General features: G+C 41.7%; 1 protein-coding gene across 3 annotated transcripts; it reads right to left on the reverse strand.

Annotated features, from left to right (window-relative positions):
* Positions 1-1616: 1616 nt before the first annotated feature.
* On the reverse strand, positions 1617-56309 carry LOC148026958 (tRNA nucleotidyltransferase cca2-like). Of its 3 annotated transcripts, none has more exons than XM_087691502.1 (16): positions 55938-56309; positions 55718-55848; positions 55240-55357; positions 13793-13845; positions 12968-13017; positions 12757-12855; positions 12567-12676; positions 12350-12477; positions 4315-4381; positions 4111-4194; positions 3604-3666; positions 3405-3525; positions 3053-3223; positions 2835-2932; positions 2123-2203; positions 1617-2021 (listed from the first exon to the last, which is right to left on the reverse strand). In XM_087691502.1, exons 1-16 carry the CDS (start codon positions 56286-56288, stop codon positions 1971-1973), a joined length of 1776 nt encoding a protein of 591 aa, XP_087547628.1. In that variant the 5' UTR covers positions 56289-56309; the 3' UTR covers positions 1617-1970. The 3 variants fall into 3 exon arrangements, with proteins under 3 accessions (XP_087547628.1, XP_087547627.1, XP_087547629.1); XM_087691501.1 differs by having other exon boundaries at positions 3604-3684; XM_087691503.1 differs by having other exon boundaries at positions 1617-2203; positions 3604-3684.
* Between the last annotated feature and the right edge of the window lie 15780 nt (positions 56310-72089).

A 72089-nucleotide genomic window follows, 5' to 3' on the forward strand; every position in this document is an offset into this window, starting at 1 on the left:
TCTAATTACAGACAAAATGATGCTCAGCTTTGCTGTAAAAAGTCACTACTATAGATCCTAACAATAATTTAAGCGTCTACCAAATCGATAAAAGCAATTATCCTAGAGCTCATGAATGATGATCTTAATCCCAAAAAGTCCAGTTACAAGCTACCTGGAGATACATCATCTAAGCTCAAGATTCTCAGATGATAATATGACAGGAAGCTGAAATGACAAGATGACAAAACGATAGAGGTAGAGATATTGCACAATTGGTGAGCCTTTGTTATTCTTGTGTGGGTTCAGCACATGCAATTTGTCCACAGCACATGCAATCCGTACGTCATCTCCAATATGGCATACACCCCCAAGGGCGATTGAAGGTTGGGATCGAAGGTCCTGAATACAGATATGATGCATTATCTACCGGTGCATGAGAGGACTACCAAGACCGTGTAAAACTATCATGGTGACATGTTGATGAGTTAAAGATACTTACACGTTTATCCAACAATACTCTACAGCACATATTGCACACCTGTTATAGCTCGAAGATACTGTTGTGTGAGCACCTCTGTAAGTCACTAATGTGACCATCCGTGGACTAAAGTTTGAGTTGCGGAAAACCATTGAAAGGACAAAGACCAATATAATAGCAATCTAGAGCGTAGGACCTATAAATACAAAGGCCAAGATTCAACGGCAGTGCAGTGTTGAAAGTTGCCAAGCATCTAGCTAGGACACAAAGTTCCAGCATCTCCATCTTTAGTGGGGTATTTAGGTAAAATATATAAAGGTTTATGCAAACACCACGCTAATTGCCAAAGACTTACGAAACTATTATTAAGGACTTCTAGCAAGTCCTAACTTCTAAGCCAGTCACAGCACATCATATGGTACCATAATAAAAAGTACTAAGAAGCAATTGTATTAGGCAATTGATGGAGGTTCCCGTGTGGAAATACCAATTTAAGATGCATTACAGGACTAGGCTAAGCAGTACATGTGTGTGTGTGTGTGTGTGTGTGTGTGTGTTGTTGGGGGGGGGGGGGGGGGGGGGGCGCCATGTGTAGGGCCTTAATGAATGTGTGTGGGCGTGTGTGTCCATGTACTGTGTACCATGTGTGTATTGTAGTACCAATACCAGCTACTACTTCAAAGCATCTTGTAGGTTAGTATCAAACACAAGGTTTAACTAATATAATGTTATAAGTTACTCTACTGGAAGTGAAGCAAACTATAGGTGTGTCAAAGGTCTTATATAAGATGTGAGTTGTCTAGGAGAGAGAGAGAGAGGTAGTAGGGTAAGAGTTTGCATGTGTCGGTGTTTTAAATTATGAAAGCAACAAACTAAAGAGTGCATGTGTGAACAAGAAGGTGATCTCTGTATGTAGATACAGAGATAGGTCCAGGCAAGAAGCAAATGCGCATATGTATGTGTATGTGCTCATGCATGCTTGTGTGTGAATGTAAGGCAACAACTGTAACGCTACGTGGTTCAAGCAAGGGCAAATATTAAGTTTTTAATGTGCGTGCATCATATGCATGCACATGCGTGTGAGAACATAAAGGTTGTAGCACACAAGACTCTGCAATCTATTTGGACAATATCTGACAAAATTGTGCTCACAATGCAAAGGCCAAGTAGACACTCAAATGCTTCTATATACGGATTGGCCATGGTACATTCCACATAGCACATGACCTTAAACTCTGCAAACTCCCAAAACTAGTCAGTTTTTCATGTGTTGGTTTAGTGCTGTCTTTCCCCCATAGCTCAAGTTCGTTTCTCTGCATTCTGTCCTCTGGAAAGTAATGTGGTGAGTAATGTTTCATGAATCTTTTTGGAAACTGTTTGATACAGCGAGTACTCATCCCGAAACAAGACTTTTCTTTGAAACTATCAAAATGTGCAGGCACATGGCCTGCAGTGTCCCTACAATGCTTTCTGGTATCAGAAAAGTGACATTAACTTCCAAGTTTTCTGATCAATTTACAGTCAGCTCTTTCCCCTTCTGCAAGCTCTCTGTCTGTTGGTTCTGTTTGTGGTAGCAATCCATCAGCTCCTCTCCTCTGTCAAAAAAGTTCAATAGAATAAATCGATCACTTGCCCAATTCAGTTGTACCTCTGGCGCTTTACCTTCTCATTCCTGAACCAATCAAGACAATCATCTGGCGTGGCATCTAAATGACACAGCTGCCACTTCAGAAGCCGAGTTTGCTGCTTTGCAAAAAAATCAGGTATCAAATACATTCACAGAACAAACTGTTCAAAATTACAGCCATTTGAACCAGAAAAACAAATCAGTACCAAGTGAAAGCAAAAGAAGAAAATTTTCACAGTACTGAAATTCCCCTTTTGACATTTTAAAAGTAAACTGTAGTCAAACCCAAACCACTCTACAGTGGACAAGCTTAAACTTAGGAAAAGCATCACTAAGAATATAAGCTATACAGAAGCTGAGATTACAACTGGGACAAAACACCTCTAGGAATTTGGTAGTATCATCACAGTAACCCTGAGTTATGCCCTCTAAGCTAGGGATATGGTATAGCTCCTCCTTAGTGTTGCCAGTCTATCAATCTATCTCTGGGGAACATACAATGTGGCAATGCCCATCAAGCCTTTGTAGACAGAAGAAGATCGATCCTGTGTATTGGGGATTTGCATGTAGAAAGTTTATTCAGAAACTTAATAGGTGTTTTGAGAGAATTGTCTATCCCTAAAAATTATGTTTAACAATATCTTAGGTGTTTGTATAGTTAGACAACAGAACTTCTAATTTGAAAACAAAAGCTGCCTGCAACTAGACGTTTAGATTTCTAACTATTAATCACAAGAAAAGACTTACCCATTCCTTAACTTCAGGACCACCACACTTTAGCCCAAGCTCATCCATAATAGCTTTGCCATCAAGCAATGGCTTCATTTCCCAAATATTCTCTAACCCTGCCATAGTTTTATTTCCATATCAAAACTCAAATTTCCATCATTGCTATTTAAATCACTAACAACATCCTCTCGTAAAGAGCTTTAACACAAAACCAAATGTATCAGACAGAACTAAACCTAGATTGGTTATCACAGCCTCCAAGCTTAGACATTCCTCAGCCCTCCATTGAACTTCTATCCTCCTATCATCAACTGACAAATCAGAGGACCAAAGAGATGGTAGGTCCAAAACTGTTGACAGCAGTAAACCCACCCTCCAAAGCTCTTTTAACTTCAACAATATCATTCCTGCTCAAACCACCAGATGTTTGAACACCCAAAATGTTGGTGAGGCATCAACATATAATGCATTTATACAGACACGCTATCACATAGAGAAATGTGGTCCTAATCCATTTCTACTAGAATATCATCAAGCTATGAGTAATTCGAGGCCACCAGAAATGCAAAATCGATCAGAACTGCAAACCTGCACTCACAGCTTGCATTGAACGCCTCTCATTTGCATGATCCATATCGGTGTTCTCCCTCTTTAACAGAAGACTAGCTGCGCCATGTAACTCCTCTGCTCCTGCATGAAGAGCCACGACCTGAACTATGCCCGTATTAAAATGCAAGCAAATTACGCATCTGGAAATAAAAAGGAAAATATTTTATCTTGCGCCTACCATCTCAGCATCTCGGTTCCTTAATTTCAATAAGTTCTTGATTATTGAAGTTGTGAGCAGAACCTGCAGATCAACACAAGACTTGGACAAAAAGGAGAAAGGAGTTTCAAAGAGTTAAAACTATGACCTCTCTTACTAAATGTTACAAATAGATGATTTTTTAACCAAAAAAAGATTGTTATGAAAGAAGAAACTCCCACCTGCACTCCCTCAAGACTGGACTAAGAGAAGGAACAAAAATAAAAATCATATAGAATGCCATTCGACCATCTTGCTTATATTGTCATACCATTAATACATAGAACAACATAGTGGTTCCCTTAATAGATGAGTGTTAATTCTCATCATGCATGGTCATCGTATAGTACAACATGTCAAGTCTATTCCTTGGAAATCCCTAAGGAGAGTTTTGTAATCAGGGCAACTATTTTCACATTTTATTTTCTTCAAATAATTGATAAATGCAGCAATGCAACATGACCCATTTCAGAAAGTTAAGAAGAATACAGCATGCTTCTTTTTGGCTGCATGAGAATAAGACCGCAAAGGTAACAGCAAAGCACCAAAATGGCATATTCTCCTCTGCTCTGCCTGAGGTATGAAAAAAAAAAAGCACAATACATATGGCTTCAATGAAGAATGAGACGAATTTAGTCATTAAATTGTGAAACTATTAAAATATTGCCTCAACAAAAGTCTCAAGATGCATACCGTCAATTTTGTGGAGCCAAACTCTACGAGTATCGCACAAACTGCTTCCAAAGTGCTAAGACACGATCTTTACTAACACAGACAAACAAATAATCACATACTTTCCTCCCTCCATCCTCCCTCCCTCCAAATAATGCCAATTATCCCCTCCTTCCCTCCCCTCTCAAAAACCCCCTACCTAGGGCAGTCCCCCTTTCCCCTTAGGGCCCCAAGACACTTATCCCCACCTTTCATCTTCCTTATGGCACTGTACACATTCAAAGTCCAAAGTCCACATTACCACACCTATGAGGCTACCAATGATCTCCCACACTCATAATAGCAGTGCAAGGGCTCCAGCACCTATCAAGAAGGCAGAGCCTCCAAGGCCCACAATTGCACATAAATCCACCTCAAGGATGAAGATTGTATCATGCCTCTCTATCTTCTACAATAGGTGATGTTCCTAACTAATTGACTACCAATAGAAAGCACCCCAAGCAACACACCCAAGGTTGGGCTCTACTCAATGGAGGATACTCCAAGCTCCTCTCCAAACCAACCATGCAGCCTCACAAGACTTTAGATAGTGCTTCATAGTTTCTTGGCAGCTTTGTGGGCAACACTAGCAAGCATGGTCCTATTGCAGGAGACAACCAATTGCCTATTGCAAGACCCCCATTGACCGCTAGCCATATGAAGTATGAACATTGTTGAACAAAACAAAAACACCAAAACAAAGATGTTTCAGGAACTCCAACACATTCCATTATCGCCTTTTTTGTTTTAAATTTTTCTGGGAAAATTAAAAAAAATTGTGTGAGAACTTTATCCACCCATGTTTTGTTTTTGACAGAAGGACAAAGCAATAAATGAATGTAGGAGTGTACAAAATGCGGAAGGGTAGAGCAATAAATGAATGTAGGAGTGTAATAAATGCTTAAGGGTAGAGCAATGAATGATGTCAGAGGGTGACATCCACCAGAGACAAATCCCAAGTGCTGTAACCACCAATCGGAGGTGAGTGTTAGATAATGAAGGGCAGCAAGCTGTTAATCAAAATACAGCAACCTGGAGGCTTAAATCTGGTAAATGAAGCAGTGTACTGACAATCCAAAGCTGAAAACTGCACGCAAGAGCTGTAAACAGCAAGGTGACAGCTGGAGGAAGGGTGTATTGATAAAGGGGGCCTGCTGGACAGCAAAACACAGCTGCAGCAAGTGTTGGAAAAGAGCATCAACCAGTTGACCAGCAGTAGGAGGCGTAAACGCAGGCTGAGAAGGTGCCAAAGAGAGGAAAACAGCTGGCGATGGCAGCAGGACTGCAAATGCAGCTTAAGGGAAGGTCCAAGCAGCAAGGCAACAACTCAAATTAAGGCACCAAGTGCTGGAGATAGCCATGCTACAATCAGCAAGGACTCGACAGCAGATAGTGTGGCTAATTGCTGAAATCTCTGCAGAAGGGTTACAAACCTGCACACACGGATGGGGCTAAATGGTGCACAGCCTGTCTCTTAATAGATGCAAAAGGATCCTCTCATATTAGGGTTTTGCATGTGGGACACAGATGTCAAAAACTCTCTAGAGCCACCCCCTGCTTAATGGCACTTTTGGTCATTTACATGTTTTGGGGCTGTCTTAAAGAGCTAATCAATATGTAATGAAATTTTAGCTCCACAAAAAGATGTACTAATGCTTAACTCTTATTGGAAACCAATAGCTATAAATAATAAATGTGTATTAGTTCATAATTTACTATCCTTTGGTTTTTCTAAGGGTTTCATAGAGGAACTTCTACTTATCCTTCCAATTTCAATTATCTTATTCGGCAAGTCCATTTGTTATCTACGGAGTTTGTACTTGTGTATTTCGTTAGCCCTCATGTTCTCACAAAGCAGTATCAAACAGACGTACTCCATTTATCAGTGGTTGGTTGATATGGCAATCTCATTTAACATTTATGAGTGGGTAGTTGCTATGGCAATCTCATGCAAATATACTTAATAATAAGACATTATGATTTTGAGAGAAAGGATGAGTAAAGATACAAGGAGAGAGAGAAAGAAGAGTCTCTTTATCACAAAGGAGGTATACCATAATGAGTATATAGTTCATGGTAATACAAGAGTAAGTATCAATTCTTTATCCCCTTGTTTACACACTTCTTAACTTGTGTTCCCTCTCATGCAATTTTGTACCAGTTCTCTTTTTTTAATGGCTCGATTGACAAGCATGTTACATGTCCCCCTTCCCCTTTTATGAATTGTCAAGCCTTCAAGGTCTCCCGTATGGCTCGTGTAGCCTTCAGATTGCATGGAGACAAAGAGCTGTCATGGTTGGTACAACAAGCAAAGCCCCACATGGCCATTGCCTCAAGCCAAGCACCATACTCGATGGAGTTGTCAAACAAGCTAGCTTACGTAGCCACCACTTCAAGCCAACCATTATGAAGGTGATCATCAAACTTGACGCAACAAGGTGACCATCACCTAACTATTGTTGACTTGGTAATTGTGCTCTTCTTGTAATCCCCATTGGCACCAACCCTAGCTTTTGACACTCCAACACTTGATCAAATGTGACCACCTCAACAGCTTGCCACCATCATTAGCCATCTCCTCCATCACAACCTACTTTCCAACTTCCCGACATCTCATACTAGTAGTGACCACCCATACCACCCTATTCAAGAGGAACGTACCTATCAAGCACGATTCAATGAGTTTTCAATCATTTTGTGCATGCTAATGCTTCACGTATTTGAAGAGCAAGTTGTTCTAATAGCAACAAAATGCTACCAAGATCCAACCTACATGAGACACAAAGGAACCATGCTCGCATAAAAATGAAGCATAGATAAATGCACATCGGACTAAGCTCCCCACACAAAGCCAAACAAGCTAAACTCCCAAGCAGCATGTTGAACTGCTATCACATGACGAGTGCTACAACCCCATTCCGCTATCCCACACAATCTTGGTGTGTAGACATGATGGCCTATGGATCCAAAGAGTCCAAGCATGGTGATCACACCAAATGAGCATGAACAAGCCCATGATTCCAATTTATTATAATACTCTTTAATTGTCCTAGCCTAAGGGCACACATGTACCAACTTCCAAGTGACTAAGTGTCAAGCAAACATCATACATGTCTAAGGATGTAACACCATGAGCCCTTTTTTATAGGACTTACTAATAGCCAATCTAGGTTACAATATACATTACTAATAGCCAATCTAGGTTACAATATACATTCACACCTATCACTAAAGCGATCCAAGGTAGTATTCAATGTTGTAAGAGCCCATCCTAGTTGTCCAAGGATACAAAAGAACATTAGGAGCTCTTTCCGCTTTCTCCAATTGTGGTCATTGTCCAATATTTTGGTCCACCTAACTTATTTCGGGCAATTAGTCTATCAATATTGCAATACACCATTGAGCACCCATGTTTCTAGTCTTCACTCCTCATTCCCTCACTACCACTACATTGCATACTTCATGATGCCAAGGTGTAATTCAATAGGCATCGAATAAGGGGAGTCGTGTGCCACATGAGAAATTCTTTGGAAAAGAAAATTTCCAAGTGGAGCCAAGGAGTGGCATGAAGCTCCATTGCAAAGATAATTTATAAATGAAGAGCCCATCGATCCCATATATATTCAGCCAATATAAATGCGTAAAAATGACCCCCTCTCACATTTGCACACAGCACCATAATCCTTCCTAAGGACCAAATATGACCCTAATGTACAAATAGAAATGAAGATGGAGCGATTGGAACAGTTCAAGACACTTGCTTCTTGACTTGGATAGGCTAGTTATCTAGAATGATTTGTCCAATACTACGACTATGCTTCAAATATTACCTTATATCAGATAATCAGCTTGTATTCCCAGCCTATGAGCTTTTTGTTCTACTCCCAAATTTCTCCAAAAGAAAAGTCTTTGCATCCTTCGATGTCATCCAAAAATCTTCCATAATGAACTTGCTTATCAAATCTAGAACTTTCTATACCAACATCTTGTGCATTTCCTCATGCCCACTTCCAAATATTCAAACTTTTCCACATAGTGTGCCATGTAAGGTCCACGTGCCTCCAGCAAGCCCTCTTGCATGCTCCCTTATTCCACTTGTAGTCTGAAATGGAGTCTAGACTCTACTCCCGAGATATTTGCATTGTTTTACTTGCTCTGCCCTTTCAAACTGCCTTTGTACTTGTTTTTGGCAACCTAAACCCCCTAATTTTAAGGCCCCTTTTTCTCAAGAAACCATTATTATAGCCTTGGACTTGCCCACTATTTCATTGCCTTATCTCCGATTGCCTTTCCTATTCATTTCTTGTATCTCCCTCTCATCTTCTCATCTACCAAGATAAACCAATATAAACCAAGTACTGTTTAAGCTTCCCCTTAGATTGGATTGAGAAATAGAAGATTTAAGAGGAAAATACAAGCAATAGACATGAGGCAAGGTGTGAATATTAGAAACATTGAAAGCCCAAGATAAATGCTTTTTATTAATGAAAATGAGAATCAAATTTTCTTTTATTTCTTTTAGCACAAGGGAGACCCGCTAGCAGTTGTGTGAAGACCGGGAAGGGAACTTTGTAGGTATACCATGGTGTTGCCTATATATGCCCCTATATAGGGAGTAGTAGTCACTCAAGCTCAGCTTAGGTTATGCTTCTACATGTGATTCCCTAGACTCAGTGCTCAACCCTCACATGTGCAACATCACTAGCATGTAGTCGTGAGATGTGCCTCAATGTTGTATCTTTCTATAACATGAATACAAAGGATTTCTTGTTAATATATCATGTGTGGCTTCCCATTGTGCCATTTCTATGTCTCATAACAAGTTACGATAAAGTCCCCTAAAGGTCCATAAAACTTGGTATTAAAGCAACTCTCGTGCAAAGCATACTACTTTCGCAATGCCCCCCCAAGTGTGATACCTACTAAAAATTGAAAGAGAACCTGTTGTGCCAACAAAGTTGAGAAAGAGTCGTGGCATGATAGGGACATGTTGCATACCATTCAAAAATGTCTTGGAGTGAGCTGAAACTATGAAAGGACACTTTCTTTGAAGAGAAGGATGAGCCGTGTCACTAGCTCAGCATCACATACAAGAAAAAAAAGTTGAGGCTCAAACTAATTAAGCAAACCAAGAAGACCATCAAAGCATTAAAGACCCACAAAGGAACAAATATGCTACACGACTTGGAAGAGAAGACTAAAGAACTAAAAGAAGATCTGGAGGAGGTCGACTACCAACTGCTCATGGTGAGAGAGAGAGCCATGCTGTGGCAAGTGAAGATGGCCCAAGACCTCGACATAGAGCTGCAAGGACAAATCATGCTAAGGTAGAATTAGAAGACTGCCTCTAGATCTAAAAAAGCCAAAGAATGGGCAGAACCACACTTAAAGCAAATGCAAACCGACTGAGTCCAAGAGTTAAAGAATGGAGTGAAGCTAGTCAAAGAAGGAAAAAAGAGCCAAGAGAAGAAGAAGCAAGTGATAAAAGAAGAAGAATTCTAATCAAATGACAACGAAGAAAACGAGGGAGAGGATGAGCTCAAACCCGATCTTGGAACACCTCGTCCGCAACATGAAGAAGAATACCAACAACTAGAAGCCGACTACTACTACCTCCCCAACCACCACCCCACAGACCACTACCAAGAAGGCTAACCCGAAGACCAATACTTCTAAAACAACTATCCTCCTAAAGAAGATTGATACCACTACTCTTAACGATTTTCCCATTGACTACCACCCGGAAGGAGACTACCTGTACACCAACTACCTCTACCCCAACGAATGCCAACATGAAAGAGCTCCAAAAGAGGAAGAAAAGATGGAGTATAATGTGAAGGGAGAAGGATGGAGAATGGATGAGAGTTGAAATATAGAAGATATTATGATAGAGTTAAGATACAAGAAAGAAGATAAAGATAGGTGGGGCATATCAAAAGGATAGGCCCTTGTACCCTCAAGTTGCAGCCCAACTAGAAAAAAAAACAATCTTAAAAGAAATAGAGTTTGAGAAGGGGAAGGTTGAGCTGAATCCTAATCTTGAAACACCTCCACCCGTTGAGATTGAGAGTGAGGCTAGTTGGCACTCTCCTTGGAGGCATGGGATGCCTTTGATGAAGATAATTAGGAAGTAGATGAGGAGATAAGACTTAGAAGATGAGAATGGAAGGGTGATGAAAGCACCTTGGACAAGACATCCGCTGCATGAAGCCAACACTTCAATCTTAGAAAGGGAGTTAGAAAAAGAAAAAGAGAAACATAAAGGTTTAGAAGAGAAAGAAGAAAGAAAGGGAGAGGATGCACTCAGCCTAGATCTTCGGAGCACTGCTACCCCAACAACCCGAAGAAGAAACGAAGAGCGAGAATGAGCTCAATCTAAATCTTGGAACACCTCAACCCCAAAAACCATGACCCCAACAACCAACCAATCCCACAAAGATCAATGATGATAGGCTAGAAAGAGAATTGAAAAAAAGAATCATGAGAATATAGGATGAGACAGAAGAAGATAATAAAAAAGAAGAAAAAAATGCTTATTAGATGGAGCCATAGAGAGGATCAAGGAAAAGATGAGACAAGAAAAGAATAAAGAAGATAAAAGAGCAAGTTGAGTTAGCTAGGAAGAAGCTAGAAGAGAGAAAAGATAAAGCAAGATGAGAAGAAACAAGTTAAAAATGACAAGAAAAAAAAAGTTAGGAATAAGAATGAGAGAGTAGAAAGAGACAAAGAAGTCGACGTAGGTGAGAAAGTGCGGAGAGCTAGAAAGCCAAATGAAGAAAATAGGCTAGAAGAAAAAGAGCTAGAAAAGATAGATCTAGGCATCAAGGCCAAAAGAAAAAAAGACAGAAGATGAGTTAGACTTAGACAAGAGCAAAAAGAAAAAAGAACCAAAGATAGATCTAGGTAAGAAAGGCCGAAAGGAAGAAGGAAAGATGGAGAAAGGAGAAAAAGAGAATGAAAAGAAGAAGAAGGCAAAACCAAACACCAAGAAACGAAGGCAAGCCACTAGAGCCAAGTTGAGAGATAAGAATGAGGATGCCTCCAAAAATCCCAAGCTAAACTCATGGCTAAGGATGAAGTAAACCCTACATTCTATCTAAGGCCACATCCTATCCCAACCAAATCAGATCAAAGTAGGAATCAAGTGCACTGAAGTATTGAAGTCATTGGTTACACCTTTGAGCCCGAAGAGGCAAAACCTTATAAGCTTAGACAAAATGAGTCAAAGGATAAAGTCTCAAAGAAGGAAGAGTATGAGAGAGTGCTTACAATACGATCTAACCAAGGTAACTTAGTGCCATAGAAGGAACCTTGCTAGTTGAGCCTTGGAAAACTCTCCAACTTACTCTTAAGGTGAATGTCTTTGAACTACAAAACCTGTTAGGACCATACTTCATGCTAGTAAAGATTGAGATCTCAGCATTCAGGCTGCAAGCAGTGGAAGGCGTTGTCATCCCAATCCTATGGATCTATGACACGCCTTGAGCACTCCAACCATGGACACCACCACAAGAACTTCAATGATATCTCTACTTCTGCAACCCAAAATCCGGTCTGAGTGTGAGAACAGCAATCCATTAAGCGGGGGTGAGTGTAAGGGCTTTATAGATATACAATAGCGCTGCCTACATATACACCTATATAGAAAGTAATAGTCACTCAAGTTTTGCTTCGGATGTGCTTCTACATGTGATTTCCTAGGCTCGGTAGTGAGCCCTCACATGTGTGTCATCACAAGGGTGTAGTCCTAAGATGTGTCTCAATTTATATCTTTCTATATCATGAATACAAAGGATTCCTTATTGGTATATCTTGTGTGCCTTTCCATTGTGCCATTTCTCTGCCCCATAATAGGTTATAACTTGAAGTCCCATGAAGGTTCGTAATGGGGAAGAGAAGGGGAGGGGGATGCTACAGGGATGGGTGTGTGGGATGTGGTGTGTGGGGTGGTAGTGTGGGTGTGTGTGGTGGTGGTGGTGGTGGAGGAGGAGGAGGAGGAGGAGGACGCCATAAGTACCTGTCTATCTCCTTCGGTACGGAAGACTCAAGCTCTGGTGGCAAAGCAAATACTGTCCAAAATATACCCAGATTCACCATTTCCTGTATTGCTTGCACTGGACGATCACCCATAAGCATTAACTCAACCTGTAAAGCATTGGTTGATCCATCATGGACAAGAAGAGATACCAAACTTGCAAAACATACTACATTGAATTCTGATCCTATTAACTAACCTCATGCCCAACACGTTCTCTACTGATTTTATTTGCAAGTGCATCCTTTACATCCTTATCAGCAGCTGCTATTCTCAAATCTTCCTGTAGCTTATATTGAAATCTTGCCGCTGCACCACAAAATAACAACATAAGCTCTTAAGGACAAATGCAATAGCTTAATCTCTGTTTGCTTGAAAATTTTACGCACCAAAGCGGATTGCTCTCAGAACGCGAAGCGGGTCATCCATAAATGTGCTCTTTGGAGGCAAAGGTGTTGCAATGACTCCAGTCTTTAAATGAGATATACCTAAAAGGAAACGACATGATTGACACCATGCCAAAAGTACAATTACGTGCATGCCATGGTAAAACAAAATCACATCCAGAAATTTCATTTTTTCATTCTAAGAAAAGAATACCTTTTCCAGTGAAATCCTCGATTGAGCTTGTATTGATATTGTAAAAAAGACTGCAAGAAGCAATTATTACACCTCGTTTCTTAATATATTAATGCAATTAGGTCCCTCAAAGAAAAAAGCAAAGAAACTCAAAATCTGTGTTGAAGCTTTAAAATGTTCCATATTTAAATTGGAAAGCCATATTACACAAACACTCTGGCCACATTTGCAGTCATATCTTGTAGCCTTATCTATATGTTCAACTCTAATTATCTTTCTAGCCATCAAGGCAAAATGTTATGTTGCCTCATTGTAAGGAGGGCAATGAGAAGGATGGAGGCCATCAATCACAAAACACGTGTGAGCCTTCTAACATGAGATTCATGAAACTCTGCTGACTCCTCAACAAGGTAGCCTCGATACTGCTAACAAGTGGATTTTAATAGTAGCATACAAAGAGGATAGATAAAACACCCACTGATTTATCAAACATTGACACGAAAGAACACTTCAGGTCCCAGGAATAGAATGAGAACATGAAACAACATGACATTACACCTACTACAGGTTTGATAACCAAAGGTATATTCAATCTTACACAATAAGATCCTAGGAATAGAATGATGGCATTACACCTACAATAGATTTGACAAGTACCAAACGACACATAAGAGCAAGTTACAGACTATAATCTATAATATCTTGCTCGCTGGTGTGTAACCCTTAATATAACCTTACATGTATGATGTTATATGATAGAACATAACTTCAGATAGAGAAAGCACATATTGAAGTAACAACAAATTGCAATGTGAAGGACATACAAGGCATGGCTTGTTTGAGAACCTGTTGATGGTTAGATCGCGTCTATAAGCATCCTGTTCAGCTGTCCCAAACTCCTAAAAACAATATATAACATGTGCATATGTTATAAACTCAAATTTCAGATGCTTTTCAAATACCTTGCTCCACAAAAACTAAATATTATGACAAAACGATGTACAACTCACAGCTGAAAAGGAAAAGTTCCAAAAATAGACCACTTTTTTTATATCACCCTTCACACTCAAGATATACATAATGTGCAACAGCATGCTCACTACACAAATGGGATGTACATAATTCCAATAGCATGGATTGGTTAGTGAAACCAGAATATATATTAGTCCACACCACAAGAATCCCTTGCATCCTATGAGACATAAGCTTTGGCAAGTTATAATCGATTATCCATTTATAAGTTGAAACTATAAACAACACAGCATTCATGGCAACTAAGTCCGTTGTTACTATTTACTGACTTTAAAAGTACTCTATATGAGAAACTTACTCAAAACTTTGAGAAATGTAATGGTTCTATCCAATGCATTTGTCCTCAACATAATAATAGGATTGAGAGGCTTCACCAACATCTTCATACTCTATGCCTATTGATGTCAAACTTCAGTTTCCTCTTTCCTATTTTGAAGGGAGCAATCAAAAGCAAACTCAGTATTCAAATGACCACCTTCCAATCTCAGACTAACAATTCCAATAGACATTTCCACAAATTAGTTAGAGCCTCAGTCAGTAGTTAGCAAATCAGTTAACATCCTCAATTCCAAATCAGCAGCCCTTTTTGCAGCAGTTTCACACACTTCCAGGCAAAACCATCTCCTTGTGTTGAGACTGAATTCAAATCCTGAATTGGAAAGTAGTCTGCTTGACAAACAAATTTGTTCAAATCTCCCTCCGCACAATGATAATGATCCACAGTGAATCCACAAGACATGGCCTAGAACTTATCAGTGTAGGTCAGCCAGTCCAGTATATTCCTATTTATAGAGCAATATCACAAATCAGATATAAAGTTAGCCCAATCATCAGTCCAGTCTGCAGTCTTCAATCTTGTACTCAGCTCAAATATAAATCAGCAAACAAGGCATCACTCCTTTTGCTGTCTTCAATGACAATTTGTTCCCATTTTCCTCAATGTTTCGAGGCACATCACAGTCCCTGCAATGCAGGCAGTAGCTTCATAGAGTCTATAGCATCCAGTGCCAACCAAACAAAGTTTTCCAAGTCTCAGTCTCATATCTCCTTAAGTCCATAAGTTCAAGCTACTTGTTACCCTTCAGCACATGTTTGAGGTATCCTTTGTAAAGCAAGATAAACATGAGCAAGGAAAAGCCAAATCATCTCATGCATTGCCAGACTGGAAGCCACAATGGGCTAGCCAGCAATTACTCATTTTTCATTGCAACCCAATTGAAGGACTCGAAATTGGACCTAATGAACCCTAATTTAAATAGATTCTAAAGCCTCATCTAGCCTCTCATTGGGGCATCAAACAGCCAAAGTTTGATGTAACACTGCTGCTTGGCAGGCTGGAACAGCAAGAGGACAGTAGGGTGCAGTTGTCGAGCAGCAGAGGCAGCACTTTGATGCAAACAGCAGCCTAACAGGCCGAAGCATCAACATGGCTGTAGAATCTATCTTTTAAGCAGCAGACGGGGGCAGCAAACGCTAGAATCAGCAGAGCTGCTGTTTGGGCTGTAGCATGAGATGACGTCATGGCTGTCCTAAAGTGAGTGTGGCAACAACAAAAGTACTTGAGGAGCTAACAAAGGCTTGTTAAGCAAGTAAAACTAAAGGCCTTAATTCCAGAATATTTATCACACTACACCAAAACGGCCCCAAAAGAATTCTTAAACGAAAAAGATATTTTATTTGCCCAAAGATCCTCTATAAAAGGACATATTGTAGGCATTCCTATTCATCCCTATGCCCCACAATGTGCCAACTCTCCATCATCATCATCTTAGCCTCTCCACCAGATTCTGCCCCTCTCCCTGCAAGTTGTTGCCCATCCATTGGAGCTGCAATCATGCCCAGAGAGCTGCCCTTTGCCCATTGCCACTAGCCTCTTGGTAACACCCCCAGCTGTCTACGCCTTAAGGTATGGGGCTTGATACACACTATCAATTTCTTTCTGGTTGAGCTTCCTAAGGTGCCACTTGGTTTGGAAGGGGGACTCCTATACACAGTCGCACCTTTCAACAGCAGGTTCATACATAGCAATCTAACACATAGAATGTGTGCCTAGAGAAGTAGGACCCCCCAAGAGCATAGTATAGTAGCTGAAAATTTCAAAAGGGAAAGGTAAGATAGAAAGCACAAGCGGAAGCAAGAAGAGTGCAAGAGCTATGGAGGAAGAAGAGAGACCGATGTGTGGGAACTCGAACCATCACAATGTGTGACCTACCTTCCCTTATTCTACCTGTCACTAAAAGAATAAAAATAAAGTGACAATGATGGGTGTGCAGGTCTGTAATGTAGGTGACTAGGCACGGGTGGCCTTTAGCCCCTAACAACCTCCCACTTAAAGACAAATGTGCCTCAATGAGGAGTAAAAGTAAATTTTAAAAAAATACATGTACATAGAGTATAACAAGATGAGAAAAGATGTCATCTATCACAAGTACGCAAAATTTTGAGATGCTTTAATCTTGCTGATAACATTTGATTAAGTTATTAATTAACAGTGCAAGGTTGTTTAGCACGTGATGCATATGGTAGTTATATTATGGTAACAGACCAAGGACCACAACGATGCAATGGATGTCAAAGACAAAAGTTGTGATAAGTTATGCCAACTGGACTTTGGGGGTCAATTGGTGTCAATTTTGACCCTAGGATGGTTATTTGGCCAATAAGTGTCAATGGTGACACTAGGAACTAGCATTAATTAATTAATTAATGCGAGTCTGAGGATCAACAAAGATTGAGGATCACTCCAAGTTGCAAATGGCCTAGCCAATTTAATCATAGATGGACAAATTTAATTCTAGACAGAGCCAAAAAGGCTAGAATTAATTTTCAGGATTATTTAATTCTGAAAATTAATTAAATAACTGGATAACGATGAAAAATGGGTTTAGAAGGCTACCACTTGGTAAAAATGCCCATGCAAACTAAGAAAACGATTTTGGGGGCTCGGTCTCTGCCATTAAATTAGTTTTATAGCTTGGAAGAGAGAGAGAGAGAGGAAGAGAAGTACAAGTTTGTTGTCTACTCACAAAACAACAATTTGTTGCAAAAGACAACCATCTAGGGGTCTCCGCAAGGGATAGCAAGGAGTCACCTTCCAGGGGCTAGGAACAACATTGCTGATCACGTGACAACATTTTAGAGGTGTTTGGCAAGCAATAGGTGACTACATTAAATGTAGGTTGAAGCAGGCAGCAAGTAAAATTTAGGGGTTTCTCGCAAAGAAAATCAAATCTCTTTCTCATCTTGACTTTCTCTCACTTTCTCCAACCCATTCTCAAGAGATCTCAGCATTTTCAACCATTTTGAGTGGATCTTGATCAAATTTGTTGGACAACAGATCTCTGTTGTAAACCCTTAATTTCTGTAAAAATTAGGGTTAAACAACCACCTTGGGACTCGTACTAATAAGAGAAGGCATCGTACACCATGCCATCCATTGTGAATTGGGGCAACATTTGACCAATTGGTTCTCCTATTTGTGCAATTCCTGGGTGAAAATCAAGGGGTAATTGGCCCAAATTGCTTGCTAATTGTATATACAGCAAGGGGCTTTTTGGATCGTCAAAGGAGATTGTGAAATCTCAACTTATACTCAATCCATTAGCAATTTAAGTTAAAGAAATACCTAAAGGGCCGCCAATTTTGGGGCCAACCGGGTGTCTATTGTCAAAGATTATTAAGAAAAATTGTACATTTCAATTTATGTTTATTTGCTGATTATAGTAATTAAGTTCTTAATTAGGGAATTACCACCCTCTCCAAGAAAGAAGGCTGGTTCCATGGTTCCATTGCCAGCATACCACTCAATCCCTTCATTTGGTGGGCCCGAGACACTTGATTGCAAGCCAAAGCTTTGTGCTAGTATTGATTTTTACTCTCAGCAGAGAAATTACAGCAATATGTCTTCATACACTGACATAGACTCAAGCACTGATGATGCCTCTTAGTATGAACATTCACATGGGAATGAAGAAAATGCAATGCTTGACCTTGGACAAGGCTCAAACCATGGACAGCAAGCTGAAAATATTGCTATTAGGCAAGATGCACGGCCTTCAGGGCATAAGAAGGCTGATGACTAGCAAAGTGAGGAGGAATTTGATGACCAATTCAGGAATCCAATGACAATCTCTTTGCTGAATTGGTAAAGGATCCTCAATTTACCCAATTTTTGAGTGCTCCGAAGGACAGCAAAGGCAAGCAAAAGAAGACATCTTCTACACCTTCGAGACAGCACGGTGTACCGAAGGTAATGCCATAGTCTTCATTTGAAGCTCTGAAAATCAACTTGAAAAGGGGCCAAATCAGTAAAGAAAGGGCTTGAAAATATTGGGACAACATAGGAAATTGATGGCTGCAAATAAATGTTTTTGGTGCCCGATGTTGTAAGTGATCAAATCAATGATGATGCTACTTAGTTGTGCAAAGCGTGGGGCAAATTAGAGATCAACATGCATTGATTTTCTTTGATAATGGTACACGTGCGTGCCAACTTCATCTATGTTGACATGGCAACCCACCTAAGTATCAGAGAGGGTGAGATGGGACCCATGGGGGAAGCTAGAATGGCATGTAAAGGCTATGCAAAGCTTGTCACACCACTCATTGGAAAGCTTCGGTTGCATATACAGGGATATGTGAACAGGGCAGAGTTCTTCATTACTCCACTTAAGGATTGTGATGTATTGCTTGGTATGCCATGGTGTCATGGTGTACATGCAGAGATTGATTTTTTTGCGAAAAAAATCACTATTCAGCATAAGGGAAAGATACTCACACTTGATGTAAAGTTGAAAAGTGAATCTCTCCCTATTGTATCTACAGCTGCCATTTCTAAAGTAATGAAAAATCATCTTTCAGCATACTTGGTTTTTACTCTGGATAAAGATGATGGCAAGAATGTTGGAAACATATCTAAGTTAGAGGAGAATCGCATGTCATTTCCAAAAATGTATGCTACTTGCTTCTCTCAGTCACTTCAAGGGCAGCCACTGCCTGAAAAGCCAGAAGATTATGGCATACATCTTATCCCTAGAAGTAGCCCACCTAATAAGCCACCCTACAAAGTCCGTGCAACCCAACGAGAGAAGATTATGAGTCAGGTGAATGAGCTGCTAGAAAAAGGGTTGATTCAGCCCACCACCTCTTCTTTTTGTTCTATAGTGCTTTCGGTGCAAAAAAGGAATGGTTCATAGTGTATGTGCATTGATTATTGTGCTCTAAACAAAATCACGATAAAGAATCAATTTCCAATTCCTTGGATCAATGATGCTATGGATAGATTGCAAGAGGCAGTCATATTCAACCGTATAGATTTAAAAAGCAGGTATCATCAGATACGCATTAGACTGGGAATGTGTCTTAAGCAACTTTCAGAACATCTTTTGGGCTATATGAGTTCCTTGTCATGCCTTTTGGGCTTACGAATACTCCTGCCACTTTCAATCGATGATGGATCGCATCTTCAAGGCACATAGAGGATTTATTGGCAGTCTCTTTGATGACATGATTGACTATACAAAGAACGAGGTAGAGCATAGAAGACACTTGGACGTTGTATTCAATGAGTTGTATAAGTATAGGCTAGTTATCGTTGACAAGAAAAGTGAATTCTTCTTGCATAAAATCCACTTCTTGGGGCATATTGTATCGTCAGCTGATGGTATTCGCATGGACCCTACAAAGGTTGAGGCAATACGATCAAGGCCACCTTTGAGGAATGTGCATGAGATTCACAGCTTCTTGGTTTATGCTCTTACTACAAGAAGTATATATGCAAGTTTGCTGAAAAATGGACTTAGAAAGTTGCCATTGGCAAAAATGCCCATGCAAATTAAGAAAACGTTTTTAGGGGCCGGGTCTCAGCATTCAATTAGTTTTACAGCTTGGGGGAGAGAGAGAGAGAGAGAGAGAGAAAGAGAGAGAGAGAGAGAGAGAGAGAGAGAGCTACTGGTTCATTTTCTCATCAAAGAACAGCAATTTACTACACAAGACAACCATCTAGGGGTCTCAGCGAGCAAGGGACAACAAGGAGTTGCCTTCCAGGGGCTGGAAACAGCATTGTTGATCAGGTGACAGCATTTTGGAGGTGTTTGGCAATAGGTGACTGCATTAAATGCAAGTTGGAGCAAGAAACAGGTAAAATTTAGGGGTTTCTCGCAAAGAAAATCAGATTTCATTCTCATCTTAGCTTTCTCTCACCTTCTCCAATCCATTCTCAAGAAATCTCAACATTTCCCAGCCATTTTGAGCAAACCTTAGTCCAATTTGATAGATAGCAGAGAGGTCTTTGCTGTCCTATAAACCCTAAAACTTTGTAAAAATTAGGGTCTAACAACCACCTTGGGACCCGTGCCAACAAGAGAAGGCATCGTAGACAGAAATCAATGCCTGAAGTTCATGGAATTGATAGGGATTTCAGATGTCAAGCCATCCATTATGAACTGGGAAAACATTTGGCCAGTTGGTGGTTCCATTTGTGTAATTCTTGGGTGAAAATCAAGTGGCAATTGGCCCAAATTGCTTACTAATTGTATGTACAACAAGGGGCTTTTTGGATCAAAAAAAGAGATTGTGGAATCTCAATTTGTACTCAATCCATTAGCAATTAAAGTTAAAGAAATACCAAAAGGGGCGCCAATTTTGGGGCCAACTGGGTATCTATTGTCCAAGATTATTAAGGAAAATTATACATTTCAATTTATGTTTATTTGCTAATGGTAGTAATTAAGTGCTTAATCTGGAAATTACCACCCTCTCGAAGAAGGAAGATTGATTCCATCATCTCATCCTATGCCCATCAACCTCCTAAGGAAGGTATATCGTTCCACTAGGAGGCTTTTAGTAAGAAAAGCTGCAGGATTCGATCTTGACAAGCTCAATGGACTTGTCCTCTACCACCTCCTTGATGAAGTGATAGCACACCTCAATGTGTTGTCTTCGCACGAAAGACCGGATTACGAGCCAACTACATGGCACTCATCGAATCTGAATGCAAGATAGAAGTCATAGTCATATCAAGATCTACAACAAGACCTAACCATAGGGCTTCCATGCAAGCCTCAATGGCCACAATATACTCAACCTCGGTAGTAGACAAGGCCGTGTATTTTTGCACCCTAGACATCCAAGAGATAGCACCTCCAGCATAGATAAAGACATATACAAAGGTGAATCTCCTACTATATATATGTCCCGCATAATCTAAGTCAATGTAGCTCACAACTCCAGTATCCTAGCTACCATAGCAAATACACATATCTACACTCCTTTAAGATATCGCATAATATCCTTCACAACATCCCAATGTTGCCTACGAGGTGGAGCCATATAACGTGCCACAACTCCTACTATAAATGCTATGTTAGGTGGAGTGGCTATCATGGCATACATCAAATTGCCCAATATGCAACCTTGGCCATCTTGACTCTCTCATCATCTGACTGCTCACAATCGACCTAACTAACCTTCACATGAAAAAGTTAAGAACAGCCAATAGACTTAACATCCTACATATGGAATTGTTCAAGTATTCAATGTATACTCCTTTTGGGACACATATAAAAGTCCCTCGAAGCGATTGTGCATAATACACTTACCAAGTATACGTGAGACATGCCCCATGTCCTTCATCTCAAAGCTCTTCTTGAGCTAAGTCTTTAAAGCATCCAACTCAACCTGAGCACTCCTAACCATAAGCATATCAACAACATAAAGCACTAAGATAATAAGGCTACCATCACAGGCCTTCTTGGTGTATAAACACAGATTCATCTCAATGCAAAAATACCCCTGCGAATGCATGAAAACATCAATGGCTCCTCTTTAATTTGCACACTAGATGTGCTCTGCCTTTCTATGTAAACCCCTTAGGCTATTACATATAAATCTCATGATGCAAATCCCCATTTAAGAAAGCTATCTTGATATCCATCTAATAAAAATCCAAATCCAACTGAGCAACCAAGGCCAAGACCAAGCATAGAGTAGTCATCTTGACTACAAAAGAGAATACTTCATCGAAGACAACACCGTGCTCATGCTTAAAACCCTTTGCAACCAAACTAGTCTTATATACGAGCTTAGGGTGACCAAGGGTACTCTTCAACTTGTACATCCCCTTGCATAACAATGCATGCTTCCCATCAAATAAGGAAACTAAGTCTCATATACAATTCTTGTATAGTGAATTAAACTCAAACTGCATAGCCCTCTCCTTAGAATGAGAATTACCTTTGCACATAGCCTCCTCATAAGAGACTCAGTAGAGTCTATCATATACAATTCTTCTCTAGTGAATTAAACTCAAACTGCATAGCCCTCTCCTTAGAATGAGAATTACCTTTGCACATAGCCTCCTCATAAGAGACTTAGTAGAGTCTGTTACCATGACATAATCCATAGAGAGCTCATAACGAGTTGGAGGACATGAAGCTCTAGCAAAGCGCCTCAAAATTGGCTATGGGACATGTACAGCCTATCCTCTCTATCAAACATCATAATCCTACACAACGTGCAAACCTTGGACCACTACTTCATCAACTACAAGCTGTCTCACTAGGATTGGCTGTATTGTGACAAGAGGCTCTTTCTAAAAGATCACCTTGTGTATCTCAATTACGTGCACTGGTCTCATGCATCTTATTCTCATGGAAGGTAACACCATGGCTATGGATAACCTTCCGAGCTTGCAAATCACAAAGATAACAAGCCATCTTACCTACATCTCCATATCCAAGAAAGATGCATTTGACAGACTTCAGATCCAACTTATTGCGCTCGTCTTTAAGAATATGGCAAAAAGTCTCACATTGAAAGAAACGCAAGTACACATACGAGGAAGGTTTCCTAGACCATACCTCCTCTACAACTCTACCACCAAGAGCAGTACATGGAAATCTATTAACGAGATGCATGGCAATAGTAACTGCCTCAATCCAAAATTACTACATTAAGCTTGCTTGACTAAGCATACTATGAACTCTTTTTTGAATAGTCATGTTTATGTGCTCTGCAATACCATTCTAGGGTGGGGTGTATAGGGTGATCAACCGATGCTTAATACCCCTCTCATCACATAGTTACTCAAAAGTCTTTTCGACATACTCATCCCCATTATCAAACCATAGGTATTTCAACCTACACCTAGATTGGTTCTCAACCATAGCAAGAAAGTGTTGAAACGTATCAAAACATCTTATTTTTGCTTAATGTCATAGACCCAAACCTTATGCAAAAAGTCATCTATGAGTGTAATAAAATACTTTGTGCCATCCAAGGACTGACAAAGCATGAAGCCACAAACATTCGAATGCACAAGAGCCAAAAGCTCACCCACACACATATAATCAAACTTCTTATGCAAATTACGAGTTTGTCTGTCATAAAGACAATGATCACGTGAGTCAAAACAAAAATAATCCAAGGACAGGAGATACTACAAATCGGTCAAGACTTTCCTAACTTTAAAATATATGTACCCAAGACGATGATGCAATACAGATATATAAGGAAGATCGACCACAACCAATACATGGTCAATAGACCCAAAAACAAGCAAACAATAGAAGCTACTAACCTTGACACCTCTAGCAAAAACCAAATTGCCACGGATCTTCCATGAAGAATCATCAAAGGATACATAGTACCTTGCATCATCAAATTGTCCAACTAAAATAAGACTTTTCGTCAAAGCCGAGACATGGCATACATCATGAAGCACAAATGAAGCACTAGTACCAAACGGCAATCTAACATCAACTATGCCAATGATATCTAATGTAGTGTCATCCCCCAATCTAACAAAACCCATAACAATGCAATAGTTATGAAACCAATGGCGATGTGAGGTAACGTGAAACGAAGCCCCGAATCAATAAGCCAACACTAAGAGTTAGAAGACAATGCATTGGTCAACTGAGTAGCATCAAGAGATGCTGTAAAAATATAATCATCAAAATTATACTCCAATGCATTTATCTCCTCTATCTTCACACTGGACTTAGATACAATAACAGTGGACTTTGCATTTTTCTATACTTTCCCTTTTCTTTCTCATTACACCTATCATTGCACATTTTATGGCACTGCAACCTAATATAACCCCATTGCTCATAATAGTGACATGTCAAAGAGGACTTATGTCCACAGGGACTTATAACAAGATTGTCCGCGGGACTAAGACGTACCCTGTTGGGTTGTGAGTCTCTACCACGGTTGTTATTGCCATTTCCACCATTTCTACCTCTAACAATCAATACATGAGAAGTGCAGACTGTATCAATGTTCTTTTTATTTACTTTTTCTATCAATAGAGCACTCTCTATATCACTACATTTAACACCATCCTCATGGGGATGAACGCTCAATAGTAGTACGAAAAGTGTCCCATGACTCACGCAATGTGACAAGCACAAACAAAGACTTGATATTATTCTCAAACTTGATGTGTTGCAAAACAAGCTCATTGAAAATAGAATAAAACTCATTCAAATGAGTAAACATAGGCATACCCTCCTTCATATAAAGGTCCACAAGCTAGACAGGACTCTTGCTTGTCAAAAAGATCACAAATCTTTTTCCATAATGCATAACCACTATCCTCAGTGTCAATGACATTGAAATACACTTGCTTTGATAATGACCGAATGATAGTGGACTTGCAGAGCTCATCAAGTTCTGCCCAACCCTCTACAACATAAAGCTCAGGCTTTATGCCCTCTAACTTCACTGGCTTAACCTACCTCTTTTGCACCAAGACTTGCCATATCTGCATCTTCCAATATTGAAAATTATTGCCATCAAGCCTTTCAATGTTGAAAATAGTACTATCAATTAATGAACCTACCATAATGATTGCAAATGTCAACAAATGACAAGAGTATGGACTGCTGTATTTATAGCAAAACAGCCCCAAAAACTGATCCAAAAGGACATGCAAAAGAGCGGAAACAAAGGAAGATATAGCTGTCCACAAAGTGCAATCATGTAGCATACCAAAGAGACTAGCAAGTACAAAAGGTATAAACCTTCTCAGTAAAAAGCTTGTTGTCCACACTATTATGACAACAGTAAACCCCTTCAAAACTTAGCTATTCGAGCTCTATGAAGTTTAAACAATCATGGTTGTACTCTATATGCTTATTAACGTCTACATAAGCCAATGTGGCCTATGAGACAAAATCCAAAGTATATCCATATCTAATGTCATCTCATTAATAAGGTGAAAATAACACTAAAATAAGTGGCCTATGAAACAATAATGAGAATAATTGTATTTTTTTGCAAATAAAATATGGCTGATTATATTACTCAAAGAAACTGATTACAACGTAGTGCCCATGCTCGACAGAATAGCTGGAGCTGAAACACAAATACATCATGATTACAAGCCTCTCAGGGCAGTCTGGGGGGGGATGGGGGCAAGAAGCCATGGAGCCATTTGGGGCTGTCTGCCTGCATCAAGAAAAACAGGTCCTGGCCGCCCCAAGTATGCATAAAGTGGCCACAAAGCTCCTGACGAACCCTGGACTCACCCTGCACATGATCCCAACGACCGCGGAGGGAGTGGATGATTGAGGTCCGTAGCTCAGCTAGGGTCGCCTGTGATGAAAGTCTCTCTCCGCCGAAAGTCTCCTGACACCGTGCCTTCCAGATATGCCATCCAATAAGACTCCCTATGATCTCCCATACCTCAGAGCGGTCTGCTGTGGGCTCCAGTACCTGGCGGATGGGTAGAGCCTCCAACCCGACCACTGCGCACGATCCTGCCTCAATGAAGAATACCGTGTCCTACATCCCGGCCTCATACAGAAGGTGACGGCCCTGGTTGAGTGCCTACCAACAGAAGGCTCCCCATGAGATTTATCCAAGGCTGGGTGTTGTACAGCAGAGGATGTAGCATGCTCCTCTCCACACGAGTTGCGCCTCCTCACATGACCAAAGGCAGTGCTTTGGGGTTTCCAGAGGTTGCTGTGCGCAACGCTTACAACCTCCCTCCTTTTGCATCTGGGTAAGCCAGCTTCCCACCACCAAGCCTCCATGTACCACCAGCCATAAGAAGTACGATACCCTCCTTGGCCTCCAGCTATCCCATAGACTGCACCAGAAGGTCTGTCGGAACGGCTCCATGATGCTATGCTCCGCCCAGTGCCTGCTACGTGACGACGCCCAATCCATATCCTCCTGCATCAGTACGTGTTTGCCAATCCTGGCAATGTACTCTAGGAACCTGGGTGGCCTCATGGCGACTGCAGTGGTCGGCCATAGCCACTCTCTTGGATCCCACTCCAGCTCATCAAGTGGTTTGTCCTCCCAAATCCAAAGGCGCTACTCCTTGGGCTCCTTTCAGAAAACATAGGGGTCCAATCGCCATGTCTTCCCCTAAAGGCCCACCACCCAAATCCTCGTCCATGAAAGGGCAGCTATCCCCTCATCCTACTGCCGTCTGTCAAGGGCCAGACGCCCCCCCTCCTAAACGATGAAGAAAGTCCCTTGCGGGGCGCCGCCCACTCTACCTACTACCTGTAGGGGGATGCCTGCTGGTGAAAACCTGGCGGCCCATACTTCCCCGGGCTCTATCGACACTCGTATCGGGGGAGCAAGCCACTCCGGAGGTATTGCTGTGTCTATCTCCCTTCGCCTCAACTCCACTCCTCTCTGGCAGCCTGAAACTCGCTGCAGCACCTCCTCATCCGCCATCCTGTACACCTCCCGCCATATCCTAATGTTACGAGCCAGGCCGGCCTTCCAACCAACCCACTGGATGTGGGGGGGCTCACCAATCTGTGCCCCTTCTCGATCTTTGACTTGGGGGTTCCAGATCACCGACTGACGGTCTATCTCCTCTTGGCAGCAATTCCTCTTGAGTAACTTCTTATTTAGGTTTGACTTTGTCATCACCTATTGCCCAGGACGTCAACAATGCCAATCAGATACTGTATCAAAAAGATTCTACCTGGCACCTAAGAAGTGAGAAGAAGCTTTTGATCAGCAACGAGCAATACTACTCAAGCTAGAGCACCTCCGGCTAGCAACCATCTCGAGTTGTCACCAAGATGACCCTACCTTGATCCGGTTAATCCATGAAGCCCCCTCCCGCATGATTATTTGGCCAACAATGTCAAGAGAAAAAATCAAGAGGGAAAAGGAAATGATGTTTGTGAGTTTCAGGAAATTAATGGATCGTTACACTATAAGGATCTACTTTATATCCCTCTAGGAAAGCTGAGACTCAAGGTAATCCAATAATGCTATAACACCCCAGCAGTAGGATACTTTTGAGTTAATAAGACCTTAGAGCTTATTTTAAGAGATTTTTGGTGGCCCCAAATGTGGAAAGAAGTTAAGGAATATATAAAATCATGTGATACTTGCAACAGGGCCAAGGTTGCGGAGGCCCTGCCACATGCATAGTAAGCTGCGTAGGAAAGGTGATTTGGGCTGAAGTGAAGATCCATCTCAGGAACAGCCTCCGCTCATCGCCAAGCCTCGGTTTACAATCCTGAAGACCCTCCTGCGATAGGACCTTCCAGGTTTGCCCTCCCGGTGTGAGGCCGCGGACAACTAGCTTACCCAAGAGGGCCTTGCTCTGAAACTCTGGGTCTATAATCCCAAGCCCTTCCTCTGACCAATGCTGTATGATGGTCGCCCACACCACCTTGGCCCGAGAATCCCTGGAGCCGTCTGACTCGGACCAAAGGAAGTTCCAAACTAGGCGGCGAAGCTGCACTACACAAGATAAGGAAAAGCACCAACACGATGCGATGTACCAAGCCGTCGCTAGGAGGACCTGGTTAACCACCAAGGCTCGGCCGGCTAGTGAGAGACAAGCCGTGCTCCAGTAGGTCAGCTTTCTTCGAATAGAATCGAGGACTAGAAAAAACTGCTCGACGGGAGTGATGTGGAGTCCCACATGAAACCCTAGGTACCGGACGGTCTGCCCTCTGCTCACCTATCTACATCGTAGGTGGACCCCCCACTCCGTGCTAGAGTCCGGGTCTATGAGAAAACCAACCGACTTTCGCCAGTTGATTTTCGCTCCCGCTGCGGAACAGAACACCTCAAGAGCCAGCCTCACTCTCTCCAACATCAACTCATCGCCCTCTATGTAGAGTGCTGTATCATCTGCATACTCTGAGTCTAGCAACTCAGTCTCCTCTCTCACGAGAAGTCGGAGGCCGCGTAATCCACTCACACGGGACCTAAGGAAGTGAGACATCGCCTCTGCAAAGAGTAGGAACAGGTACGGGGCCAAGGGGCAGGCCTGCCAGACCGATCTCTCCAGCCGAAACTCCTCCCCTCGCCTACCACCAATGAGAACCCTGTTGGTGGCCGATCTATAAAGTGCAGCGACCCTGCGAATCCAAGCCTGGGGGAAACCCAACCTTACCATGGTGCCCTCTAGGAAATCCCAGTCCACCTTATCATAAGCTTTCTTGAAATCCAAGAGTAGTACGGCCAGTCTCTGCCCACTGTGCTGAGCCCACTCAGTCGCCTCAAAGAAGGTGAATACATTGTCTAGGATACTCCTATCCTAGACAAAGCCTGTCTGTGCATCATGGATGATGTCTAGCAACACGGGACGTAGTCACCTACCAATCGTCTTTGCCAGTGCCTTATAGGCCACTGACAATAAGGTGATCGATCTCCAATGGGAAAGCTCTAATCGGTCTCCCCATTTTGGAAGAAGACTGATGAGGCTTGCCGAAAGGCTCCCTGGCATCTGTCCTGAAGTGAAGATCTCTTGGAAGGCCATCAATAGGGGGGTCCTTCACCACTTCCCAGTAGGTAGTAAAGAAGGCCTTACAGAGGCCATCCTCTCCTAAGCATTTCTGCCCGTCCTGTGTATGGAAAGCCTCCTCTAGTTCCTTCTCTGTGAAGGGGGCTAGGAGGGGGCGTCCCAACTCCTCTGTGACAAGGGACGGGATGTGATCCCAGACCTGCTGCCAACATCGATGTCCTCTAGCTGAGGCTGTCTCTTGCTGGAAAAGGCACCTGTAGTGATCAGTGGCAATCTCCATCACCTCGTCTGGGCTTGAATGAGTCCTCCCATACTGATCTCGAAGGCTGCGTATCTGCACTCCTGAGGTGCAAGGCTGGTGCACTTGGAAAAACTCCCTGCACATCGTGTCTCCCTTCCGCACCCAAAAAGCTGCTGAGGTGCGGAAAGAGAACTTAGAGCATTTGTCCTCTAGGCCAGCAATGGCTGCTCGCACTCTCACCTCCTGTGCGTGGAGGGTGGGGTCCCTTGGTGCCTCCTGTAGTAATCTCTGTGTGGCTGCAAGGTTCCGCCGAAGCGCTCTCTCCTCCTCCCAGCTCTGTTGCCTAGCTTGTATGGCTGCCTCTTGGTAGATTCTGCTCGACTCGGCTAGAACCTCTGCAACCTCCTCTACGATCTGGTCCCTCCTGCCCCACTCCCTAGTCCAGAGCTGCTCTATCTGCCTCGTCACCTCCTCCCTCCTATAGATTGAGTCAAGGATCCGGAAGGATCGAGTGTCTAGGGCAGATGCTAGGGGATCTAGTGTCATGAGAACCAGGCAGTGATCAAACAACGTGGTGCCCGCCAACTGCCCAATCTGGCCCCCATGAGAGCCTCCCCACTCTCCCACATAAAACCTGTCCAACCACTCCAACAAGACTCCACCTAGCCGCATGTATCCCCAAGAGAAGTCCAGCGACCTCTCCCTCCTATGGAAGGCAAGGTCTCTCCAGGTGTCATGTGCACCTACTGCTAGTAGAAATACCTCCCATGCCTCCTGCTCCTCCCCAATCATGCCAAGATAGTTTCTGCCTCTGCCCTGCTCGTCCTCCAAAGCCTCCAGGTTGTTGAAGTCCCCTCCAACGATCTAGGAGTCCACCTCTGGGAGTCCATCCGCGATCTCCACCCAAAACCTGCTGCGTGCCCTAACCTCCGTAGGGTCATAGATGTTGAGGACTCCCAGGCACGAGTCCCCAATATTCAGTCCGATCCATAGAACCCTCCCTGCCACTATTGTCCCATAGTCTCATACGCAGGCGGTGAGACTCGGGCCAATAGAGGTGCATACGCCTCCACTCCTAGCGTGGGTGCCTATGGCGTGCTCCCAGCAAGTGTGTGAGCCGCCCGGGAGTAGCTTTCCTACCCGCTGGGCCTGGGAGGGGGTGAGCTTGTGCAATGTCGATCCGTCCAACAAGGGCAGGCTGCAGCTCCTGCCGAACAATCAACTTCCTGGATCCACGTGCCCCATTGTAGTGGAGGCTATTCACATTTCAAGATGCAAGGTGTAAGCTCATGGGGAAACCTACAACTGACCGAACAGACATCTATTCAGTGTGGAAGCTGCTGATGAGGATGAGAAACTATGGGGCATGCAGGTACACTTTGCCCCAGGTCTGGACGGCGAACTCCAATCCCTTATGGTGACCGTCGACCGGACCATAGGAGTGATGGATGCTCCAAGTGGTACAATCAGTGCATCTATCAGCCACACTAAGAGTCGTGACTCCGTGCACTGGTAAAAACGGGCCGCCTGTGCCAGGGGCCGCTCGATCACATCCCTTAGAGCCCTCCACTGTGGAGGGGCTCGAAAGATAATGCTCAAGTGTAGGACCTCGGCACCAGCCCACCAATTAATGTCCATCATGCTACCAGGCCATTGCTGTGCAAACAGTGCTTGTCTTTCTTCCCCCATCCATTGGGAGATGTGGTCCGCCACCTGACTCTTCAACTCCTCTATCTGTGTCATCGTCCAATCCCCTAAGTGAGAGGACTGAAAGAAGAAAGAGTAGTTTTGTCCATCCAGTGATGCTAGTAGATGGACCTTGCCTCTCCTTGACTTGCGAACCATGAAGATCCCCAACTCTAGAGATAGTGGAAACACTCCGCGCTCTGCAACTCTCAAGTAGGACCACGGGCCACTGCGAAAAAACTCATGTGGCAATAGTTTTGCCTGTCTTGGAAAGTGTGACGGGCGACAAGGGCAAATGAGCTAGTGGCTGTGTGGGAGGGGAAAGACTACTGGTGCGAGGAGGATGTAGGTGTGTGGCTCATCCCCTCCTGTGAGATGAGCGGGCGTGAGTCTGGGGGGGATCACTTGCAACGGGTGCGGATCAGGGGGGGTGCTCAGCAGGGGAGATGGTGGGGGGGAAGAGGGTCGAGGGATGGTGGGATGGTTGGAAGTATGTGGCGGGTGTGGGGAGGGGCTGCTGGACCTAAAGGGGAGGGCTGTGGGCCAAGGTCAGTGGGGGGAGCCTGGGAGGTGGTAGAGGGTGGGTGTGGGGGCTATGGGATCTCAGGTGGGATAGTCTGTGGCGCGAGTGGTGGCTGTGGGGGACTGCGATCCTGTCAAGTGAGACGAGCAAGGGGGGCTGCAGAGTGCTTTGCCGAGGGGGCGTCATCTCTGGACCAGTGTGAAGCCATCGGCGTCCACCTCTGGGCCCGTCGTCGAGGCCGCCTTGGGCTCGAAACGCATACAGTCTGTTGCGTGATGTCCAAAGTCATGGCAATGTAGACACTGTCTTGGTTGCCCAATCACAATGACCTCCTGCCTAAAGGAGTGACCTTCAACCTCAATTTCCAGGAACTTTGGTATACTTTTTGTCTTTCACGGCCACTCATACCTTTGGGACTCCTGCAGCTGTCACTGCATCCGCGAAAGAAGTAGGGAGAACTGTGCCAAAAAGCCGTCCAAAGTCCTCCACTAACTGGCGGTATTCTACCGCCAGTCTAGGAAACAGTAGGGTGACTGGATGTCTGAGAAAACAGTTGTGGAGCGCAAATGACTCCACTGTGAAGCCGCTATACCAAGGAACCATGTAGATGACCCCCTTCGTGGAGGCAAAGGGCGAGCTCTCCACCAACTCACGGGCTACGTCCGCAGAGGTGAGTCGAACCATGAAGATCCCTCGGCCCATTAGCTGACGGGAAGGGGGGCGCAGCGCGTCATGAGGGTGAGGGAGCGCTGCGCGAGAGGAGGGAGGGGGGAAGGAGGGAGGCGCGATGGCGAGCAAGAGGGGGGAGGCACGATGGCGGGCAGGAGGGAGGAGGGAGGCGCGATGGCGAGCAAGAGGGGGGAGACGCGGTGGCGGGCAGGAGGGAGGGAAGGCGTGATGGCGCTACAAGAGGGAGGGGGGAGGCACGATGGTGGGCAGTAATGCGACAGCATGGAGCTTCATGAGAATAATTGTATGATGGGACTATGCTAGAGTACAACCATGTCTAGTGTGGTCCCATCAATAGAATGAAAAGAAAGTCCTAATCTAACCAAACTATTTACAAAAACCATAGGGAAGACTATAGGATGTAGTAGATCTCAAGATCAACACATCATATTAGCTATGATGTGGTTCTTAACTATTCAACTAACTGATGATGGCTCTCATCCAAAGTATGGTGTAGTCTCCTTGGACATGGTCCTAGTACACAAGGTTATCATACTCGGTAAGTAAAATGGCTCTGTCCAATGTGACTCCACAAAATGGAATGGAAGGCGTCTAGCAAGGTAGCTCTCGTTGGCAAGACTAGTATCGAGGGGATGGAGGGGGCACGCGGGAAGGAGGGGAGGAGAGGGGAGGATATTTTGACTAGTATATACAAAATATAGCAATAGACCACTAAATACAATAGTAAAATTATGATAAAAATGTATACTTTGGATTTCAATGTAGTAAACTCTTTTGTCATGTTTCCTTAGATCACAACACTTTTTGATGATAAGCAACGCTTCTAATTTGTAATAATATTTCTTACAAATTTCATGCATTTGATTTATTTAAAAAAGAATCTCCATGCAAGTATAGTGCAAAGGTGTGTGTAGGAGATAGGTGAAAAGGAGAGTGGGTGGAAGCAATAGAAAATAGGTGAAAAGGAGTAGATGGATGAAAAAAGAGGGTGAAATGGGTGGATTTGGGATCATGCACAAAAGGCAAACTCATTAGAAGAAACTTACAAATCTAAGAGGTCACCTGCCCTTCTCCACTAGAATCTTCTCTTCTCAAAAATACTAGTTTACATTTAAGTCTCAATGACAACTTATGCCCAAAATTTGCACATCAATAAAAGTAACAAAGGAAGACAAACAAAATATGAATCGCGCATACCTAGCACAAATTGTTGCGGATATGAATACATATGATAGCTCATCATTCATGTCAAAGTGTTATACCAAATTGTAGCCCTAACCATTTTGCGCAAGTAGTATCAAAGATAGTGAAGAGATATTACTAAGTAAAATTTGGCGCAAAAGGATACCTTTGGCTTGCTTCTTCCAATTATCTCTCGTCTCTCCATCTCAAGATTTCATGGTATTCTTCATGGGTTATATGACAAAAATCCTTGTGTAAGATATTCCCTTCATTGATTGAAGACTCACAAAGTACTAGTCCCTTAAAGCATCTAAAGAGGGAAAATTAGAACTTATGGGAGTAGGCTCTAAGGTGGGGTCATTGAGGCATCTTTGAAAGTATTTCCATGTGCTCTTGAATACCAAGCTTTCCAACCAATGGTCAAGTGTTAGTCAAGAGCACCTAGCTTTGATACCATGTAAGAAAATGCTCATATAAACAACAAGATATATCGTGTGTAATACACAATAGACACAATCTGATGAATGATTAATGAAGAAGATTTATAGAACTAAAAATGATACACTGGGACCTCAACGTCCGTGTCTTGAGAACAGGGTAGAGATGAGTTGAGAGAGATGTCAAGACACCACCACCAACTCTGACTCGACAATAATGCTACAAGCAATAGCTACAATCCACCATGTAAGGAAATATTTGTCTACAAAGAATAAACACAGTCGTACGACAAAGCATAAACTAATAAAAAATCTTAGTAGAATTAGGGTAACTCAAAGGCAATGAACACTACATATTAATGAAGAATGATGAATAAATGCAATTCTGAACATAGCAAACACATTATGCAAGGTGAATATTAAACCTCAAACTCTGGTCTCTTAAGGATTGAAGCACAAAGTATGAGCCAAAGAGCAATCACTTTGATGGATCTTGAAATGCAGCAAACAACCTCCAAAAGTACATTGAGAACAGCATATGCAGATCTGGTAGCGTCTGAATCAAAGTCAATTAAAGTTGGACGACACAAACAATGAGCAACAAGTAGGAAACAGTCCAAAAGGTATAGTTAACAATTGTTGCAACAAAACATAGCTACAATGATGATGTGGTAGACTGTGCAACAAGGCTAAACAAAAAGCACCAAGCTGAATGATGAATGCGGCATGGTTACAAGAGCAGAATGCCAATGTATGGGGTTATGCAAAGGGTAATGCAATATGTCATGCTAATGCAAAATGCTATCTAACAGTGCCACTTGTACAATGCCCTTGCAAGAAAATTGTTTACTTGCCCAAGCACCCTTCTTTAATCAATATCCTAATGATACGAATAATAATAGAAAGTACAATGATGATGTCTCTAAAGTAATTTAAATTCTACAAACACCAAGAGTAAAAGACCTTTCCCTCTCTGTTGGACGATGAAAGGAGAAATAAGTATTCCCTCTCCCCCCAACATGTCAATGTCGATGGCGAAAAAAAAACACACCCAAAGAACAAGAGTGAACTACATATTCAATTGAAAACCTGTGAAATGAATCGCCTTCAAGGTCGCCTCAAGCAAGGCAAGAACTCAAGCTCATGAGGAAAAGGCTTCATGCTATTCTCGAGGGTAAAGCCCCATCAAGAAGAGCAACTAGAAGTGCCAAACGATCCAAGTCTTCGCTCTAATCAATCGCTAGGTCTTATAAGAGTTAGTGTCAACTTGCAAAAGTCAAGTAAGAATCAAAATTACCACATAAGACCATAAAATATGCATACTTCAACTGCAAAAACGAGATTGTGAGTGCAATGGGTTGGGTTAAGAAGATGATCCCCCTACAAAAAGGTAGGCATGCTAAAGATGTAGAAAAGTAAAAATAAAAATGTATAGCAAAAGAGAGAAGGTAGGCTAGAGCACGCGCTGCAAGAATCAATTGATATACATTTGGAAAGTGTGGTAAAACGGTGGTCAATGTCACAAATATCTAGACCTAAGGAAGGCTCCATGGTCTGCTAGATCGAAGGTTGCATGCTCGTAGAAGCAAAAGAGGAAGGTCAAAATTAGAAACTTGTGCACCTTGCAACAGAGTGTATGTATTAGATTGAAAGAATGGAACATAGTTTGCATCTCTTTCTCAAATAGGGAGACCCATTTCTAATGGAGGCTTCGACAATCTTGTAACATCTTCACATTTATGAGCAACATCTAAAGGAAAATGGTCATGTTTACTTTCAATAGCTTGTTGAACTCAATGCATGAGAATCAAGATGCACCTAGCCTGTGCAATCTCAAAACATTTATAGACTTGATGATAGTCAGAAGTCTCTCCACTAGTGTCAAAACCTCATGAGGCAAGCTGTGAAGCACACTCTTGCTCGATTCTCAGCATTGGAGGTGCTGGAGAATAAAGTGATGTGAAAGTATTCAAAGTCATATTCCCTCTAATAGTTTATATTTGTGATTATGAACTTTTCTTCAGAGAGTACTTGTCTTTGATACTATGTAAAGAAATACTCATCCATAGATAACAAACACAATCGTACAACAAAACACAAACTGGTAAAAGATCTCAATGGGACTACGGTAACTCAATGAAAATGAACATTAAAGATGAATGAAGAATGATGAATAAATATAATGCTCAACACAATAAACACAGTGTGCAAGGTGAATATTGAACTTTGAACTCCCATGTCTCGAGGACTGGGAGAATGAGTTGGAGAGTGGATTATACTTCGACGAATCCCAAAATGCACCAGACAACCTCCTGAACTACACTAACAGCAGCAAACATAGATCTAGGAGTGTCTAATCAGGGCCGAATGAAGCTAGACAACACAAACAGTGAGCAGCAAGTAGAAAAGAGTCCAAAATGGGCAAGTGACAGCTGCTACTGCAAAGGCAGCTGCAATGATGACATGGCATGCTATATGGCAAGGCTGGACAGAAAATGCAGATCTGATGCCACTTCCCATTCAGCTTCTCCTTTGGCGGATGCTTCCCACCATCGTCAGTTGATTGGGTCCTTGATTTGGCTCCTCAACACTCGGGTTGATCTTTGTTTTGCTGTTGGGCTCTTGGCAGGGTTCATGAGTGAACCTTAGACGGTGCATTGGCAGGCTGCTCAGAGGATACTTCGGTATTTGAGGGGAACGTCTGATTTAGGGATTCATTATCCCGCAGGGACAGATGGTTCAGATCTTGTACTTGCAAGTTGGAGCGACTCGGATTGGGCCGGTGATATGGACCACAGGCGGTCTACTATAGGTTACTGTTTTACCTTGGGTGCAGGTGTTATCTCATGGAGTAGCAAGAAGCAGCCACGGTAGCCCTTTCGTCTACTGAGGCGGAGTATCGAACCGCGTCTTCCACCACATGTGAGGCTGTGTGGCTTCAGAGATTATTGGAGGAGCTTGGGTGCCCCCAGACTCGTCCTACTTTGCTGCAATGTGACAATGAGAGTTGCATTGCCCTCGCACGGAACCCTGTTTTTCATGCCGAGACGAAGCATATAGAGATCCAGTACCACTTCATCAGAGAAAAGCTTCTGGATGAGACCATCACTGTGGAGTACTGCAAGACGGAGGACAATCTTGCGGATTTGTTTACGAAGGCACTTCCCCAGGCTCTGCTTCGGAGACATTCCAGATCCCTCAGGCTTCTGCCCTGCCCCGGCTCTGAGAGGGGGTGTTAGAGATCAGATCACAGCCAGTGCAGTGGCAGCCAGTACAGTCGGACTGCCACGTGGCAGTGCGACCTGTGCAGGCAGCCGACAGGTTGTTTTCTGGCACCCTACTTTCGCCCAAATTTCTGGCTATAAATAGCCGATTTTTTCAGCAGTCTCCTACACTTCTCTGCTCGCAGAACAGACCGGTGACACGCGCAAATTCCATCTCTGTTCGCAGATTTCAGACAGGAGACAGTGCAGACTGCAGCGGACTTTGAGGTGAACAGCAGGTTGCATCGTCGAGGTGGAGACACGCAGTCCAGCGCACTGCGCCCGTGTATATATCTGCATATCTTTGTATTCAGCACACTTTATACAGCAGATCTTCATCTTCCACTGTCTCTTTCTCTCTCTGCGTTCTCTCTCTCTCAGTCCTACGCTTCCGCACCGCTGCACTCTGAGAGTATGCCCAAGTCATCATCACCAGTGATTATCAAATCATCAACATATATGGCCAGCACCACCAAGCCACTGTCAGCCTTCTTTGTAACTAGGCTGTGATCAGCCCTACCAACAGCAAATCCCAATCTCTGCAAGTAGTTACTGACCCTAGCATGCCAAGCTCTTGGAGCCTGCTTCAGCCCGTACAATGCCTTTTTCAGCCTGCATACATAATGCTGAAAATCAGGGTGAATATACCCTTCAGGCTGAACCATATAGACATCCTCTGCTAAGTCGCCATTAAGAAAGACATTCTTCACGTCCATCTGCTGCAATTTCCAACCTCTAGCAGCAGCCAAAGCAATCATGGTGCATATGGTTGCCATCTTGGCAACAGGGCTGAATGTTTCCTCATAATCAAGTCTATACTGTTGGGCATACCCCTTAGCAACCAGCCTGGCTTTGTACCTTTCCACACTGCCATCCGACTTGCATTTGATCTTGTAGACCCATTTGCAGCCAATGGTCTTTTTCCCTTCAGGAAGTGGTACAAGATCCCATGTCTTATTTTCAGCCAAGGCATTCATTTCTTCATCCATAGCTGCACACCAGTTCTCATCTTTCACTGCTTCAGCATATGTACCTGGTTCTTTGATCTCCATCATTTTTGTCATCTAAGCATAATGCTTTGCAAAGTAGCCACTGTACGTCAACCTATCAACAGGATATCTGACTCTCTGCAATCGTCTAGCCTGTGGTGCACTGCTCGATTCCCCTCTCTCATGAGACGAAATGTACCTGCTCTGCCTCGTGCCAGGCGTATAGACAGTCGGAATACCAAGTTCACTATCTAAAGTGTCAGCAGACTCATATCCAGAAGTCATTCTACCAGGTGTCATCATACCAGATGCATCCTCAATAGCTTTCTCTTTTCCTTTATTGTCCAAGGCACCATATCTCCCCCTCACTGACATACTGGTGTCAGTGGACGGTGAGCTCCTCAATCTCCCTGTCCATGGGGATACTGTCTGACCACTAGGACCTGTCACAGCAGTGCTCTGCTGCGAATCAACTGTAGATCATGAGTAGAAGGCATATCCAATGGCACTGTAGCCGGTGATACATACCAAGAACCCATCTCATCAAAAATAACATCCTTGCTCACTAAAGTTTCTTGGTAGAGGGATTATAGCATTTGTATGCCTTCTTCTCCTGCGAATATCCAATGAAAACACACTTATGCGCTTTTGAATCCAACTTTTTCCTTTTCTCATCTAGAATGTGCACATAAGTAAGACAGCCAAAGACTTTCATGTGAGTTACATCCGGCTTATAGCCATACAGCTTCTCAAACGGTGTCATCTCATGAATACCTGCAGTGGGAGTCCGATTCAAGATATACATGGCCGTCATAACAGCCTTAGCCCAATAATAGAGCGGCACCTTCTTCTCATTCAGCATGGCACGAGCAGCTTCCATCAAGACCTTGTTCTTTCTTTCAGCTACCCCATTCTGCTGAGGAGTGTAGCTGCAAGTAAGCTGCCTGCGTATGCCATTTTCAACCAGAAAATTGTCAAACTCATTTGACACATACTCCCCACCACTATCTAATCTCAAGCAAGAGATATAGCAATCAAATTCCTTTTCAACCTGCTTTTTAAACTGCTGAAAAACAGCAAACACCTCATCCTTTGTTTTCAAGATATACACCCAAGTATAGCGACTGTAATCATCAATGAATGTCACATAATACTTCGAGCCTCCCATAGATGCATTATGGGCTGGCCCCCAAACATCAAAGTGCACTAACTGCAACAGATGTGTACTCTGCCTTACATGCCTGACAAATGGCAACTCGGATTGCTTACCAAACTGGCAAGCATCACAAACATGACCAATATCTGAGTATTGGAACTTGGGTAAACCTGTAACGAGCTGTTTTTTCTACATAATTTGCAGCCTTCGCAAATTTACATGCCCCACTCTCTTGTGCCAAATTTTCAAAACTCTGATAGTGCCAGAACCATGGGCAAACATAGCTGAATTCAGCTCTGGCAAAGTAGCATCACGAGTAAACATTTTGCCATTCCTGTGACCGCGAGCTATCAGCTTGCATCCATCGCCAAACTCTTCAATAAAGCAACCATGCTTATTGAATCTAACCTGCAAGTTCTGCTCCGTCATCTGATCGACAAACAGTAAGTTCTTCGCAATCGAAGGAACATGCAATACATCATGCAAATTTTTCTTTCTGCCATCATGAACCATAAGAGGCACTTTGCCTTTATACTCAATGCTATGCTGCGTGTCATCACCTGTACAGACATAGCCATGTTTTTCAGCCACCATATCAGTAAACCAATCACCGTGAGGGGTCGTGTGGTTTAATGTCCCTGAATCAATATACCAAACTTCATCATCAATGGATTTTTCAGCAGCCCTGTCTTTTACATAGTGCATAGCAAACAGTCTATCACCTAAGAAATCATCTCCCTAACTAGACGTAGCAAAATGTCCATGCTGTTTACCCTTCTGATTGCCCTGCTTCTTCCAGCAGTCCTTGGCAATATGCCCATACTTCCCACAGTAATGACAATCCTTATCCTTATTCGGATTGTCAGATGGATGCTGCTGTTGCCAGGAGCCTCTGCCTCTAGGGCTAGATCTCCCCCTGCCTCTAAAGTTTCCACCACCTCTTGTGTTTGATACCTGCTGGTTGTTATTGCCATAGGATGCATTCTGTTGGCCTCCTCTGCCAGATCCATAGCCTCTACCACGGCTGCCACGGCCGCGTTGATTGAAATAGAAAGCTGCATCCTTATTTTTAGAACTGCTTGACCCTGTAGCCAAGCCAAGTTTAACCTCCTCATGGATAAGCAACGCAACCAGCTCATTAAAATCAAGCATTTCAGCCCTCACAGACACAAAAGTATCAAAAGACTTATACTCAGGCCCCAAGCCTTCAAAGTCACAGCAACCATGTCTTCATCTTCAACCTATGAACCAACAGATGCCAGCTGATCCGCAATGGTCTTAACCTCCGTGACATAATCCTGTATAGATCTGCTCTTTCTCTCCATGTTGTTGAACTTCTACTTCAACTGTATCTTCCTAGCACTTGTGGTTGTGCCATAGTACTTGACCAAAATGTCCCATGCATTCTTAGGAGAGTTGCAGTTCATTATCTGCATTACCATGGCATCTGAGATACATAAAGAGAGCCAGTGCAAGACTCTACGAGCTCTTTCTGTCCAAGCTCGATGTAATCGTTTCTGATTAGCCGTAGGTCAATCTGGGAGCTCAAGTTCAACTTCCGCTCCAGTCACCAACTCCCAGTAGCCTTTCCCTATTAAGAAGTTCTCCATGCGGAACTTCCATATGGCATAATTGTTACCGTCAAGCTTTTCCCCCACTATCTGGGTTATGTTGTCAGTCCTCTCTGCATTAGCCATATTGTACCAGACAATATTTAGTCACTGCCTGACTTCCTGCAAGCCAACAAGTATGACTGACCAAGTTCAATCCTCAACTGTTTATGACAGTTTTTTGCAATTAATTGCAGTAAAAAACCAGGGTATTTCAGCCTAATGACAGCTCAAAACAGTCCACAAACAAGTGGTCTACCCCGTAGGTATAACAGTCAATACATATGCTATGTAGTTGCTTCAGCTTAAACTCCTGCGATCTCACTGCCAGGGTAAATACATACAGTCTGAAAACTGTAAACTGTGAGTAACCAGCTGTAATTTTAAGGCCAAAAACATTGAGTATACATGTCATACATGTCCCATAACGCTTGCAGCAGTTCAGAGATCTATCTCTGCATATGAGTTCCCAATCAAGTCAACTATATGCTGCCCTGTCACAAATTCCAGCAGACCTGTCACAATTTCAGATCTGTACATGTGTGTCACAGCTCATAACTGAGCTTACATTATGCATTTGTGTATCAGGGACTTCAATTCCCTTCCCAAGTGTATTATCAAGCATCTAATGACTTGATTAGTGCTTATCATCATGAGTTTCAATCATGATGACCCTGCAGAAAAATGGCGCAACATGCTGGCAGCCTGGGGAGTTCACAACAGCAAGCTTCTTCACAAATGATGTTCAATGCCTTCTCCAAGATGTTCAATAGAGCCTTTGAAAGACTCCAAACAAGCCAAGTACAACTCTTGAGCAAGATCAAGACCAAATGAAACAATGCATACCCTGTGTGAGCAATGGTGAGAAATGACAGGCAGCCCTCTTCTCTTTTCAACCTTGGCAGGTCAATCTTCAGGTCTTCTTCCCGCATGCACTCCACAGAGCCCAGTCATGGGTGCTCTGATACCATGTTAACAATCAGAGACAGACACGAGTGAAGAAGCAATAGTCAGAGCAGAGTGCTCTCTCTCTTTCATTATCATTCCACACACTACTTAGTGAATGTACAACCTAAGGTCACAAAGGACCATTCATACCAAAGCAGTTAAGTCCTAAGCACCGACTTATTTAATGTTCGTTGTAAACGCCCTGAACAACGTAGTATGCTTAACAATTATGATATTCGCTTGTTTTCGAGATTTAATATAAAAGAGAATGAACACTTAAAGCTGAAAATGAAAATTACTCACAAAATTACAGCCATGAAAATGTAAAAGTAATGGAGACAAGATTGAGGGTTGAAGATGGGCAAACCCCCCTCCCCCCCCCCCCGAAGGAATGTATTTCTGCTCAACCCAAGTCCCTTAGGGAAGAGCTCAGTTACAATCAACCTGAGAGTGAGGAGAAGTAATTCTCACTCTCACAAGATCATGCAAAGATGTACAAACACACATGCATTATCTATTATGCAATGATAAGAACTGATTTCTTTACAGTATGAGAGAAGAAAGAGGGGAAATCAGCCTTTCTCCATCGTTGAACAGTAGTACATGGATAGGGCTTGCTTCTTGTTGCTAAAATGGAAGAAAGAGCTTGAGAAGGAGGTGTTGTAATGAATTTACAGGCTTGTTGTCCTGTAAAACAGCAGTGATAGAAGAGGGAATATGAAGGAATTTGATAATGGAGAAGTGGGGGATGATGATGGGGATGGATGGGGCCAGTTTCTGGCTATCTATGGGTGTTGTACATGAGTTTACAGCAAAGAAAAATGATGCTGAATGAAAAAAAACGAGCTCTTATTTATAGGAGAGGGAAGAGCTAGTACAAAAGGGGAAAGTGGAGTAGCACAACAAAGTCAACCCCATGTTCCTGCTTGTACCCTTTGGCAACCAGCTGTGCTTTGTACTTTGGCAAGGAACCAAAGGTGACCATCTTGTAAACCCACTTGCATGGTAGGATTTTCCGCCCCTTAGGCAATTGCATTAAATCCCAAGTACCATTTTTCTTTTGAGATCCCGTCTCTCACGACGTAGCTTTATGCCATTTCTTGAAGGCCTTTTTGTCTATTGCTTCTTTGAAGCATGACAATTCACCACAATATGTCAACATGACATAATCAGCAAGATAATTCTCACCAAGAACAAACCTAGCTGGTTGTTTAATATTTCCGATTGACCTACAGATCCAATGATCAATGTTTACTGGCTATTCAGCCTACAAATCTGCATTAACAGCTTGCTATTCAAAAGGTTCAACATGCTATCCTACCTATTTAGGCTCTTCCAATGACACATTTTCTTGCTAAAACTATGGTATATCATGAGCAACTTCTTGTTGATCAATTTCAACATCATTCCCTACATTTAGAGGGTCATTTACAGCAGGTATTTGCTATTGTACAACGAGCACTCTTTGCTGTCCTACATGTATTTTTTCTCCGAACACAACCTTTTCACTTCTATCTTTTTGGGATGTTTATACATGCAATCTTCCTAGAAGATTACACATACAATTTTCCTTTTTTTGAGATCCCATAACTTCTACCCCATTTCTCCCTTGTCACAATGTCTTAGACAAATGCATTTACAAGACTTTGGCTCCAATTTGTTGCATTGTTCTTTGCGTATGTGCACAAATGCCTTGCAGCCAAACACTCTAAAGTGTGTATATAAAGGTGGTTTGCCCGACTACACTTCTTGAGGAACTCTCCCTCCCCCCCAAAAGACTTATTTGGTGATCGATTTATCAAGTGTACTATTGTCATAACAACCTCTACCCAAAATCCATGCAATAAATATGCATAAGACAACATGGTCACACCTTCTCCTAAATAGTCCTATTCATACACTCTACAACACCATTTTGGAGCGGATTATAAGGGACAATGAGCTCCCTTTTTATCCCTTTGCTGTCACAAAAGGCTTGAAAGGCTTTGGACACATATTCCCCACCATTGTCAGAGCAAAGACACTTTAATGTCTTGCTAGTTATATTTTCAGCAAGTACCAGGAATTTTTTAAACTTATCCAAAGCCTCGTCTTTACGACGGATCAGATATACCCATACTTTGCATGTGGCATCATCAACAAAAGTGATAAAATATTTCTTTCCCCCTAGAGACAACCTTGACATCTCACATATATCTGAATGTACCAATTCTAAGAGTGAAGATTTTAGTGAAAGAGACTTTTTATGTGATATTTGAACATGCTTGCCAAAAACACAATGATCACAATGGTCAAAATCAGCATACCTCAAACACAGCAAATAACCCAAACAAGAAAGCGATTTCATTCAAATTTGACTCATGTGTCCCGACCGCCTATGCCACAAAGACACACTTGGCTGCTTAGTTATGGTAACAACATAATCACACACACACTAGATACATGTAATAGATACAAAGTATCACTTTTAGAGCCTTTAGCAACAATTCTAAAGCCCTTACATATCTTCCTTTTGCTATCCCCAAAAGTAGTATGATAACCTTCATCATCTAGTTGCCCTGTGTTTATCAATCTCTTCTTGAGCTGGGATACATATCTCACATTACGCAAAGTGAACATTAAACCATGCTAGAATGCCTACACACACTACCAATCCCTGCAATGTCACATGAATAATTGTCCCCCACGTGAACAACACCATGTCTACCACCATTGTAGTCAAAGAGCCACTCACGGTGGTGTGGTGTTACATGGAATGAGACGTCCGAATTAAGAATCCAAGTGTGCGTCATCATCAGAATCTACAATCAAGGATTGTGCACTAAAAGAAGCACCAAAGAGTACATCACTACCATTGTCACTCTCATGACTAACTTCCTTGACTTCCTCTATCTTCACACTACTTTTCTTTGCATGTTGGTTGACCTTTTTCTCATCTTTGTAATCATTATCGTTTTTGCCTTTGTCCTTTTCTTTCTTCCACTTAAAGAAATCCTACTTGAAGTGCCCTTTCTTGCCAAAATAACAGCACTCCACAATTTTTCCACGAGACTTGATGCGTGCTTTGTTGTCAAAGTTGCTCTTCTGTTGGGATCTACCTCTAGTATACAATGCATTGGAAGACTTATTTACTTAAATATTTTGCTTATTGAGCTCCTCCTTCAGTAAAGAGCTCTCCACATCTCAATATAACAACATAGCATTAGAATTACTCATTGCTGTCCTAAAAGTGTCCGAACTTTCAAGTAAAGTGCATAGCGAAAAAGGTTGCCTTGAACTCCTTATCAATGTGAAATTCTGAAGTAATCAACTGACTAAAAATAGAGTTAAACTCATTCAAATGTATAGACATGGCTATACCTTCCTTCATACGAAGGTCCATCAATTTTTTCAACCAATAAACCTTGCTGGCTTCACTTTTCTGAGCAAATAACTCCTCAAGTTGTTGCCACATATCATAGGCAAATTTATGTTTCTCGATGTTGAAAATCAAAGTACCTAACACTGAAAGCTCTATGGTACCGCATGTAAGTTCATCTAACTCTTCCCACTCATCTAGATCCATGGTTGCTGGTTTTACCCCTTTTGTCCTTATAGGCTTCACTTGTTTCTTCTGCACCAAGACATTTTAGCACTGTTTCTGCCATATAGCAAAGTTATGTGTACCCTCAAGCTTCTTAATGTGCAAAAGATTGCTACTATCACTGCTGCCAGCCATGATTTACAGCTCAAAATGTGAGCCCAACTGTCACACAAATGACCAAGGTACGAAGCAAGTACTAACTAGCAATGAAAATTCAAGTAATTGCAGAAATTTCCGATCCGCAAATTAATTTCCTGAGGTATAAAATGTGTGCTACAGCACACCACAAGCAATTGCAATTTGCAGCCGTATCACGGGCTAATATACCAATTGCATGAGAAAGCCCCAATTTTTAGCTGCAATTCCTGCTCCAAAATTTCTCTGCTCAAACTGCTCAAATGACATCAAACATAACTCCCAAATGGCTGGTGCAAGCCAATTTTGCCAAAATTTCACAAATTTTGCAAAAGCCCCAAAGTTGTTTGGGGCCCTATGTGCGCAATCTGCATAGGAACTGCATTGCAAGTATATATTGAGACCAAATTTGACCCAAATTAGCCCCATGTTGTATGGGGTCCAATGTGTCAAAATTCCAAGAATTGCACCTGTCCCACTGCAATTTCTGCACATACATGAAAAGCCCCAATTTCTAAGACCAAAGAGTGTGCAAGAATCCACAAATTTTACTCTGTGGAGTAAGATCTTCACGCGTACGCCAAAATCCCCAAATTCCAAGAGTAGAAGCATACCCAATCTCTAGGATTTGTGGAGTTGTGCTTGTGCGCGTGTGATAACCCATAGACCTTTGAAAAAAAAGAACTCGTTCCGGAAAAAAAAAATCAACAGCCAACAGCAGCTGATTGCCCCGTAATGCCTGCGCTGACATGTTAATGGATGACTATCCCCCAACCTCCTCGATCGCCCTATGTTGTCGCCAAACTACTATACCGCAACTTGTGTGACCTATCACCTAATTGCCCTGCACTAACCTATCGCCTGCCTGTTGAGGCTTGTTAGTCAGTTGCACAAGACCTATTACGTGCACACTGCCTGTGTGACTGACACCTGACCAAGACTAACGACCTCTTGTGTCAGGGCTCGAACAAGCTCTGGAAGCTAGATTAGGATGGCCTTGAGCTCTACTAGTTTGTGGTGACCTACGCGCAATAAAGGTTGAATGTTCAGCATAAGAGTTGTACCACTATCTATGTTTTTGATAGTTATATGTAAAGGACTAAAGTACAAGTGCTAAGAGTGTGTTCACACCCGAGCACGTATAAAAGGCATGGTGACCCTTTATTCCCAACAAATTAGGCAAAATGCATGATAATTTTTCTATAGCTAAAGCCTTTAATTTTACTTGCTTAACAACCTCATAATGGCATAGTGAATATCAAGCTACTGCAAGAGTTATTACCCAAGTTTCACTCCCCAGTCTCAATTACAACACTTTCACCTTGCATCTAACCATTGGAATCATCTTTTCAAACCCTATGTCGTAAAGATCAAACCCAATGGTCAATCTCACCAATGAGGTACAAGAGTTCTCCATAAACGTAGAGGACCATTTGAAAGTTAAGATCACTAAATATATGCACTCACTTGCCAAGTTCACAACCATTTGCTCACCCAAGCCAGATGATGATCAAGTCACGTTATTTTTTGATAAGTTACCACCCATTTACTTCGATTTTATGCATCAAACCATCTTGTTGCCCCAATTGTCAATGTTCCATGTGTTTGAATGATAGCTACTGCATTGCCCTCAGCTGCATGATCAAATTCCACATAAAGACCTCTTCTTTATTGTTGGTTTCCACTTTTGCAAAGGGGAAAGGTGGACGTGGCAAGAACTCTCGAGAACAAAAGGGAGTGCTCAAAACGGTGACTCCCCTTCTTTGGAAAGCACTAGAAATTCTTAACCAATTTGGTAAAATATTTGCAAAAGAAATAGATACTGCAATCACTAGTAATGCCCAGGTCCTCTTGACAAAGAGATTCCTTTCAAGGCCCAAGGTAATCCTCCTAAGCATTCAATCCATGAATGTCAAACCAAGAGCATATCCTCATGCAATATTTATTGAGCTAAGAAATACATTACATGCTAATTAACCTCTTAAACAGCCCCAAAACATGCTTATTTAATGAAAAATGCAAAAATGGTGTATAGTTCAAGAGAGTTTCTATGAACCCTTAATTTGGGAGGGTCCATCCATATCTATAAATAGACAAGCTGCCCCCATCCAGTCTTCATCCTTTTGTGCAGGTTTCTCACTCTACCGTGCAGATTTCAACCATCAACCACCTACCATCTGCTGTCCAGGCATCACCAACTGCAGCCCATCACTATCCAGCCCTAGGCGGCTTGTTTCCAACCATCGCCCTAGCATTTAGAGGTCTCCATCTGCTACATCATCATAGCACCTAATCAACCTACATTTTCAGCATCTAATGCCAAGCGATAGGCGGCTGCCATCTCTCCCACCATATGACTATTGCAATACTTGCATTTCTGCTGCCCCACAAGCTGCTTACATCAACAAACACCTCTCCTGTTGTCGCCTGATAGTTATCTACCTCCGGTGATCAGTTTTCAGCCTTCTCTAGTGGTACACTATTGTGCTTACCAAATTTCAACCTTCAATTGTTGTGTTTTGGTGACCAGCTTGCTGCCCTTCATTATTCAGCACTCTCTCATCTCCGACTAGTGGTTACAGTACTTGGGATTTGTCTCTAGTGGACGTCACCTTTCGACACTACTATCTTGCCCTTGGGCACTCTGTAGTATGTACACTCTTACATACATTCACAGTATTCATTCACTTCAAAGTTGTGTTCTTTCCCTCTCCTGCTTCTGTTTGTTGTTGTGTTTGATCTTTGAGTTTTGCTTTTAGGGTTTGAGTTTTGCACATTTACGTGTTATTGTTGTGTTTTTTCATGATCGCACATTGTGTTTCTGCAGTACAAACCCTAGCAACTACTCAATTTCTTCACATGGTATCAAAGCCGGTGCTCTTGTAAAGAGTATCCTACGAATATTGTGGAGTGCTAAGTTTTGTGCAAGGCATACGAACGACTCGTAACCAAATCACAATGTCTTATCAAGCTTCTCCATCACTAGAGGCCCTAAGGAGGTATTACGGCCTCGACGAGAAAGACGACAACCCACCCTCACCTTGGCCTTGTTTGTTTTCTCTTGTTCTAGATTTGAGTCTCATGTAAAAGGAATAGTTTCAAGAGTACTTGCGCATCATGTATAGTTAAACTTACAACCCTCCTACCAGCTTTGCTACTCCATCCGAACCAAATGGTGAGGCTAGCAACCTCTTTGATCATGGAAGACATACAACATTTGAAATGATTGGCGACCCATCTTCTTCATCTCAACCAGGGCTAGTGTTAGGTTCGTACAACCCCTTTAAGTCATACGAATCAAAATCCTATCCTATTTGCCCTTTTGTTGTACAAGATCCGAATGATTTTCTATATGAAAACTTCAATAGAGGAGGCTCTCGTAGCAAGCATCCTTCATCACATATATCTACATCTTCTATTTCATTTGAGCATGTAACGCACTCTTCTCAAATCCCTCCCGTTCCACCCTCTTCTAGTATACACCTCGATTTCCTCTCTTCTTCATTCCAAAACCTTGGATTACACTCCACATTCACATCCCCTAAACTAGGAGTTGGAACCTCTGTTTCTACTCCTAGCACATTCTCATTCTCCATTCCCTACTTACACTTTCCTACACTTTACATCATGGTGCATGATCACAAGGAATGCCACCCTTTACCATCCACTTACCTTCAAGCCACTTTGCACTGTGGGGCCTTGTTACAAGGCATGGCCCCCTTTGATACAATTTCCTCCACCTTTCCGCAAGTGAGCACATCATTTCCCACTAGGACAGCTATGATGGGCAATCATGCACATCCTTTGACCTCTCAGTTGCGCAAGATTTCCCTCTTTTGGTTATGGTGTTTGCTTATGGTATGTCATCACACTTTCCATGGGTCACTCCTACGCAAAGATCCCCACCCTCTGCTCCACATGTCCCTATCTCTACACCATGGGTTCCTCATGCAATTACCATGCTCATGCCCAGTCAGTTCATCCTCACATTCAAATCCACTGTACACTCTTCTCACATGCATGGTGGGCATTGTGGAACCCAGCCCCAAGTGTCCTCCATTCCCCCACCTTATCCACCCTACTTACCCTATCCATCTTATCCAAACACTACCACTTCTGTTGCGACACCCAAGAATGCTTTCAAAGATAAGACTCGTTTTAACAAATCAAATTTCACCACTTGGTCAAACTTCATGCAACAAGTGCTTGAATCACAAGGACTTTAGGACCTTGTTGTTGGTCTAGAGCCTATGCCATATCCTCAATCAGCTCACCCTGATCACATCCATCAATGGAGAGGCCACAATGCCGCAGCCAATGTTGAGTTAATGCAGGGGTTGCTTCCTAAGTTCCACTCTTAGTTACAACATGTTCCCCTCATCTAAGCACTGGAGCCATCTCATTGACCCCTATGCAGCTCAAGATCTCACTCGACATATCAATCTCAATGTTGAGCTTCAAGATTTCTCCATTAAGGAAGGGAATGACTTAAAAGTCAAGTTGGCCAAATATCTGCAATTACTTGCAGAGTTTGCCACTATTGGCTCCCCAAAGTCAAACAAGTCACGTTCTTCTTAAACAAGTTGCTCGACATATACTTCCATTTTATCCAATACATTATCTCACTACCTAGATCACCAACCTACAAGTTTAAGTGTCAATTCTTGCGTTACGCAAGGCTACACACACAAGCAGGTCTCCACACAACCTTACTCCAAGCAGAGGGGTTGATTGCCTCTTCTTCGAGAGGGAAAACCAACAATGGCAAGAACTCGTAAGATGCGAATGCAAGCCAAACCAAGGGTGACTCCCCTTCTTCAAATAAAACCAAAGAATCAAAACCCATCTAGCAACAACTCTCTAAGCAAAATAGATTTTGCCCATGGTCTTCCATCTAGAGAACCGCAGCAAACCGTTGCAACTGTCTCCACTCCAGTTGACCAATCCAGTGGGGCTATGTCTCCCAATGTTATCCCATATACTCCTTCAACCCCCACAGCTGCAAGACATATGGCACACAAACAACCTTGGCAAACAGTCTCTTTCAACCCCTAAGGGACTAGCTAAGTGATCTGGAAGTTATGATTCCATTGCACTTTGCGCATCCACTTCCCATTCACCTCCATCTAGGACTACCTCTCCACCTCGTCAAGCATTTCATTGGTAGAAACCTACTAGTGGGTGTATGCAATGGTGGCCACATCGTTAGATTATCTCCATCCTCGCACAAGTCTTTAGACTATTAAGTCAAGCCCATAGGATTTTGTCCTTAGATTCTCATTCTTAGGTCTTTTGTTGCATTTACTCAAACACACACACATTCGCATAATTGCATTATTCATTCAACTATCTTTTCATTTTAGTTTTGTTTTCTTTTAAGAATCTCGCTATTGACCTCCATGCTTGTGCTTACAACTCTTCATCTCTTTTGCAAAGTTTTGTTTTCAGTGTAGGGCTAACATACAGGTTTACAACAGTCCTACCTGGGCTAGAGACTTGGAACGCGTCGTTCCATTCATGGTTTCATCATCCTAGGAGTTTTGCTCTTCTAGCAGCATGGAGGCTTTCCCTGTCCACGCAGATCATGCACCATCTCTCTCGATGCTATCATGGCAATGAACTCTGTTACATTAATGAATGCAACACTATGGAATGGGGAAACAACACGAAAGAGGACCATTCGAGGGGCCTTGGATGCCCGTACAGTGTTCAAGGAAGCTTAGAAAGAAAGTGAGTTAAATTAACATAACTTACTAGAAATTGACGGCTGGCAAGGGAAGACACGTTTTTGTTCCTTTCAACATCTTCCTAAGCATGGTCGGGTGGTGAATGGACAGCCTCTAGTGCTTCCCTACATCAGGCAACTGAAACAGGAGTTCCGCTACGCTACACTAGGCAAAATTCTTCACAAAGATTGACTTAAGATCAGGCTATCATCAAGTAAAAATTAAGGCCCAGGATATTTCTAAGACAGCATTTCGTACTAGATATGGGCATTATGACTTTTTGGTGATGCCTTTTGGCCTCACAAATGCACCGGCTACATTTATGAAGCTGATGAATAGTGTGTTATGGCCCTATCTAGAACGCTTTGTAGTAGTCTTCTTGGATGATATCTTGATCTATAGTAAGTCAAGAGAAGAACATTTAGAACACTTATGGTTAGTATTCTAATTCTTAAGAACCCATTCCCTTTATGCAAAGAAAACTAAATGTGAATTCTTCGCACAAGAGGTCAAATATTTGGGGCATATTATCTCGAAAGAGGGAATCAAGATGGATCCAAAAAAAATAAGAGCAATTATTGAATGGCCATCTCCAAGGAACCTGGAAGAGTTGCAAATCTTCCTAGGTTTATCGTAGATTCATTCAAGATTATGCCAAGATAGTTGTTCCAATGACAGACTACCTTAAAGGGAAAGGGAAGAGCTTTAATTGGGGAACACAGCTCTAGTACTATTAATTGTGGATCCCAATAAACCATTCGTGGTTGAAATTGATGCTAGTGAGAAAGCAGTAGGCACAGTCTTATTACAAGAGGGTAGACCGGTTGCTTTTGAAAGCAAGAAATTAGACCATGCAAAACGGAATTATTCTGTTCATGAGAGGGAGCTATATGCAATAGTACATGCAATGAAGAAATGGAAGCACTGTCTGTACGGTGCCAAACTTTTGATCTTGTCGAATCACAAAAGCATTAAGTAGCTTAATGACCAACCGGATCTACAAGGGCATAAAGCCAAATGGGCAGAACTACTTCAAGAGTTCGACTATGAGATAAGGTATAGAAAAGAAAAGTACAATATAGTGGCTCATGCACTCAATAAAATGCCCATCATAAATGAATTGAGCTTTACTCAATTCTCTTCCGATTTGCTTGAATCCTTCAAAGGAAAATGCCAGGTTGATCCGGCATATTCCAACATATGGAAAGCAATTGAAAATGGGGATCCAAATGTAAGGGCCTCCACTGAGGAAGAAACATCTGAGGATGTTCAACAAGGAAATGAAGCATCAAGGGTTGCTCAAATGGGATTCAAGTGGAAGAATTTTACCATTGATAATGGTTATTTACTCTACAAGGGTAGGGTATGTGTCCCAAAAGATGAAGAAATAAGGCGTCAGATACTCTTTGAGTATCATGATACCCCTAGTGCGGGACATCCAGGAGTTAATAAGACTTATAGTCTTATTAAAAGGCAGTTCTATTGGCCTGAAATGAATAAGGATGTCCTTGACTATGTGGTCAAATGTAATAAGTGCCAGGTTAATAAAGCTGAAAGATTGAAAATGGGAGAACTTCTCCACCCATTATAAATTCCTTCGAGAAAATGGGAGAGTATCTCCATGGACTTTATTGTCGGGTTACCCAAGACATAGAGGGGGCACGACCCTGTGTGGGTGATTGTGGATAAGTTAAGCAAAATGGCTAGGTTTATTTCAACTTCAACTGATGTTAAAACACCAAAATTGGCTAGATTGTTCATAGAGAACATATACCAATTGTATGGCCTTCCGGTAAATATAGTTTTTGATCGAGATAGAAAATTTAATAGTCAATTTTGGCATGCGGTATTTAGAAAGTTGGATACTAAACTTAGCATGAGTACGGCGGAGCACCTGCAAACTGATGGGCAAACTGAAAGGGTTAACCAAATCCTTGAAGATATGTTGAGAGCATATGTAAGTAAAAGGCAAACTAATTGGAAAGAGTTTTTACCAATAGCAGAGTTTACGTATAATAGTACCAAACACTCTTCCACTAGATATAGTCTATTTATGCTAATGTATGGGTTTCAGCCCAGAGTTCCTCATGCAGTAGGATTGCATAAGAAAAAGGTTCAGGCGACAAAAGACTTTTTGGAGGATATGAATAGTATGTTAAAATTTGCTCAATAAAATATTAAAAAAAGCTCGAGACCGAGCTAGAGCTTATGTAGATCCTCACCGAAGAGACATCTCCTTTGAAGAAGGGGAATTGGTCTATCTTAAAGTACCTTAAACAAACTAGAACCATGAAAACGCGACGATGTCCAAAGCTTTCACCCAGGTATTGTGGCCCTTTCACAATACTTAAGAGGGTGGGGGAACAGGCTTACAAGCTCCAACTACCTACTGGTAGTAAAACACATCTAGTTTTCCATGTAAGCAAGCTAAGAAAAAAGCTGGGTGATATGGATAATTTAATCTTAAATGATAAGATAGAGGAGCTATTCAGTGACCAATCTATTCCACATGAACCAAAAAGAATTTTAAATGTTCGTAATAGACCAACAAGGCATACTATTTATCAAGAATGTCTGGTAAAATGGAGAGATTGTTCAGAAGAAAGCTCAATATGGGACGAGTAAGTACTTTAAGAAAAAGGTTTCCCAATTTACAATTAGACCTTCCAAGTATCGTTTTTGAGGACGAAACCGATTCTTAAGGGGGAGGAAATGTTACATTAATGAATGCAACACTATGACATGGGGAAACAACACGAGAGATGACCGACCGGGGGGCCTTGGGCATCCGTACGGTGTTCAAGGGAGCTTAGGAAAAAAGTGAATTAAATCAGCATAACTTACTAGAAATTGACGGCTGGCAGGGGAAGACACGTTTTTGTTCCTTCCAACATCTTCCTAAGCATGGTGGGTGGCGAATGGACAACCTCTCGTGCTTCCCTACATCAAGCGACTGAAACGAGAGTTCCGCTACGCTACAACCTCTATCTTATTCTTCTAGTTGGGACACTTCCTCACTTCATGATTCTCGACATCACATGAAGACCAACATCTAGTTCCTCTTTCTCCTTTGGCATCAACAACCAAGGTTGAGAGGGGATTGCCATCCTTCTTCGTATTCTACAAGTTTCGACACTTGTCTTCAATATCAGCCTTTCCCCCTATTCTACTTTCTCCTTTTGCATTGCATGATTTCATCATCTTTGTAAAGTGCGATAGAACAAGTGAACAATTTCTCCACAAGGGCCACAGTCCAAGTGGCACCTGCTGCATGAGCATTCAACAACATGTAGCATACTCCTTGTGCAAAGCCCCACTAGACAAATCCTCAACTATTTCCACCAACAATTTACATACCACACCACCATTTCTTCATCAATTTCCTCAAGTGGATGGATAGCATGTTTGTTTTGTGATGAATTGAATCTAGCTTTCTTGCTCTTTCTCTTGTATGGTACATCTACTTAATCAACCACAAATCATCTCTCTAAACACCTTTTTAAAAAATCAATATTAATTTTAAAAAACAAAGTTCATTGTGGTTCCATCTGCCTTTGCAAGACTTGGTAGGCCACTGGGTAGTCATTGCCCACGCTTAGTCCCACCCTTAGTCCGACACTCTATCCTCTCTTGGATGACTACTACTCCCTTTGGAAGATACCCATCGCCTCTATAGTCTCGATAGGCCATTGGTCAATTTTCAGCCTTCTCTAGTTGTACACTACTACGTTTACCAGATTTCAAACTTCGATAGCTATGTTTTGGTGACCAACCTGCTGCCCTTCATTATTCAACACTCTCTCATCTACGACAAGTGGTTACATTACTTGGGATTCGTCTTTGGTAGACATCACTCTCCAACACTATTGCTTTGCCCTTCAGTGTTTTGTACACTCTTACATTCATTTACAGTATTCATTCACTTCAAAGTTGTATTTTTTTCTCTCCTTCTCCTTATGTTTGTTTCTGTTTTTTAGTTTTGAGTTTTGCTTTTAGGGTTTCAGTTTTGCACGTCTATGTCTCTATCGTTGTGTCTCTGTCACAATCTTACACTCTGTAACTCCCACACATGCTACCAATGCATTCTCCATGGCAAGAAGAGAGAGGCAAATACAACCTTTGTTTTTAAATCAGAAGAGAAATGCTTGGCATTTAAGTGCTTTGTGGTCCAATAAATTTCATTTGTATAATAGCTGTATAAAAGTATTCTCTTACACTTTCACGGTATGTCATTAACTATTGGTGCCAATTCACACACATAGCAGCATATGATAATTTGCAAAATGTACAACTCCCCATACAACTTCAGATGTAATTAATGTAGAACACATGCAGCCACCTACATAACGTACCATGGTTGGTATCCGACTATTATCAGCATATGTTTCTGATCTCAGGTTTACAAAATCAATCCAAACTCCAAACACCTGCATTTTAGCTGTCTCCAAGTGTTTTGATTGATCTGGATTGCTGCAAGGAGCGACTTATATGAGCAAATAATGCTGAAGAAAGGAATAAATTATTCCTGACTCTAAGTAAGCTATGTCACACTATTCTAGATTCCAAATTTCAACACTCCAGTATTGTCCCCATTGCACTTGCTATGCATACAAGTAGAAGCTGTATGTACCTCACCTGAGTTCTAGAGTTTCTTGCATGAGTGTGTTTAGATACGCAGAGACATCACATTCAAGTGCTACGGCCCAAGAATGTAACAGGACCTTTAATATTAAGTATTTGCCTTGAAAATCACAAACTGTAGGGATGCAGGACCTTTAAAATTAAGCATTTGTTTTGAAAATAACAAACTGGTAATGGCATACAAGAAACCTCTGTATAACACCCACTCCACGAGCTTGTTCTCCTATGCTCTCCAGATATGCATTGACTTTGTCGCAGAAGTCTTTCCCCATCATATCGTCCAGAGCTATGTCGATGTCATAACATTCTTTTCCAAGAAGCTGCAAGGAGGAAGGCGGTCTTGCAGGTTACACATACGGGGACTGGTGAATACATGATGCGCTACCTAAAGTCATCAGATAAGTACTACCTTGTCCCGAACCCACCCTCCCGCCACGCGGAGCTGCGTTTGAAGGTGGAAGTGAGCAAGCACAGCCTTTAAGGTTTCGAATATTCTGCACTCGAGCTCAGTGAGCTGGATGGTGTCGAGAACCGCAACGGCAGGCATTGCACTGTGGGAGTGCGTGCGAGAGGCGAGGCGAAGGGAAGCGAAAGGGGAATGGGAGGCCGAGAAGGAGTACTGCAGGCGCAGGTGATGACAGGGGACGAGCGCACGTCGTCGCGATCGGAACTGACTTGCTGTCTTCGCCCTCATAAAGAGACACAGGAAGCTGGGACGCCTTATTAGCAACGTCGCCACTGCCTCTACCGCAAAGGCCATGAACGCAACGATTTAAATGGCCAAGTCTTTTCCAAGCTTATATATCATGCTCTCCAAGGAGGCTTTTTGGCGTGCCCTCTGCCATAGTGTTATGTTTTATGTTTGACATTTTTCCTTGGAACATGCGATGGGGGGACAGGGTGTGTGGTGAGAGAGAGAGAGAGAGAGAGACTCTAGAGAGGAGTTGCAACTATCCATATCACTACTATTAAGAAAAAACAAGGGCGTACTATTGTACACAAGAGTATTGTCTTTTTTGGGTTTGCCCTATGCCCATAGTGATCTTTTTTTATCAATAATATTTTTTAGCATATAAAATTTTTTAAATATTTAAATTATTATAATCTAAATTTGCCCATGACGTCTAGTATCTTACTCCTCGCATCTGTGCATTCCATCATGTTGTATTTAGTGATTCATGCTCCTCTCCAAGTAGTTATACGGGTTGAAACATTCTTGGATCATTTTCCAATCAGGCTAATGTCTTCTTCATGTACCATCAAGCAAGGGTAAGGCAATGTTCTGGAAGGTTCAACAACCAATTAGACTCCTTTACACCTACTTCGGATGACCTTAAATAATCACAAAGTTTTATCACAGCATGTTCTCGAAAATTTGAGGCATCATCTAGTAAGGCTTTAGGGAACATGTGCCTCTAATTGAGATAGTCTTGAGATGCATGATCAGCATCAAAAGCCTAACAAAGGGCCTTAGATGCCTAAGGTGGTAGTACAACAAAAAAAGAGAGAGTTGACAATATGTGTTTAAATAGATCACACACACACACATGCATGGAAAATGGGAGTGTTGAGAATATATTAGCAAGCACATCAAATAGTTATCTTAATACACAATATATTTTAAAGTTTGTAATTCTCGTTTTTTAGATTTTTATGCTAAGGAAAAACATTGCACTAATTAAAAACTATGGCTTTCTAAGGTAAGCCAATAAAGACAAAAACAAAATTTCATGGAAGAAGAGGGTATCTTAACTATCTACACATGAGCGCATGTATGGTTATAAATACCTCGTTGAAGTATGCAAAATACTACATAATTGTGGTTCTAAATGCACAAGTGCTTATAACTATGTCTAACTCTTCTATGTTTAAATAATTAATATTCCGTTCTTATTCTCATTGTTTACACACATAATACAACATCTAACCCTAGCAAACCTTGAAGAGACCTCGCAGTCAAAAAATGAATAGGATGTAATAACCTTATGTGTATTTTGTGTATATTCTATAGACAACTTATGAAAAGCATTTACTATGCAAAGTAAAATGAAAAGAAAAGTTGGAAGTTGATGCTAAGCTTTACCAAAAGTGAGCAAAAGAAGCCAATGCTTAAACATATCCCAAACCATATTATGTATAGTCTCCAAAACACAATTGGTGTGGGAATGGAAATTAGGAAAAGATGTAGTGCTTAGAAGGTAGAAAAGTAGTTTTTTTTAGTTTGTACTATAATTTCAAAGTTTGTTCGTAAAAAACACTAACATCAAGTTTTCCATTGAAACAACACAAACGTTATTATAAAAGAAACTAAGAGGATTAGGTCTAAAAATCTTGACATATTAGAGCATTGCGTTATAATTGATGAGATATTGACAATTTATCAGTAAGTTAGGCACAACAACCAAGGCAATCATGATTTCATGCATTATAGATCCACAAAGAATAGCACAACAGTAGCGCAATGATGTGGCTAAAGGCATCCACCAAAGTAACTAAAATCAATCCTAACAACAATCAATAAAACATTTGTATGACAGCAAAAAAGCCCACAATTCCATATCAAGGCTTTATACTCCGCCATGTTGTTAGTGAATCCTACCCCGAGATAAGCAGCTAACTTCATCGTAACTCTACGTCGGGGATCTTGGATTACTACTCCAACACTCCCTTTTTTATTAGGGCCCCTGGACGCTCCATCAAAATATAATGTGTACGTCCACAATGGGTTTACACAGCTTGCCATCACAAACTCCTCTATTCGTAATTATGATAGTCAAAATTTAACATGTTTAGAGGATGAACTGACAGCTCCATCCCACCTTCTTCATTGAACTCAACAGGGATACTTGTCAGCATTCGTAAGCAGTGATGGCAGAAGACTTTGATCTCCCACACAAAGGTTCTTGAACATTGTATTGTACGCCCATACTGCCACATACAACTTCATGTCCCAGTCTCGTTTCTTCTCCGAGACTATTTTAGACAAGATATCCACAAGCTGCAATCAATCCTATAAGAAATCAATAAACATTGCACATGTCTTTCAATAGTTTGCCTTGCTTTATGGTGCACATCCTTCCATTTTCAGTGTATACATGATTGCGAATGCGTGAAATCATCTCTCTCTCTCTCTCTCTCTCTCTCTCTCTCTCTCTCTCTCTCTCTCTCTCTCTCTCTCTCTCTCTAAGCTCTTGGAGCCCCAAGAGGAACACCAAGGAAAAGGGGATTCTACTGCAAGAAAATCTATCTTGTAACATCAACAAGCTTTTATTTCATTCTTTTGATGATCAAAACAAAAAAAACAGCAAATCTTCATGCAGCATCATAGTAGATATCTCCCACAGATTTAATAGAATCAATCATAATCTCCAACATCTTCATAAAATCCATCAATAGAACAATGAATACAAAAGAATACACCATCTTTGAATGGAAATCAATCACATAGTATTCATCTTCAATATCTTCATAGTTTTCTCTCTCAATCTCTCATATACAGTTACACTGTTTTGATAGAATTCTCTCTCTCTCTCTCTCTCTCTCTCAATAGTACATCATCTCCTCACTACAATACTCTCATAATAACTCTCAATAATCCTTCTTAGGTCGTGGATGCACCTCCCAAGATGTATGTCTGATATGAAGAGTCACCAGAGCCACTACAGTGTCTTTTCACAGCTCACTACTGTCATTGTCACTTAGTCTCCTCTTCAATCTTCAACAGCTGCTTCTTCCATTTGTTTTAGCTCTTTTGAACTTAGATTTATCATTTCCAAAAGTTAGAAAACTTTCCCAAAGTCACACATACATTCTACATAACACTTACAGAAGATCTACAAAACAATATAGTACAGTACTAGAGCAGCTACAGTACAGTTATAGAGCAGAGACAGAGACTCTACAGAAGGTTTATAGAGGGTTACAGAAGGTCATCAAAACCTCATAACTCATACTAAAACCATTCCAAACTATCAAAAACTATTCAATAAGCTTCCAAAAGATCTCAATCTTCATCAATCATCAATCCATGCTTCATACAGAAGACAATCAGAACAAAATAAAAACCATACAGAAGGTATACACAACCAATCAGAACATTACAGAGCTTCATATCTCTATTGAAAATCATCATGAACTTCCAAAACATAATCAATATCATCCAAAACACTCTCAAACACTTCCATTAACAACCATACATCAATCCATAAAAAATCAATCATTCAGACCTCAAAAACAACAAAAATCAGTCAAAAATTCAATCTTTTTCCACTCTCAATAGCTCTTCCGTCTCCTATCCTCTACTTCCTTCTATCTTTGATCCCCGGTGGATATGACCTTTCGACTAAAACCCCTCGTGTGAGATGAAGAGGGAGTGTTTAGGCATATCGTAATGAAGAAAGGGTGCAGACGATTGGTGATTTTCTTCACAAAATGTATGAAAGCGGGAATGAGGGCAAAGTGCTAGAATAGGTAAATCTTTTTCTTCTTAAGAGTTCTTATATTTAGAATTTTTGGGAATGTGTATCTCCCATGCTCTTTGTTATCATACTCATAGACATGTTGATGGGGATAAGAATATAGAAGCGGATTTGCTCATTCAAGCTCATAAGAGTATATAAATTCATTCCATACTACTTTGTCCTACTCAAGGAGTGGATACTTTCATTCTGGCTATTCTAATCATGCTTCCCAAGGATTCATGGTGAGATATTTGCTTGTGTCCCCTTGATCCGATAGGATACTTTGAATATTGGGAGTAAAGGCACTTATGCCTATGCCATCTTGTATTTACTTCACACACCATGATCGCATATCTATATATTGCAAGTGGTGGATGCCCATCATTGCCACTTTATTCTTCATTTTTTTTAGTGACTATTGAATAAGAGAAGGCCTGTCGCACATTGTGATTATTGGAGTTTCCACATACAATCTCTCTCTCTCTTACTCTTTTGCTCCATCCATCATAGCCTTTGCTTTGCTCTTGCTTTTTCTTATGTGCTTCCACTCAAGCTCTACCTTTCAAGTGGTATTAGAGCCGGGTTTCAATGAGCTTCTTTATCCTTTGCCGTAGTCTAAATTCAAAGCTTTAGCTTGAGGTTTCATTCTAGCCATTGTTTCGTTCTCCTGAGGTATGCATTGAGTTTTCCTTTCTCGTGGCTTGTTCCAATTTGCTCCTAGCTTGTCGAGAAGCTTCCCTGAAGTAAATACAAGGGTTAGCTAAGCCTTGTTGAGTGCTTTTTGAGTTGAGAAATAGCCATCCTATCCATTTTGAATAAATTCAGAGCATATTGTAGAAGTCATGGACAATTATGGTAGCTTGACAACACTTTCGTATTTTAGCCATAACTTTTACATATGATATTAGAATCATGTGCTCTATAGCTTGAAACGAAGAGCATAACAAGAGTTATAGATCTTTACACTTATAGAGTCGATTCTATACAATTTTTAGTTCTTTGTTTTACACAAAACATAATAGTTTTGGTTTCTACATCAAACAATAAATTCCATAATGCATGTTTAATGCTTCGAGGATGCTATTTTGGTACTTGAATAGTATGGCTATGCTTTAGGATACTACTTGGATTATTTAGAGCTTGATTAGCTCAATTTTGCAAAGGTTTATTGTTGTCATAACAGTTTCTATGGCAAGCATACAATAATAAGCACTCGACTACGGCCAAAGTGCCTCCATCTTGCCTACCTTCTTCAAATCCATTCGTGTCCCTACAGTGTCTCTCTTTCCTGTGATGTGGTCCCATCGCAAGCTGCCCACGTTCTTGAAAATATGTATGGGATCCAACAAGTGTTTGATCTGTAAGTGGGTCCAATATGGCAACTCGTAGAAAACTGAGAACCGTCGCATTCCATTTGGATGTGACTTCGTGTGGACCATTTTTAGCTCGTACCAGCTTTGGGCATTCATACATGCTGGAGATCGTCCAAGAAAACCTTCCCTGAGTTCATGACCCTCTGGCAAGAAAGCGGCGTTCATGCTTTGAATGCCTAGCCTACATTGTATTTTGTGTATGCTACATATCTATGGTGATGTCTAGCATTGATGTATGAGCCTAGATATAGTTATGACATGATTTGGTCCTTGTATTTGAGCTATATTTGATGTACTTGGGCTTTAGTCAATTGCTTTGAGCTTTTATGCTTACTCACTTACGGGATGGAAGCTTCATTGGACACTTATACTCTTGGATGTATTTGTGATGCACTTGGGCTTCCTAGATGCTTTGATGTATATATATTGAGCTTTGCTTGGTCAATTTACATTCCAAATTTACTTCTAGTTGGAGATGTGTGTATTTACTTAACAAAGCTTGGTTCTTTGAGACAATGGAACTCTTGGTTCATGTATATGCTCTCTTGTATACTACTAGACACAATTACCTCTGCTTGTGGGTTGATTTGATTCCATATGCTTTGGCTACTGGCACTTACCTTTGTTAGCAGTTTGTTAGTGATGTATATGCTTATGGAATGTATGGCTTACTTACACTTTGAGTTTGTGACAATCTTTGGTAGTGCTAGTCTATGCTTAGTCACTAATGCTTGCATTCTTTATATCTTGGTTGCTACTTGGATATTCTTGGTAACATGATTTTTCTTTCTTGGCTATTTTTCCATAGTTTGATTGACATATATTGTTGTCTTTATTTTAACATTGTTGTAATTATAGTTTTCAATATTGTCTTGGAGAGCAAACATTATACTTGGTAATCTATTGCTTGCAATAGGTGAACAACTCTATACTTTGGTATTTCCTCTCATTTTACCCTTGTTTTGGTTGTGTTTTGGGGGACTAATTTTCAATCATTAGAGCAACCGTTCTCGGATTTTGCATTGATATACTATCATTATGGATGGTTCTTAGAATGATAATGTTATTTTCAATATCAAAAAGCTTGATGACACAAATTTCACCCATTGGAAGATGTATTGGTTCAAAAGAAGCAAGTTAGGCCATTGAAAACTAAGAGTGTAAAACCCAAAGGCATGGATCAGGATGACTAGGATGAGTTAGATGAGCTATATAAATCCACCCTTATATTGTCATTGTTTAAATAGTTTATTTCAATGTTGTTGCATCTGAGGATAGTGCTTGGTAGTTATGGAAAACAAATATTACCTTTATGACAAGCAAAGTCTTGCATCACATATTTATTGGTTGAAACAACTTACGTGAATGAAGGGAGTAGTGTATCCTCACATTAGAGTGGATTTCATTTGATTTTGAGCCAGTTGACTCTGCATGGCATTGAATTCAAGGATAGCCTACCTTTCTTGTTCATGCTTGTGGCACTTTTCAAGTCATGGGATACTTTTCATATAGCCATATGTGCTGGCATACCTAAGGATGGCCTGAAACTTCATGATGTTGAGGATGCTTTACTCATATATGAGATATGTAGAAAGAGCGTGGATGCAACTCATACTTCTCATGGATTGACTATTAGGGGTAGATATGATAGTAAGAGTGGTAATGACCACCATGGTAGAGACTCACAAAGGTCTAAGTCTCACATGTAATCTTGTAATAAGCCTTGTGGTCGTGTAAGGCTCTCTCTCATGTCATTATTGTGGAAAGTAGGGTCATATTAGACTATACTACCATAAGATCTATGATAATAAGCATAAGGAGAAAGGCAAGGGTAAAGTGTAGGATAAGTTTGATGATCGTAATATTGTTTCTAGTAAGTCTAGCATGAAAATTGAGGAGATAAATGCCTTGGAGCCTGAGTTTGATGATTACATCTTGGCAGCTTCTTCTCTTGATGTTAGTCAGTTTGGTTGATGTCTTGATTACTTTTTCTTAACTTTGGTTGATGGATTCGAGAGTTTCTTTCCATGTTACCCCATACATAGGGATTGGTTTTATTCTTATTATAGCATGATAGGTTCAATGAGACTAGGAAATGACTTGGCATTGGATATTATTGGCATTTGTGATGTTAGAATATAGTCTGCTTTAGGCAAACAACAATTTTGTTTTGCATGATGTATGCTATGTTTTAGGTTTAACCAAAAGCCTACTCTTTATTAAGTAGTTGGATGATGTGGAATACGAGGTATCTTTTGGTGATTTTGCATAGAAGATTACTTGTGGGAATATTTTCTTTGCTCGAGGTACCAAGGCTAGTAGCTTGTATCCCTTCCTTGTATTTGGATCTATGAACCATGTTTTGGTTGGCTAACATACCACATATATCTTTATGGCATCATTGCCTTGAATAGATGTCCCCAAAGGGAATGAAAATGCTTATTGTTTGCAATATCTTCAATCTCTTGATTATAAATATTTTGATTCTTGTGACAATTATCTTTATGGCAAGTAGACATGTAATTCTCATAAAATGCTTGGCATTACACGCATGGATAAGCCTTTGGCTCTTGTGCATTTTGATGTATATGGTCCCATGCCCTGTCAATTCACTAGGTGGCATGAACTACTTTGTGACTTTCATTGATGATTATTTGCATAAGGTTTCGGCATATTCCATAAAGCAGAAATCGGATATATTGGCTACCTTTCAGCGTTAGCTTGCTCTTGTTGAAAATCAATCTAGATATAGGATGAAATATCGAAGGTCAGATAATGGGGGTGAATGTGTCTCTAAAGCATTTGAGCAGTTTGGCAATGAGCGCGGGGTATTAAGTGTTAGTTGAACACCCTTTACACCCCACCCTAGAATGGTGTTGTAGAGTACATAAACAGAATGATCCATAATTGAGTCCATAGTATGCTTAGCCATGCACACTTACCATAGCATTTTTGGGTTGAAGCACTTATTGCTACAATATATCTGATAAATAGATGCCCATGCACTACTATTGGTTGTTGTCTAGTTGTAGAGGAGGTATGGTTTGGAAAACCTTTGTCATATGCTCATTTTTGTCTCTTTGGATATGAGGTTTTTTACCATATTCCCAAGGATAAATGCAAAAATTTGGATCCTAAATTGGTAAAATGTATCTTTCTTTGTTATGGGAATGCAAGTGAGACGGGCTATCACCTATGGGATCTGCAGGCTAGGAAGGTTATCCATAGCCATGATGCAAAAAGGCCGCACTTGTAGAGCTCGAAAAAGAAAAGGATGCATTCACAGACTACAAGATGGGCAAGCAAGAGTGATGACGATCATTAATAGGGAAATGATCTCATTAAAAGAGGCCTTGAAGGCAAGAGAGGGAGAGGAAGGTCTCAAGGAGTTGTATGATGAAGAGAGGGAGACCCGCATCTCCTTGGAAAATATGTGCACCTTCAACTCCCATGAAAATGAAAATAAATGCCTAAAGCAAGAAATAAAAGAGCTGAAGAGGGAAAAAGAACAGGCTATGAAGGAGCTACAAGAAGCAAGGAACCAATAGGATAAGGAGAACAAGAGGAAACTAATAGAGCTGCACAATCAGCTACAATCAGTTCTCCACAAATAATACATACTTAAAGAGCAGGTGAAAAGAAAAATCTAAGAGCTAGAGCAAATGCATACATTGTGGTAGCAGCAAGAGCACGTAATTGCCACTCTAGCCCAGTGCCAAAACCAAGGGTTAGAGCAAAAGAAGGAAAAAGCAGAAGAATGGGCAGCCAAAAATGAAGATCGAATCAGAAACTTAGCCTACAAGCTGGTCCATGCCAAGGGTGAGTGCCTCCTAGCAGAAAGCAAAGCCGCGGTTTTTGAGACAAAAATGCTAGAGCAACAATGCACATTCTTACAAACATTGTTGAATGTCGCATAGTTAGGAGGAGAAGAGACTGTGGAGTAGCTCAAGAGAAAGTTAGAATTGATTAGGAGGGCTCTACAGCATGGACTCCATGACAAGGCACCCAGGACTAGCATCAATTTGGGACTAGAGGAGCAACGCACTCACCTACTCTCAACTGGCTTAACCGCACAAGAACACACTTTACTAGGGCTTGGGGAGCTAGAATGGCAAATGCAACCACCACAACAGGAGCCACTAGAGCTGGTCTAAGAAAAAGAACATGATTTTGAACCAAACCATTAAGAGGAGGAGCAAATGCATGAATCAAGCCTCCCTATGCAACCATGTGTGCAAATAGAAGAGCAAGGGGAGGAAGCAAGGCCACCCGAACAAATGATGGAGGCAAGGCACCAGCATAGGAGGGAGCAAGTGGAACATGCATGCAAGAAGTTTCAAGCTAGGATACCACAGGTCCCTCAAGTGGCCATCCCTCAAGGTGAGGAGTGTGATCCCATCAACTAGGACCAAGAACTCGTGGTGTGGGAGCAATGGGAGAACCACAGCCCCTTTGAGTTCTCTTTCACCTTCCCTCGCTCATTGGACAGAGTACTATCTCTTAGGGTGGTGGAGCATGTCATCAAACTCTCAGCTAATCTAGGAAGGAGATGGCTAGAGGAACGAAGGAGGCACCCCACAAGGTAGTGGCATGAATCTACAAACTATTGCGAAGATAAGGAAGCAGAGGTACCATGGAGGGTAGAGGGTTACGAGGCATAGCCAAGGTGGCACAGAATATCTCGGACTCTAGCTTGGAGGCCTGGATCACTTTCTGTAGCACTCTACCTTATGAGCGGGATGATCCTATCTACATACCCTACTCAAGAAGAATTGGAGTTTACTTTAGCCCAGAGTTGCATGGTAGATAAGACATCCCTTTGATCTATAATGTAAACACCTCAATCCCTGAATAGAGCTTTATTTTTACCGAAAGGGACCTATGCCCATTTATAGCAAGTTTCCTGAATGATTTCTCCTCGTGCCCTAACCACGCTTTCATCACCACATGTAATATCCTCCACCTACTACGAGTATTATTAAAACAAAAACCTAATGCAGAGGAAGGGCAACTACCGCTCCTCTTTTTTTACCTCAAAGTTGGGATTGATAGCTATGCAATGATGTGCCTCATGATGAAATCCACTCTCCTGCCAACATTTTACATGAACCTCTTAGAGGACATGAGTGATAGTAGATTCACCAAGTGTAACCACCCTTTTTGTCATCTGCTCCACTCAATGTAAGAACCAACTTAAAGGGGGTATCTGCAAAGTAGGGCATTCCTTAGTAAAGCTCTCAAGCCACCACATAGTATGGCCCTTGCTCTACAACGAGATGCCTCTTAGCATTCTTCCTTATTAAATTTGTTCGTTAAAAAAAAAAAACGACAAGAAAAAAGGATGAGGACAAGAAGAAATGAAGTAGAAAGCAAAGAAGCACAGTAAGGGAATCGACCATCTATACCGTACGAGCATCATAAGCACTACACCTGGGGACCAACCTAGCCCATTCCCCACTTCACACACACTTAGGGCACCTTAAGGACAGGACACATCTAGGGAGCTCCTGCTCTCGCCTATGGTTAGACATGTCTCCCTAAGTCGCATCCACAGTACTACCCTTTGTATAAGAACCGTGTCCTCAAGTGTGGGACAACACCTCAGGCTTGTACCTAAGGTTCGACCCAACTCCCAGTTCCACTAGCACAGTTACCATGCACTGTACTATGAGATAGGCACACCCCTAGGTAGTGCACTTCCTTTTCTTTTCAGGTACATTTAGCAACTTGCGATCAACCACCAACATCAGAGACCCCCCATCATCCACTCGATCCATCCTCGACATCCACGACTCTCCATCCATTGTTATGAGCCTCTTCTCCATAGTCAACCTCCCAAAACCCCATCATCAACGCACATGGCAAACCTTCGACCACTTGAGCCCTTATCAACAAGTGCCATAGGACTGGCACTCAGCTAGGAGGGGGGTAATGTTATAGCCCAAGGAAGCCCAAGACAGAAAGGCCCAACAAGTCAGAAATGAAAGACCCAAAAAGTAAAAAATGGAAGACATCCCAAGGGAGAAAAGCAAAAAAGAAGGGCAAGCTCATAAAAATATAGGAAAAGACTTAATGCAAAAGGAAGTGCACAATAATGAGTGCACCAAATATTCTAGCAAAGAAAGTGTTGGGCACATTGTAATTCATTTTGTAAAAGAGCGCTAGGCTCCCTTCTATGCAAGTTGTAAATGTAGATAGGTATGGGCAAAAGAATCGTGAAAAGAAGAAAGAAATAAAGAAAGAAGACCTTGGCTAAAACAACTAATTATGTAAATAGGGATGGGCGCCCAAAAGAGAGGGAGGCCATGTATAAAAAGGCAAAAAGGGAATGGAGAAGATCATTATTATGTGTGGCCAAAACTAGCTCTCCTTTCTTCTTCTTCTTCTTCTTCTTCTTCTTCTTCTTCTTCTTCTTGCTTACTTGAGCTTGGGTTTGAGAGAGGGAGTGAGTGTGTGAGTGAGAGTGAGAGACCGTGGTAGATAAGCTCTCCATCTTCTCCTCTATTCCTCTTATTCTTTTTCTCCTCTTCTCTTCTCTTGTCTCGCATGCAGTAATGAAGCATGGAGTTTGGAGCTTGAGGATCAAGCATGCTTGAGGTTGCATCTTGGATTGTGGAACTATTAAAGTACTTAAAGGAGGAGGTAACTTGATCAAGCATAGAGCTAAGCTCGCTACACTCGTAGGTGCAAGAGCACATACAGCTATGTAAGAGGTAGCCATTGCACTCAGCTTGAAACACTTGAAGCAATAAGTGGTCCACAAGTCTTGGTGGTAGAGCAAGGAGCTCACACAGTACTTATTCGAGTGGCCAGAAGCATAGCAAGAGAGAGAGACACCTTATTTAATAGCTATTGAAAGAATAAAGAATAAATTGACATTTATAGGTGCTTGCCACTTGTAGTGTATAGGTGTACAACCATGGTATGTGAAGTAAATATGGAGTGGTATATGCATAGGTTCCAGCCTTTCCTTATTCAATGGTTACTGAAATAATAAAGAATAAAGTGACAATGATGGGCGCCCTACCTGTAGTGTATAGATGTGCAATCATGATGTGTGAAGTAAATATAGAGCGATATAGACACATATACATTTATATCTGATAATCTCCCAGAATGTACCTCTAGTGAAGAGAGAATAAGAAAGAAGTGACAAAATACAAATGTACATAAAGTACAACATGATGACGAATAGACATCATCACATCCTACACCTATCATGTTCCTAAGGAAGGCAAAACATTTTGCTGAGAGACTTTTAGTGAGAAATATATAAGATTCTCATTAGTCAAGATCTTGACAAGCTCAACAAACTTGTCCTCTACCACCTCCATGATGAATTGATAGCACACCTCAATGTGCTTTGTCTTCATATGGAAGACCAGATTCTTGGCCAATTGAAGAGCACTGGTAGAATCCAAATGTAGTGAAGGAGTAATAATTATACCAAGATCTACCAATGTATGGATCATTTTAGCCTTCAACTGAATGGTGGGATCCGAGATATTGGCTAGGCTGATTCCATCATTGGTGTAGACTTTGCTTTTGTCCATCCCTAGCATATTCCATACACATTCCTCTTGGGTCTCCTTTTCAGCTTCTCTGCTAGCCCTAGTGCCTTCTCTACAATTTCTGGACTAAGGGGGACCACACACTTCTAGAGGTCTCGCCTTGCCTAACGGTCACTATGCCAATGTTCCTTTGGACATTGAAGGTCCTCAAGAATTCATTGCATTTACTGTGGTCTATGTCTTGTCCCACCTTTTCTAGGTGCTTGGTAAGGTTGCATCGTTCTAGCATTAGTGTCACAGTCTCTTCCATTGTCACCACTCCTTCTAGATTGTGGATACTGTGATATTTCAATTGGTTGAATGCATGGATTTCCATATCTTCTATGCTTCTCCCCTCCGAGAAGGCAAGCTTGTTGGATTTATCCTACTGTCTTGCCATTTAGGTTCTTGTCGCCACACAACATCCCACAATTAGTTCTCTTTAAGGGGCGTCTCTTGCACAAAAAGTAAGATGACTAGAAAGATCAGTGTTTGAAAATAAGAACTCTCATACAATGAGGAATATAACCCACAAAAACCTAGAAGTGAAAAATTCGCATACCAATCAATCCATATCTTCGTTCTTTTCTTTTAAAAATTCAATTTCTATTTTAAGTTTTCATCCATTACTCCCCTCTCCCTTGGAAAGGATAAAAATCCTTCCTAGGATTGTGGAAATCAAAGTGTATGAGTATTCATCGTGTCTGTGACGTGCCTTACTTTCTCAAGAACCAGTCGTAAAACTTGGGGTTATATTCAAGAGTCACATAAAAGTCCAAATCCCGTGGCGGAATGCTTACTTGAGTGATGTAAGTCAGTACATTAGTCAAGAGGTCACTTGAGTTGAGCTAACTTGCAATGTGGAGTTCCTCCTCCGTTAGAATCTTATCTAAGCATGGGTGAAGCATGACATTGTCTTCTAATGCTGATTCTTGGTTATGGCCAAGACTCTAAATGAGGTGGGGTCCACATAGGTTGGGTTGTACTTAGAAGTCTTGATGGTGCATCTTTGCTCCGCATTGGTCATGATTTGGTGTCCCACTTAGGCCCATGAAAGGCACAAATTATAACACTTACGTATTAAATTGAACTCAGATTCAACGAGACATTGGAGTTCAGAGAGTTCCTAGAGTGGCATGGAAATTTTACTTTTTTTATAAGATGTGATCAAATGTTGGCTTTTGGCCTTTTCTCATGAGATTTCATCACCAAATATCTCATTTGCAATAGCAAAAGTTTTAATAAAGATGAATTCATATTCTTGCCAAGAACATGGTAAGAACACACCTCATGTGCTATAGGCTCGTCAAGTAGACCTAGGTCTAAAGGTTCATAACTTTTAGCAAACAGTGTGAAAGTGGAATCCAGTCGCGTCGAATGCATGTGGCCAAATCATCCCCTATGTCCATGGCCATATTAGATGCCACTTCAAGAATGTATCGTCATGGTGGCAGTGGCTTAAGGTGTTCAGGTGGCTTGGGTTTGGTTTAGGACAAGTTGACTCAGACCGCTTCCACTAGAAGATTCTCAGCGGGTGTGGCAAGCTCTGATTGTGAGGTTTGCAACTCAATTGATGCATTAGTGTCGGGGTTGTTGGTGATTATCTTAGAGTCTTTAGGTAGGGCCTTGATCGGTTGCTCATGGACTCTTGGTTGAACTTTGGGTCAATAGACCATTCGAGCACTCAAGGATTGAGCACCTTCTGTATTAGTTCTTCTCCTCCACTATTTCGATTGACATCATGGAAGCTTGGTTTATGGGGCTTGAGATTGAGGATCTGTGCTAGCATTCATGAGTTTGGGTGACCATAGTGAGATGTTACCCTCATAGTATCCTTGGGCTCACAGCAACCAATGTTGCTCAGTTACATGTGCATTATAAGAGTTCCAACTCCACCGTTTAGGCCTAGAGCAAGAGGTATGAAAATTACACACACCCGATGTTTGATGTTTGTGAAACTGTGGCTCATGCTTGGGAATCCACTTGCATGTTTGGGCCATGGTTCTTTGATGTGACAGAGTAGGTACTATGGAAGCACGTCCAAATGTATCACTCCCCTCCTTAGGGTGGACATGAGGTTTAGCTATTGGTAGCATTACAGGTTTTGGGATTGTTGCGGTGCTCTTGCTAAAAGCCATTACAATTCTAATATGCCTGATGTCAAGGTGGATGCACTGCAAGTCGTCGTCTATATTGCAGTGAACTTGTTTTTTGAACACTCATCCCAGTAGTAGGGTTTCCTTGCCAACACTTTGCTTATTGGGTAGCATGTGGAAAATGAGGGGTAGACTCTCAGCCTTAATAGAAACCATCAATTTGCATTACCCTAAGAGTAGGTAGGATTTCCCCCCATACGGGCTTAGTTTTGCATTGGTTGGTTGCAATCGAGGTTGACCCAATGTGGTCCAATGTTCATGCACTAAGATACTGGCATCGGCTCCTCATCAATTAGTGCATCAAGGATGCATCCCGCTTAGGAGGTCACAATGATCTACAAGTAGGCTGGTTCTACTACTTTCTCATCCGCATCCTCGAGCTTTGTGATGGTCGCAACCCTCACATTTGATGGTGGGTCCATTATCAAAAGTTCATGAAGTGGATGTGATGGGGGGTAGTACTTTTTGATGCAGCTTTTGTTGAAGAAGCTTATATCCTATCCCTCTAGGGTTTCTAGTTCCACATTCCCCATTCTATTGACACTACAGACCTTGAAGGGTCCCAATCCCCTAAACTTCATTTTCTGCTTGTGTCCTTGATAGAGTATAGCAAGACTAAGTCTCCTTGCCCAAAGTCTTGTTGCTTGACATATTTGTCAAACCAACTCTTAGAGTGTGCTTTTTCACAGATTAGAGCATGGGTTGTAAAGAGATAGGTTTCAAAGAGGCGTTCTAGCTCCACTAGGCGATTTGTCCATGCTTGTTGGCCCTCCCATCATTCTTGGGCTACTATTCTCAAGCTGGGAACAAAGAATTCATTGGAAAAATAGCTTCAATTCCATAGGTCAGCTTGAATGGAGTTTGTCATGTGGTTGTTTTGTATGCTGTTCAGTATGCCCATAAAGCAGCCATAACTTTGTTGTCCCAGTCACTACGTGAGGCAGAGATAACTTTTGGTAGGATGCCCACCAAGATCTTGTTTGTAGATTTAGCTTGACCATTGGCCTACAGATAGTATGGAG

Source organism: Lygodium microphyllum, chromosome 13 (assembly GCF_053477565.2).
Source record: "Lygodium microphyllum isolate KBCC chromosome 13, Lygodium_microphyllum_v1.1.10, whole genome shotgun sequence".
NCBI classification, from domain to species: domain Eukaryota; kingdom Viridiplantae; phylum Streptophyta; class Polypodiopsida; order Schizaeales; family Lygodiaceae; genus Lygodium; species Lygodium microphyllum.

What these genes read in the sequence shown, in the direction of transcription:
- LOC148026958 (XM_087691501.1), bottom strand. Translation starts at nt 56,288, where the DNA reads ATGGCCTTTGCGGTAGAGGCAGTGGCGACGTTGCTAATAAGGCGTCCC. An exon ending in CAGCCAAAAAGAAGCATGCT is followed by an intron (nt 3,685 to 4,110) that starts GTATTCTTCTTA and finishes TTTTTGTCCAAG; the next exon opens with TCTTGTGTTGATCTGCAGGT. An exon ending in GGCTGTGATAACCAATCTAG is followed by an intron (nt 2,933 to 3,052) that starts GTTTAGTTCTGT and finishes AAACTATGGCAG; the next exon opens with GGTTAGAGAATATTTGGGAA.